Genomic DNA, 52,627 nt, shown 5'->3' with positions numbered 1-52,627 from the left:
ACGTTTTTGATGATCTCCTCAGCGTTGGATAGTCAGATTGCAGCTGAAGTAAGCCCTTTTTCAAACTGCAGCTCTCCTGCTAATGAAAACAGCAGCAGTGAAATATGTATGGGCCAGGGAAGAGGAGGTGAGTTCTTCGGAAGGCATCTGCTGCTTGCTTTAACAGCTGGCCTGCGTCTTCAAAGGCAGCAGCTACCAGGAAAGGCATAACCTGTTTCTGCTTATTTTGTGTCACTCAATGGATAGAAGAGCTGGGGATGCAGGACAGCTTAATAAAAATAATTACCTAAGACAGGTCAGGGTGGGAGGAAGTATAGAAAAGAACAGAGCAGCTAGTTTTTGTTTTTCAGTAGTCCATTCAGCATGTTGCAATTTGACGTGTTCTTTATAAGGCATCATACCGTGTCACTAGCCTAAATGCGCTTTTCTCTGATGTGACTTATGCTGTTGTTTCAATGAAAGCTTGCGCTGTTCCTGGTGCTCATAATACTGAAAAACAAATTTGGTGTACTGGATGCATTTCTGCTCAATTAAAATGTAAATGGATCAACTGAAAGGTGACAAAACACGGTCAGTGTAGATGAGGCACAAATGTTTTTTCTGAAATTTAGAGCTGTCTTCCAAAGATAAACTTAGGCATTCTGTAATTGACAATGAAAGAAGAACAGTTATTTTGTGATGTGCAGGCTCCTACTTTATGCATGAGTTCTGTATCTCATTCCTCAGGCACTTGTACTTCTACATGGGCTCTCAATCAGTGTATCCAGGCCTTTCTTTTTGATGCCACTTGCATAAAGGATCCCATCACACCCACTGGTGAAATTATAGTGCTCTTTTGTGTATCTGTCTTTCGTGTTGGAAAAAATGTTTGAAAGTTGTTTTGGTTAAGTGTTCATTTTTTTTTTTTTTCCTTAAATACTTTCTCCTTTCTTTTGTCAGATTTGTCAGCATTAATAACAGATACATACAAGCTTTGGTAGGGAAACTTTGAAGTAACCATTTTATGCTTATTTTTACTGTTATTATTCCTGGAGCTTTAGCAAAATATAGAACAAATTCCCTTACTCAACTTCTGTCTTTTTCTTTGCAGCATTAGTGAAACATTTTTGCTCAATTTTTCAATCCTAAATTACTCTCCACAATATCACATTTCAGTACAACCCATTTATAAGCACAGTTATGGATGTGTTTGTACTGATTTTGCTCTGAACATAGAGAACAGGACTGAGGTTAGTTTTATTATAGAAGCAACTGGTTGAATGTAGTAGCAGAGCCATGTTGGGAAATGCCTGCAAACATACATTCCTCCCTTTCCCCCCTCTTCCCCTGAATAAGATCATGGTTGTCTCAGATTACCAGTATACACTGAGGAATTTCTGGATGATTGGAAGTAAGGCATTCTTTAGGATGTTTGCTAGTGTAGACAGATATTTGAAACAAATAAGTGATGCAAGGTACTTGGCAAAAATTAGGTGCTTACCCTGGTAGAGGCATACAGTTTAAGGAGAAGCTGACTGATTTTTTTCAATGGAAACTTCAAAATTCTTGCTGCTCTATGGGAAATGTTAAGAGAAAAATCCCCTCGTAGTATGTTGGTGTTACGTGCTTAAGAACACAATAATGATCAGAAACCAGTGTTAAATAATGTTACAGCATAGCACAAGAAGGGGTTTGTGAAAGACAGTAGACTTATAATAGACTTTGTACTCCAACTTCTAGGTGGTAGATACTGTGTTACATTTGCCACAAGGGTGGTTCACAAATTAAAGGTGCATTTTGCTCACAACATGGCATTTGGGAAGTATATAATGAATAGCAGGCCTCAATTTTCTTTGGAGGGAATTTGTTCAGTATAGAGAATTTAATCAATATGCCTTGTATCCAGCAGCTCCCATGGGACAGTAGTGTTGTAAAGTCAGCATAAAGTTCCAGTCTGCTGGAAAAGGTGTTCTCTGCTGCATCCTTTCTTTATACTTGTATACAATTAGAGCATAGTTCCAGTGCTTAGCCATCCTCAGTTATTTTTTTAAACTTATATCTAATCAGCATTTTCCATTTTCCTCTTTGTGTCAGTTACCTCTAGCCTTGTCTATACCATCCCATTAAGTACAGAGGACAGCAGTCGTTATGCTTCATAATAACTATGAAAAAATGTAAAGAAGAAAAGGACATTATCAACATTCTAAACTTTAATTGCTTTGTATATGTAATCCTCTTTAGAAGCTTCAAACCTTGCCACATTGAAGTGAATGTTTGCATCGTAGTCAAGTTTATAAAGCATCTGTATTCTCTTGCAGAAAATGTATAGCTTACTATGACACAAATAGAGAAAGTTAAAATTATTTTGTGCAACTGAATTTGTTTTTAAATCAGCACTTTAAAAATATACCTATTAGATATTGCTGTCAAAATGAAGGTTAAGACAAATGATGAGACTTCAGTCATAATTCATGGCTATTAGTGTTGGTTTTGCAGGCACAGAGTGCACATGATGTGGTCTCTCAGTTCCATGAAAAAGGACTTTTAAGAGAACCACTGGTAACTGACTTCTGCAGGATCTCCTCTGATAAGTGTAGTGCCTAATAAATGCAGCATGAAGAATGGATTTTATGAGCCAGTGGTCCTGGAGTTAGTGTTATCAGGATTGCTAATAGCCTAATCTGAGTTTGAGGTACTCATTACCATAGGTTGTTGTTAGCTGTGAATTCCCATAAGAGCAACCTTGTCAGACCAAGCTTCCATAATGATGTTTTTTTTATTCACAGCAGCAATATTTTTGTTTTGATATATGTACCACTATGATGGGGCCAGTTAACATGTTTAATTGCTTTGCTCTCCCTGGGCCACTATGTTGAAACCCTGATTATAATGGAGTGAGAGGTGAGCGGGGCATTGAAATTATGTACAGGACATGTACAGGCTAGCTAATCTTACTAAAAAAAATATGAACTGTAAATTATATAGTATGGGGAACTTTTATGCTTCAGAAATTAGTCTTGCCAGAATCAGGGAAAAAAAGAGTGAGAAAAGAATCTGAAAAGAAAAAGTGAAAGGAGGACAAGGGGTAGTGGGGTGTGTGTGTGTGGTTTTTTTTTTGTTTTAAAAACATGAATGTTTTTATAAATAATTGAGCATTTGCAGTTGTGAAAGTGAGGTACAGGTAAAGTATACACTCTTCAGAACAATCGTGTCCGTATTTGTTCAGCCTTATAGTCTGTTTAATTTTTAGATAAAATATAAAACTTATTTGAAAACAATAATAAACTAGACATACATTTTGTCAGTACCAGTTACTGGCAGCAAACTAAGCTCTAAAGCCATGGGATTTTTTTTTTTTTTGCATATTTAAAAGGCTGATAATCTAATTGTAAAGCTGAAATACAGGGGATAGACTGCAGAGTGAAATTCCTCCTTCTGTAACACACTCTGACTTCCAGTGCACTAGCAAACCATTTACTGGACACAGACTGCCTGATTTTTTTTAAAACTAATTTACACGGGAAGAAAAAATGGTTTAAAAATTCTAACAAAAAACCTCTAAACCAAGCCATAGCAGTAGAAAGAATATTCAGATTTTTCTCATCTTGATTTTTCCTTTCTTTGACAGTGACTTGTTATCTTCCAATTATGTGGAGATTCACTATGAAGATGGAAAACCGAAGTTTTCTAAGGTACTGTACTCTTAAAATGTGTCAGAATGGTCTTTCTGAAGGAACAATGTCAGTAAAATGCTAAAAAAAAAAAAAGAAAAAAATTTTTTCAAGACTTCTAAAAACACCAGAAGACTTTCTGCACATGTACGAGGTAACTGTGATCTCATCAAGGTAAGGAGTCCTCAGTAATACAAGAAGGATTGTACAAAAAGGGAAAGCTGTGTGTTGGGATGAAGACTAGGCAGTTGGTAGGTGGTAGTAGTGAAGATATGATCCAGATACTGCCAGAACAATTACATCTTGTAAAATGTCGGGGGTGGAGGGGTTGAAGTCATCATCAGTATAGTCTTCATTAATTATTTACATGTCCTTAGCACAGAGTGCAAGCGAAAGGGATAATGGTAATACAAGACATTCAAATAAAGAAAAAAAAGTTGCAATGACTTTTCTTTGCAAGAACTATACAGTTGTGAAATAGAAAATGAACGACTTGAGGTTAAGGTTTCAGTTATTACAAAACCAGCATTTTGTTTGACATCCAATTAATTACATTTGTCAAACTAGCTCCCAAATTGAATTCAGCGCCTTAGGCTACTGATCTAAAGACAAAGAGGTTAAAGTTACACAAGATAGTTCAGCCCTAACTAAGGGAACCAGATCAGGCTTTTTGTTTATTGTGGTAACAACATGAGGACTGGTAGGTTCCTATTAAGGTTATAAACTACATTTTTTTCATATTGGTATGAATGCTGGAGTATTTGCTGTGAGTTTATTACATGTGGAATATATCTCTGTTCAGAGTGGAGGAAAGCAGAAATGAAAGTTGCATTTATGCCTTCAGCCAGTCAGGACTGTTGTTTGTCCAAGTATTAGATGTCTGGTTTATTATTTTGCTGTTATTATAGAGAATATAAAATAAAACAATGTATCACAGACTAGGGCAAAATTAAACAATTACATTGCAATATGATTATTGCAATATACTGTTTTGTTTTCTTCCACTGAAGAAGAAAAATAGTTCAGTGTAACATACCAAGGAAGTTGTTTCATTTCATTAAGACTCAGTACTCTGCAGAATAGGCAAAAATGCTAAATGATGCAAGAAAACATTCCCTCTGGCATTTAGACAAGCTCATGCAATTGTCAGCTGCAGCACCAGCAACGAGCACTGCGGTTGCTGAATCATGAATCTGACTGGAAAGTTATATTAGAACTTTAGACTCAGCAAATGGACTACCTTTGCACACTGCAGTAACTTGATCCAGACTTCCTAGGGGATGTTTTCTGAACGGATTTATTTAGAAACAATAATGGAGCTGCTGAAGTCACATTAATCTGTAAAAGGCTTCATTATAACCTCAGAAAATATACACATAATTTGTATAGGAGATAAAGTAAGGACTGTATCCTGGTCTTTTGCAGTATCTTACAATCCTCTTTGAACCTGAATAAGAAAAAGATTGTTTTGTTTACTCCTGTGAATGTAGAGGAGTGAGATCTTGATTAAAAGTACTGTAATAAACTACCCCTTTCTAGAGCATACAGGAGTGAAAATGAAGAACAAACAGCAATTTCTTTACTCAGATGACTGTTAAAAATTATTGAAAAGCTAATTGTATGAGAAAGATAATAATGACTTAGTTGTTAAAAAGTATGGCTTACTCATTCTCACTGATGGAAAGGTAAATATGTAGTGATTGCTTTCTGTGTAATACTTTGATTTAATTATGCACAATAGTCTGTTAGGAATTTCATTAAGAATCTGGGTAACATTAGATAAGATGCAAAGTGTAAATAATGCTGTGCATACTTAAACAAGGAGCATTTACATTTTTATATTTCCTTGAGTTATAATAATTGCAGAAGAAATGGGTCCAATAATCTTGTTGGAATTCAGATGACATGACACCAGAATTAAGAATATTTTGAAGATGAATGATACATTTTTCAAACACTGTGTGTGAGAGACAAGCCCACTTAAGGGTTTTTAATAAAGCTTTTTGAGAACACTTTTTATCTTTAGTTTAGGTGGGGTTGTTGTTGATAGACATTGAAGACCTGCTACTTAAATGAGGTAAATTAGGATCATTCCGTTTTTAACTTCACTGACATAGAGCAGCAGAATTTCAGGTATTTAATAGCTTCTAAACTCACTAGTCCTTTTTCTTTAGAAAAGTCAAAGGAATGCTTTAGAAAGTCAAAATAATGTTCCTTGGCTTCTAAACATTCATAGCTTGAATGGTCTGTTAATTTTGCTCTTGATGCTTTATTTCTCTTGAGAGAAAATAAATATACTCTTCACATTTACTCAGTTGAACTATTCCAATTAAGGCAGTTTATTCTACCCCTTGTCACAATAAGTAGTTCTGTAAGCCTTCAACAGTCTTGTATATTAGTCTTGTGACTAATTCCTTGGTGATTTATGGAATTTTAAGGATTACTAATTCTGTCCAGCAATAAGGATAGAATTAATTTATGTATCAGAATAGAGATAAAGGATTTAATAATTTGTCATGTGGCTGCCTATGTAATCCTAAAAATATGCTAAAGATTGTAGGTTTTTATACATACTTGGCTATTTACAATCAAATAATACAAAATTCTTGATAGTGCAGTAGAACTCTGCTTCCATTACATGGAGAAATTAAATCACACAAATTTAGTACATAGAAGAAAACTAGAACATTTAGAGAAATTTAGATATTTTGAAACTACAGAAAGGGAAAAAACATCAGATTTTAAAAGATCTTAATGAAATTATTTTAACGCTAGTAATTCTTGTATGTGGGTAGGTGATGCTTTGACAAAACAATTATTCCTGAATTTCCCTTCTGAATAATTTATTTATTGCAGTCTGCTGTTAAGACCCCCTAGAAGCTTCTTAGTCTCTGGGGTACGGAATCGTGCTCCCTCTTTTTGATTTAAAAATCTTTGTGTTTTCTACAAAATGAGCCTGCTTTACCTTGGTTTATGTAGGGTGCTCTGACACATAGTAGCCAGTAGCTTTGGAGATAGGGCACACTTTTAGTAGGTGGGGAGACATGAGTTGACTTTCCTCAAGGTGACCTGGGAAGTTGTTCAGCAGTTGGGAAACCTGGGTCGAGTGCTATAGTTATTAGCCAGAGAGGGGCATTTGCATGTAATGGCCAATATTTTGAAAAGAAAGCCACTGCAACTCTGTTTTGTGAGAATCTGTCTTGTCACTCTGTCTTAGGTGTGTTCTGAGCATGCTTGAAGTCTCCTTGGATGATTTGGTTGCTTCTCTGCCTACTTTAATGGGAGCTTAGACAGGAGCTAGTTGCTTCAGGAGAGGAGAGCTCAACTTTGCTCATTCTATGGTGAAAACCAGGCAGGTCCAGGGAATCTGCGTTTTTAGTTCAGAGGAAAGCATGTGCATTCACTAGAGTTTAGTTGACATCGGAGCAAGGCTTTTCTGCATCAGAACTTCAAGATTTTAAGCATGTACCAGTTCTTCTCTGTGGTATTTTGGTCTCATGCTTTGTCCTGTCACTGCCATATATACACATATTGCAGCTTCCCTTACCTTCTTATGGAGAAGTGGAACACTCTACAGAGTTTCACTGCACACCCATTTGCTAGCACATTTGGTAGTAATTCTATTCAGCCTAATCCCTGCATCAGTTGACTGTTCAAATCTTGCATTGCTGCATTCAGCAGGGTCTCCCTCACTTCATATCATTATGGCCTTTGAGAACGGAGGTTTTGGGTCACCGTTGTGAATGTAGTTCGCCTAATTTGTTGTGTGGTTTTGTTTTGGGTTTTTTTATAGTCTCTAATACTTAAATACGCTTGTAAGTAATTTAATTATTATTTTTAAAATAAAAGGCAGGACTTGTATAAGAGAAACACAAAAATCCTACCTTTTTAAGAATAATTTGGGGTTTGTATCCATTTGGAATTTTGTGCAGTTAAAATCAAGAGTTGACTTTTAGTTCTTGTTTGATATGTACAGTAAGAATCCAAGGCATCAAGAAACAGTTCAATGCTCATGTAACCTGCATTACGTAACATTTTACAGAATCAATTTACAGCAAAGAAATGGACTTACAAAAAGATCAATAATGCTATGTCTTTAACAAAAGCCATGTTATGCCTTGAAGACTTATATAAATTAGTCTTTATTTACTTTAGAAATCACTGCTGTCTTTGAAATTTTACCTAATGCAAGGTGTTAGATTTTTTTTTTGCCTTGGTTATAAGAAAAAGACAATAAATCAGGGTAATTTTTAGTATGTGTGATTGTTTGTTTGTTGTTTTTTAAACATTATTAGGGTGGAGAGCATTGTTACTACCATGGAAATATCAGAGGAATCAAAGATTCCAAAGTTGCGCTTTCAACTTGTAATGGACTTCAGTAAGTGCACGTTCTCATTATTCAAACAAGTTTATTAACTATTATTACTCTTGAATATTATCTCTTAATATTTGAGGGGGCTAAAACTCTCCAAGGTCAAAGTTTTTTATGTTTTGAAATGCCACTATGAGCTATGCCAAACTGCTAGAATTATTTTTTTTTGTTGTTCTTTCATTGGGATTAAAGTCTCTTGAAACCTTTGAATAAACATGGTAAGTGCAAATAAATATTTCTCCAGAGGACTTGTTATGGTGAAGGATAAATAAGAACTATACTTTAGCAGTCTGCATGCTCAATATTCATGTATGATTCTGTCAGCCAATAGAAAAATTGATCTTTTTGTTAGCTTGTACAAAGAAAAAATGTAAGAAATTAGTCCTGACTAGGATTAGTTACTGTTAAGTGCAGCTCAGCTGTTGATTATATTCTGCATGCTAATGTGTGTCTTAGGACTTTCTCTTTCCAAGGTCTTTCCATCTTTACTGGTTTTGGTGCTTTATCATTGCATTGCCATTACATTCAGTGTTAGTTCATTAAAGTGCGCCTGATCTCTTAAAAAAAATTCTTAGCTTTAGACACATGCAGTAGTAATGAACATATATGGAATTTATTTTAATGCCAATCAGTTTTTCAGCCCTAAGTTTGGTTTTGATCAAAAATCATACCCTGGAGTCAAATTAATTGCCACGTAATCCTAAATATGACTTCTTTTTCTCCATGTTCTAGTGGCATGTTTGAAGATAGTACCTATTTGTACTTGATAGAACCGGTGGATCTGACCCACAGTGCAGTAAGTTTATTTTTATCTGATTTATTTAGTTTGGGAAGGTGAGTGCTCAAGGAATAGCAAATAAAAGTATTAGAATAAATCCACAAATGAGTGGCCTCTCTCATGCATTCATGTGAAGAACAGAAGTATTTTAAAACACTTGATTGGAATTTATTTAAGGCAAGAAATCTGTAAGTATGAATTGCCCAAGATTTTTCTCTGCTTTTCTTTAATCTTTCTTGTCCTAGTTATTGTTGATCATTTAGATGTTTGGAGTAGACTAATAAGACTGTTTGCATAGCAAATGGTTATGGACTGTTAAAAAGTGTTTATCAATTTGCTGTAGTACTTGAAATAAAGGATTTATAAATTCATAGAAGAGGTCTCTGGAAGTCATTTATTCATTTCTCTCTGAATAGTTGGATCAGATTGCTCTTTGACCTACAATGTTTCCACAAAGCATTTAATGAAGCAGATAATTGTACCTGGGTATCTTACCCTCTATATGTTTTAAGTCAGTGGTCGCTGTATAGCTTTAATGACTTCTGATCCAGCATATTCAAATATATGACTATGCTGGGTTAGCATGTAGGACTGTATTTATGCAAATGTCTTGCTAACTCTAATTATTTTTGTGCTTTGTGTTAAGTGTATTATAATACAGCTGTTTGTAAAATTTTAGTTGTTAATAGAACTGACTCAATTTCATTATAGTAAAACCAGGTAGATTTCTGCCTCTTGAATGGTTCAAATATTTGAGTGATATTCAGTGAAATGATTCTGCAACACTGACACAGGGAATTCTTAAGGTTTGTATCCTGCTTGATCTGTAGTGTATATTCCAGATGCTGTATCATAGCTCTCAAGCTTGTCTCGCTCTAGTGCTTACCAGTATATGACAAATCATGTAATGCTGCAGAACTGATACATTTTAGTGACTGTAAAGCTGAATTTACAGTCCAAAGAAAGATCTGCAAAATTGTTGACTCCTGACACTTTCAAAGAAACTGGGTCAACATTCAGAGGACTCGGTATCATTTGGATGATCAATTATTAGGCTGAAAATGAAACCATAGAGACATGGGAATGTGTTATTTAAAAAAAAAAAAAGTCTCCTCAAGAGCAATATTACATGCCATGTGTTAAGCATTTTGATGTAGCACATATCATAAAGGTTGTGAGGCTGAAAACTGACACCACAGATACAGTAAATTCATAGAGAATATATTTATACAATGGTATCCATATAGTAGGCAGAGGAGAATTTGACTTAGCTGTTTTCTTGCTTGACTGGACAAAGGAAACCAGGTTGTCTCTCTCAGTGTGATATTTCAGTAAAACTTGTAAGTAGAGCAAAAGTTCTAGTTACAAGAGTGAGATACCACCTGCTAACTCTTGTGGATTCAAGTGGAATTCTAAATGATAAGAAGACAGATGAGATAAATATTTTTCTCTAAACTACTGAAGATCAAAATAATGTAGCTACAGAGAGCTTTCAGAGGCTCATTTTTTTTATTGTACTACATGAGATAAATATCTTGGACACAGTGTTCAGCATGTAGTTTATTCAGCTTGATTAATCTTAACTATGGTAGATGCTATAGAAAACTTTTTTGTCTCCCCCTCCACAAAAAGCCCAGCCCAGCAAAAAACTGCAATATTTTCCTTCAGTGTGTTAGATATTTTTTACAGAAGTTACAGAACAGTAGCGTCCTACCCTTTGAAAAGAATTGCTTGTTTTGGCAGGCTCTGCAAAGGAGGTGTTATGGAAGAAAAGACAGTTCTCTTCTAGAGCAGATATCAAAATGTGATAATTTGGGGCATGTCAGACTTCTAAAGAAAATACACATTAAAAGTCTTCTCCTTTGTGTTGAATATACCAATAAAACAGAATGAAATAATCCTCTTTAAAGATAGCATATTGATTAATTTTTTGCATTTTGCTGCAATTAGAAGGATATATTTTTATGGTAAATAGTTGCTTTTCATCTGTGGGAGGAAGATTTCAACTAGATATATACTCTCTAATTTGATTTATTGCAATAAATGGTCTGTGTTCTCTAACACTAAGGCTTTTAAAGGACTTTTTTCAAGTAATCTCAAAGACATCTGTGATATTTCAGTTTTGTAGGCCAGTAAATGTGCCGGAGCAGAGGGGCTCCATGATTTGCTCAGGATTGCAAATAGAATGCTTCAAATTAGTCCTATGCCAAATTGGTACTATGTTTGCTTGCATTTTATGGAAAAATAATAAAAATGATAAATAGTGAAAGTATTGCCTCACTTTTCACTTGATATTATTAATTAGAAGAAAATGTCACATTTTTCTTATCAGGAAAGTAAAAGCAGGCCACATATCATCCAAAGAACTTATGGAACACAAGTCTCCAAGCAGTTGCAGGACCTTGGTATGTTTTTGCTTATGTTATGAGTGTTTCAATATTGGAAATAATTGTATATGTAACTTGAAAAATTTGAATATTAGGCTAACAGTCTATATGAAAATTGCTGATTATTTATAAAAACGTGAAAAATAGATACTAACCTGGCTTTTTTCACAACTATTGCAATGGAATTTAGAGTTGTCAAAAAGCAGCTGAAAGATTTCCAACGAGGAAGACCTGTATTTAGCTTTCTTCTGCAAATCATTTAATTTAATCAGTGATATTAATGCTATTGAGGACATGAGATGGAAGAGAAGATATATTCTAACCCCAGGTTACAATCTCTTTACCTCCCCTTGCATGCTTTAATTCTAACTTTAGATTTCTACATGACTTGAGTTTTGATATATTTTACATTTTGTCTATTTTAAAAAACAAACTTTCCAGTATTAAAGGTTCTTCTAATTTTGGTGATCTTAATCTACTTTTGGTTTGAAGTGTGTACATAAGTAGTTTAAAATACTGCCATGAATTCTTAAATTGTAATTTGTACAGAGACTGAATCTAGTTCTGAATGGCCCTTTCTGTCTGAACTACAGTGGCTGAGAAGAAAGAGAAGAAAGAGAGCAGTGAGTAGAAGTGTGACCCTGAGTTAAGACCATTTATAAAAACAAAACCAAAACACTAATTTCTTGATTTTTTTAATGTTGAGAGAACATAGGCTTTAGAAAACATTTTTTGGTAGCTTGATATTGTCACATAATACAATTATCAAATGATAAAACAAGAAGATTTTTCTTTTAAAACAGAATATTACTTTCTAAAGTGACAGCAATACTGTGCATCAGTTGAATGGAAGTTTAGTAGTGAAAATGAGTATAAAAGTGGTGAATTTTAAGTTTTGAGTCTGCTTGAGGATAAAGAATTAATTGTGATTGAAGTTTTGCTACTTTGTAGATATCTGACTTTATTTTCATTTGGTTTGTTAAGTAGCATGATTAAATTAAAAATCCAAATGAGGACACCTAGAACTGGATTACTGAGAGAACAGAAGTGGACAGTCCTCATGATTTGCACATGCATATGCGTCAGAGTTAGGGGAATAATTGAGTTAAAGAAGATTAATCTATATTTCTTCACTGAGTTGCACAATCTGCAGCATATTTTTTGAGGGCACATCTATTTTTAGTAGCTTCCTTCCTCATTAAATCTGTGATGAATCGTACAGCAGACCAAGAGTTTTTACTGTTTGAGATTTTTCTCCTTTGTGAAAATAAGAGAGGAGGGAAGCAATGGTGGCTTCTGCACTGAACCAAAAAGAGTAGACTGTAAATGTTCTTAGTGATGTGACTCAGATTCTCAGCCAGTGTCTCTCATAACTCAGTAAGGTAGTGGAGCTATGATTATTTACCCTAGTTAAACGCCTGACCCAGTTTTTACAGGTTTATACACCCTACATAATATTTATGGGTAATCCTGTTAAATCAGCTGCTGTTATTTTTTAAAATCACTACCTCTTCATGTTTTCTCAAAGAATTTCTTTAATCCATCAGGTATCTCGTGGTATCTTTGAAGAAATGAAATATCTGGAGCTCATGATAGTCAATGACCACAAAATGGTAAGTAACTATTTCAGTGGTAATCTTACCATAATGTTACCTAAGATTTTCTACAGCAATTATATACTCAAAGTACATCTGAAACACTTTGGTATCATACGGATAATTTAATATGCCCATAACCAACACAGTAAAGCAACAAAACATTTATGTCCAGAACAATCACACTGACACATTCTAAAACTACATACTATCCTTAAAGTAATAAAGAAAGAGGTCAGAACTAGTTACTTTCAGATTAGTTTTACTAACGGAAATTTTAATGCAGCAAAGCATGTAGATGAAACTATCTGATTGTTCTTCCTGGCTATTCAACTCTTATAAATAGGATTCATAATGAAGTGCAAGGTAAGTTGTTTGTTTGATTCAGGAAGTGTTTGTCTTTTGATTAAAAAAAAATAAAGGAAAACCAGCCCACTTTTTTTTCTTTTTGTTTTGAGGGATGACTGGAAAAAATCAGACCAACTGACATTTGTTATTTAAATATTACTGCTTTCACTGATTATGCAAAGTAAGGCTCAAAGTGTCTGTTTTTCCTATGAAAAAACAGGAGAGACAGGCCTGGGGAGCAATAAGTTTTGTAAACATAAACAACTGTTTTAAGACCGTTTTTGAAAAGCAGCACAAATTTGAGTCCAGCCCTACATTTTAACTACAGTAAACCTACACTGAGTATTTTTCCATACCAGGTATAAAAGTTTTCTAGTAACGAAGAATATACTGCAACTGAAAACGAGTTACTCTAAAAACAACTTGATTGTGCCTTGTTCTGAGCCGTTATTTTGCTTAGCTTTCTCAGCTGTTCATTGACTAAGAGGCAAATAAGGATCATCAACTCTTAGTATGACTTTGCTTCTATGTGAGCAAGATCTTTTTTTTTAAAATCAAGCTCGTCAATAAAACAGTTTTTGCTTATTTTATGTGCAAGTAAATAAACTCCTAAGTTTCCTGAAGAGCTCCTTGCATCTCTCACTGCACTGCATGTTTTCCCAGTGCTTTATATTATTGTGGGCTCTTCTGTCAACACTGAGGGATGATTTTAAAGAGGCAGAAATAGCAGATATCAGAACAGGATGCAGTATTTTGTGCTTGTTCTAGTGCTGAATAGGCAGATAATATAACCTTCTCTCATTCATTTAATAAATCATATAAATAGTCTGGCAAAAATAACCTATATTTAATCTGTATTAATTCGGCTCTGTGGGGGGAATTCAAAGGGGTGGGAAGAGTAGGACAGAAATTTCTCCAACTGTGTTCACTTGTAAAGCCTCCTGGTAGGAAGCTATTCTAAGAGTGCCCAGGTGTTAGTTGTATAGGGTTAGGGCATAGTAACTGAAGTTACGAACATTTTGTTGTCTTGTCTGAGGTCTGTGGCTGGCATTCCTTATGAAGATGTTTCTATGTCTGTTTCCTCTGGCCTCTTGTGTTACAAACATGCTTGAAGGATCACTATCCTGTTGAGGACAGTTGTTACAGACACTAACTGGTGTCTCCTCTGAGGCTTTATTTGTTAGAACTTTAGGCCACAAGCATTCAGGATTTTTTGCTTCGGAGTTGTCAGTGACTCAGAAGCACATAATCATTATTTTCAAGGAATAAAATGGATATACTTAAGGAAGTGTTCACAATTACAAGTTAAAGCCTGACAGCCCAGGAGCTTGCTAAATGTACTTTTAAGGTTTTCTGCTTACCAGTAGAGGACAGATTTCTCCTACAGCAAGGTTCTGTGTTGGAAAAAGTATCTTAAACCTCTTTTGTCATTGTGTTGTTAAGTGGTTACTATTATGTATTTTCACAAAATTGTCCTATAGCTAAACATAATTAATTAGATTCTTGCACTTTTTACTGATTTACTTGGCTTAATTTCTGGTTTAGGAGCTATATTTAAACACATTATGTCATCTACTGCTATTGATTTTGGCATTCAAATATTTTTATGAAAACCAAGAACATTTTCCAGAGCAAATTATTTTACCTTTCCACTTCTGGGAATGTTTGGGATTGGCTCAAAACAAAAACCAAGTCCACCCTTTCCCCCTCCCCCATTGTTTTGTTCTAGTATCATGGTTCCCTAGGGAGCAGAGTCCTGTGATATGGATACTCTTCTCAGCATACATCCTAAGCTACTACTAGCACTGTAGCTGAAAGTGCTTTGTTTTGAGACTATTAGTGTGTGTGTGTGGGGTGTCTGTAAAATGATGTTGTAGGATCTTTGTTATTAAAACCTGGTGTGGATGTGCTGAAGCATTGTGGAACTTAACAGTGAATACCTATGTGTGTAGAGGTTTATCTTTTTGCAGTCAAATGGAAGAGTCTCATTATTGAGTTTAGTGATTCTTGAATATGAAAATAGGCTGTGATCTGAAAAGCTTTTTGAGTTTTTCCTTACTCTTTCTTAACATATTAATTTTTCTTTCTTGCTGTAAAAATAGAGTATTCATAATAAATATTGTAGTTCTCACTGTGTTCTACTTTTTCTTCTCTTTTTAGTTCAAAAAGCACCGTTCTTCAAATGCATACACAAACAATTTTGCAAAGTCTGTGGTAAACCTTGTAGATGCTGTAAGTATCAATGTTCCTTCTGAAAACTGTATCATTGACTTTGTTAGTTTAGTGCTGTATTTAAAAAGTTAACATTAGCAGATACCAGGAAAAAAAAAATGAGCAGATCTAAAAATTACATTTTAAAAGTCATTTCCAGTTCCTCTGCAGAAGAACAGGCTGGAGTGAATGTGTAAGAAACCACCAAATTACCCTTGGCATTTTTCTCAAAGTTTGCAGCTGCCAGAGTTTGCCTTGGCAGGGGGGATTTCAAACTTGAAGCTTTCAGTATCTATCACTGCTTAAGAATGAGAATTAATTGAGTTTAGATTAGTGAAACAAATCTAACCACAAGTGGTTGAAATTGTGAGTATGGTTCGCAAAGGATACATATATTGGGAGAAAAAGAGAGTGTGAATAAAAATTCTCTTTTCTAAATCTGTATTAATAGCTTAAAACCAAACAAAATCCCATCGTAGTACACTATAAATGGGCGGCACTCACACAGATACCGTACTTGTTTCTGACTGAATGTAGAACAGCAAGATTTGGGGTAAAATTTTATTTTTTTGTCTTTTTGATATACATGTAGTGACCACACACATTTCAGAGCTGTGTTTGTAGTGAAAACAGGATAGTTTCTCTGGTAGTGATGGATACAACAATTAGCAAAACTGTGACTCAATGTCCCCTTTCCATGTGATGTTATTGATACCAATAGAACGGTGTGATATGATTCAGTGCAAATCACTGTCAACAGTTTGTTTAGTTCAGAGGAAGTTATTTAATCTGTCTTTCTCTGATTATTCCTTCTGGTTTTCCATTTTTATTTGCTCTATGTGCGTATACAGAAACAGTCAGCTTCTCTCCTGTGTAGAGTTCAGTCCCCTTATAGAGATCTTCCAAAATGACATCTTAATGACCTTTTCTTTAAACAAAGCATGAAAAGGAACAGGCATTTCTGCCTTGATGTTCCCTTGTGTTTTGAGGGAGTGGGCTATTTTTCTTACTGATATATTATTGGGAAAAAGATATTGGTTTTCAGAGGCTTCCAGGTTCTCTGCCCCCTCTTCCATTCTTTCTTTACCATTTGCTTCAGGAAATAGAGTTTTCCTCTCAGCAAACACAAGTAAAGCCTTTATCCACCCATATTCTAGGGTTTAATTTTATTGATTTTTATGATGTTCTTAACCATTTTCTGTGTATGTTACCAGCCTGTCTCCCTCAGATTGAAGCATATTAATATTCTTTTTTCCTTCATAGTTCTTGGACAAAATTGAACTGGTTGCTCTCTCTTGCTCTTATATTTATTGCCTTTTTTTCTATGTTTTTTACGTTGACTTTTTTATAAGGATAATGCTGCCTTGATACAAAAGGCTGGCATGCTAGTCAGTGCTTATTTATTCAGTACAAATATCTGTCATAACTGCAGGAAGATATTTGCAGTTCATGTTGTGTATTGTAGGTATAGTTTGGCAAAAAAGGTAATAAAAGCACATATTTAATATGCTGCCTCATGGAAGTGACCAAGTAACTTGCCTTTTGTGTATTTTATACATTAGGCAGCCAATGGATTGATTATCCAGTGCTTTTTAGATTCTATTTATGTATAATCAGTAAGTGTTCTTTATGTCGCCTGTAAGACTTTTGATGGGCAGACTGTCTGTTGCAGATAAGGAATGCATCTTCTGCAGATATGCAAGTTGTGAATAACCTTGGTTAATAAAATTTGGCATTTTATGACCTGAACCTAAAGAGAGCAGCAGTCTTATTTCAGAATAAAGTATTATGCACAAAGTTGAATGGATATTTTAAAGCCGTTTTGTGATTATTGTGGCCTGATTTTCATTTCATTGTCTACTGCTACAGCAACATTAAAATTATTAGAAAAAATAATATTCTTAATTCTTATGTTCCTTGAGTAGCATTAAGTGATCATCCTATAAATGAAAATCAAGCATTATGGAGAACTGAGACATTAATCTTTATTTAAGAATTGACTTTGGCTATTCTTTGTCTTTGAGATCTTTCTTTTCTTTGAGATCACGCAGTGTACTTTTACATTTCTTCTTTGCTGATTTTTGTACAGATTTTTTCTGAAACTCAGTGGTGTAATTATTTGACATGAGAATTTTAAGTAAAAAAAGAGTAGCTCAAAAAAAGAGCAGCAAGAATAATATCAGAATATTAGCTTTTAGGAAATCCGAGGCATTACCAGCTAACTATTTCCCCATGTTTTCTTCCTGCTTTATCCCTCTTGTCCTTCCGCTTTACTCTTACTGGCTAACTGTGCATGTTTGACCCAGTGTTCTACTCCTGTACCTGTCCTGTCTCTGCCCTCAGATATACAAGGAACAGCTGAACACCAGGGTGGTTCTTGTTGCTGTGGAAACTTGGACAGACAGAGATCGTATTAATATTCACCCTGACCCTCTGCAGATGCTTCATGATTTCTCCAAATACCGACAGCACTACATCAAACAGCATGCTGATGCTGTGCACCTGCTCTCGTATGTACCATTATACAATGGTTTAGACTATTACAGTTTTATATACTTTTCTGTCTACTGCTTTTGTCTGCCTGTCTCTTCTTACTTTTTTGCTTGGTAATCACTACATCAATCAACATCTGTCTTCCTTTGGAAGCTTAATCTATTATTTAACACGTTAGTCTGTTTTTAAGAGGTGTAGTATATACCATGGTCATATCGATATATATCTATAATGAAATTCTAATGTATTTGCAACCTAGAGACATTGTCACATCTTTGAAGTGTCTTCTGATGAGCCCTTAAGGATGCCTAGTTTAGCTAATCAGGTGTGTAATACACTGCTTTCCCAGTAAAGAGCAGGAGAGGGCAGAGCTGCCAGTATTATGTGTTGCCACAAGAGCATTCCAGTTACTATATTTATTCACATGTGTAGCTGCAGTGATGATTTGTTCATGGAAGGTTTCCTCCTTTAGAGCTGTAATGAGTTGTTTTCTGAGACACAATGCATTTTGAGGGGAAATTCCACTTGCATCATTAGGCACAATATCAATCTGTAGCAAGAGTATTTTTTTTTTTTTTTTACTTCACAGCATCGTAAGCGAAGAGGAGGAAGAGTGTATTCCCCTGTGCAGCATAAAGATCTTAAGCCTTCTCCCAGCAGCATGGCATACTCTGAGGATGGAGTGACAAATGTCTTCCCTGTGATTTTCTTATAATTCATTTTCTGCAGAGGAAGATATAAATAGGGGATGAAGAATTTCCTCCAGCCTCTGTTGTAGCTGTATTGCCTTAATACAGGCATTGCAACACAATGCTCATTGCATTTTTCATAAGATACGCAATGTGGTGATGATGTGCACTCTTCATTACTTATATGCATGTATTGTGTGTCCCTTGCTGAAGAGTTTGCTATCAGGCAAACAGACTCTTCTCAGTGGTGCATGGTGAAAGGTACCAAATACAAACTGAAATACAGAAAATTCCATTAAGCATAGGGGAAAAGAATTTCAGTGCGGAGGTGGTCAGATACTGGAATAGGTTGCCCAGAGAGGCTGTGGAGTGTCTATGCTTGGAGATATTCAAAAACTGATGGAACATGGTCCTGAGCAGCATCCCAGCTGTTTTGAACTAGACCATTTCCAGAAGTGCCTACCAACCTCAGCCCTTACTGTGGTTCCATCTATTGTAAAGCATCTAGCTTCAAGTATTTAGTATCATTAAGCTGCAGTTTGAAAATTCTGATGGCTGTCAGAATGTTGTGAAAAAATAAATATATACCTGTCTGGAGTGTCTTGGCATTTAAAAAAACAAAAGGGACATTGATTCTGCTATTGTAAAAGGATTTCATTTTCAAAGATTAGGGTCATCTGCTATGCATGCCCAAGGCTGTTTAGATTTGTGCCCATGGTGTTAAAATAGGTATAATTCATAATTGCTTATAGACAGTTTATAGAATATTTTATATCTTCCAGATTAATTTAACTAAATTATTTGGGTTTTAGCTGCTCTTTAAAAAGAAAAAGTGTTTAAATAAAATTATCATGTGGTACATTACAGAAAACTCTCCACGGTGATTAACCATAAATGAAAGGGAGCAGGGTTAAAGAGCAGTATTAAATGACTTTTCCTTTAGGTATACTTCTCAGTCTTTTCATTTGGAGTTAAAACTAGAACTTGAATTGGTTTGGATTAAGAGCATAATTAAAAAAATTCTCAACACTGTTACATATCAGTATAGAATTCCATCGTGACAGATTATAAATTGGAATATATTGTTATATTTTTAAAGGAAATATTACCATTGTATTTTCTTAGGAATCTGTTATTCTAGCTGTCTCTGCTTGGTGTGTTGTGGTGTGGGACTGATTCTGACTCCAAGATGAAAATAGTATTTTTGTTGAAGATTGTATCTAATAAACTCTTTTGATGTTGGTGTTCTGTTTGTACACTTGCATTTGCTGTTGATGTTAGATGAGGATTAATGTTGCAGGCAATGTCTCACAGTATGTGTGAAAGTGTGATCTTTCAATAAGTTGTTGGTGCCCAGTGTCAGTGTGTTATATTTTCTTTATTTTTATTTGTTTGTAAGGAATGTGACCTTTCATTACAAGAGGAGCAGCTTAAGTTACTTTGGAGGGGTTTGCTCTGTGACCAGAGGAGTAGGAGTGAATGAGGTAATTTTTTTCGTGACTAAAGTGAAATAAAACAGAAACTACACATTGTAACTTCAGAGTTTGTATGTTTCAGTATTCAGGGCTTTAAAGATGGTTATCTTTTACAAATGAAAAATTAGGATTCTCAGAGCCAACCTTTTAGTATCATCATTAAACTACTGTTCGCTGTGCTTTCCTCCTCAAAAAGCATTCCTCCTGTCTGCATCATTCTCTTAATAAGATCTGAAATTGGCTTTTTAGTATATATGACATAAATTTAGACCTAAAAATCTCAGACAGCAGTATTTGAAATACAGCACTGAACATCCTCTTGGCTTTTCTCAGTATAAGATCTTCTGTGGTGCTGATGACATGTAATTCTTACTGATTTTTTTTTTAACATTGAAACTAGAATAATTTGGTCTCTGTGTATAGATTTTTTATAATTTTTTTTTTTCTCAGTGCAGTGTTAAATCCATAATGAAAATTTCCTGTTTTAGTATGGGTTAATCATACTATACAAAACTATATTACAGATATATCAAACAGACTCCTTTCTGTAGGTTAACCAGCGGACAGGGTTTCTCTCAGGTTAAGAGAGGAAAATATTTTTCTGTTATGTACTTCATTGTGTTAGTTTCCTTATATGCACACAAAATTGTGATTGGATGTACCGAACTACTGCAGTCGTACGTGGTAAGCCAGAATGAGCCCAGGTAGTGTTCATTACAAAGACTTACATTTTCTTTTCTTTTTTTTTTTTTTTAATTGCACTCCTCTGGAAATGCAGTATGGCCTCCCTTTGGCTATGGCACAGGAATTAGCACAAAGTCTTGCTCAGAACCTTGGAATACAATGGGAGCCAGCTGCCAGAAAACCGAGTATGTACATGGACGTGAAGTCTCCTTTGTCCTCCTTAGCTAATATATAAACTCTTCCTTTGCAGTATTTGAAACAAATATTAAACTTGCTGTAACTGTAGAACAAAAAATGCTGTGTTTGGAAATATATGCACCAAAATTTGAGTTTACCCAAAATAAGAGCCATGAGATTAGCACTCATTTTGCAATGACTTCAGTGATGTCCTGTGTCAGGAGGTTAGATTCATAACCAGCATTCAAAGGTATAATGGTAAAACCACCATTAATTGAACTCGGAACTCCTTATCTATCATACTGAAATCTGTAATTCCTATAGAACTACCATTGGCTTCTTAAAATACAAACCCACCTCATTTATAATTGAAGAAACGTTAAGAAGCTGTAACCGAGTCCATTGTGACATTTGCTCAACTTGTTATCTTGCTTCACAGCCAGAAGATTAGACTGACGTGGCCTTAACACGTGTAGAGTGTAGGTAGCTGCTGCAAAAGCCCTTTCTGGGTTTAAGAAAATTGTTGGTTTTTTCCACTTAAATCTTGTAAGCAATTTGGCTACTTTCTCTCTTTATTTCTTTTTTTAAAATGTGAATGATAATGCTGACTTTATTTTGGAATCACTACAGAAATCTGTGAATTAGGAAACAATGTGTAAAAGTTTAGGAAATGCTGTTTTGTAAAGCATCGCTTTTGAATTGTGTAAGCTTGGAAATTGCTATAAATATTTTCTGTATTGTTATTTTTTATAACAAGTAAACCAGAGTTCATATAATTCGGAAATCAGATTTTTTTTTAACTTTAAGATAGAGGTTTTTAAAATTATAGCTTTGTTTCCTTATATGGATACCTTTTATAGAGAAAGATTAATGAAAACCTGGATAGAGCAGAATTAACTATATAAATAATCTGTGAATATTTTCTGTGGAGAAGCAGTATGGATTTGCTGTAGTGACTAGAATACAGAACCTTTCTTCATGAAAATATTATTTCTTTGGTAGATAATTTTTATGGGTAGTTTATAACTTCTGTTTTATCAACCATAAGATGTGGATCTTTTATGAATTTGGTCACTGTTGACTTACATGCTGTAGCTGTAAGTAAACTGTAAATCCATTTTCACTCAACTACTTTTCCTAATGAATGTGTGATTGGCTGATTCACGTATTACTATTAATAATTCTATGCCAAAGGAAAAAATGTGGCCTGTCCAATAATAGTTTTCCTTCAGGGTGTTCTGTACACATTTTAGGCAGGAGGAGGAAATGAGAACATTTTTAGTCATCATCAGAATCATGTGTACTGCACATACCGTTGTGCTGCCTGTTTTGAGAGCATGTAGGGAAGAACATTGCCAGCCAATCTTAGATTTCTGTACTGCCTGAAACTTCATGTTGAGTCTCAGAACGTGCACATACAGTAATTTGAAAGTACCACATTTATATTCAGTATATTAGTATCTCTTCAAGTGGGCTGGTTTCGTTTTTAGGGCTGGAATCTGTACAGCTAAGCAACCATCTAATCTTTGTCTAATTAGTCAAGGTCCATTTTTATAGTGAGTACTTTGTATTTTTTGTAAGTGTATTATAACTGCTTTCCTTTTCTGTTGTATTTTGGTCTTGTCTGAGAAGAGTGTGACTGCACTGAATCCTGGGGTGGTTGCATCATGGAGGAAACAGGGTATGTCACAGCTATCAGTAACTGAGCGCTCTGGAATGAGTTTATAATTTACATTATGACATGAATATTTATGTATTGGGTTTTGTTCGTGTTTTAGTACTAATAAATTAAAAACTAGAAGCAGCTGGAACAACCCAAACATATAGAACAATGTTTTAAATTTTCAGTAATTCATTCCCTTTGGTATTCACATTTTAGGAAATTATTAATAAGTCTTTTATGTTAAAGTGCAATGCAGTGTATTCACTAATGCTTTGCTATACTTACAATGACTGAAAAGTAAATAATGTATATCTTTCATTAAACAAATCCAGTTATACTTTTTATATGTAGCTGAAAAAGTGTTATAATACAGTTTAGATGAGTGATATTTCTATTTGCCTCCTAAATGTTAATTTTTTCCCCCCCAATTCCTTCAGAATTCTAATTTTGAGTGAACAGATCTCTCTGCTTCTGTTCCAGTGAATAAAAGTGGAAACCTGAAGCTTTTAGCAAGTGCTCTCAATCCTTAGCTAAGTGGTCAGTGAGGTTTGAGGGGAAAGCACATCTACACAAGAGGAACCCAGGTCTCATTGCCCTCTACCTTCACACACTGCCAAAAATTACATACTGTAAGCAACTGATTAGAAAATGATAGCTTCTGAAACACAGTTTTTTGAGTCGTATAAATCACTTCCTGTCAGAATTCTGGCTCACTGTTGAAGCTTGATTGCAAAAATCCTGGAGAAAATTAGTTATAAATAAGACAGAAGGTGCTTAGTTTCTTCATATGCTGTTTGGAAATTGGTTCTTCAGTAGAACTCTGTGGCTTTCCTGTACACCTATAATTGCCAGACACCATATGAATGCAACAGAAAATTTTTCAGTAAGCTGGCTTCTGGAGTCCAACGGAAGGCATTGATCAGAATAGATGCCAGCTTCCTTCCTATCGTGAGCTCATCCAAGTATCAGTCTCAGATGGACACATCAGTAGAAGTTGTGGAACAAACCTCTTCTGTAGATAAGGTAACAGTAAAAAAAAATGCCAAGAGCAGATGATTGTCACCCAGAAGCTGAAAAAGGACTGACTAATGAAATGAGTGGATAATTAGCTGCAGTGTAAAGCCTTTTCACTTAACTCCAACAGTGCCAGAAGACTTTTTTTTTTTTTAATATAGAATAATTAAATGGGGAAATGTCAGCTCAGTAGCAGTGAGCTGCTAGGAAAGGAGTGTAGAACATCCTTATGGCATGCTTATCCCCATCTTTAATAGTGTGAATAGTTCTCATTCCCAGATCTCAAAACATGGCTAATAAAAATACCAGACAGTTTCTGTGTGAGAAGTGGCTGATCAAGTGTGTTTTCATCAGTCTGGGAAAAAGATGGACGTGAGGAGATATGAGAGAGGTCTGTAATATCATGAACAACGTAGCAAATGATTACTGTTTCTTCCAGTGTAAAAACTAGAGAGACATGAAACAAGACTAGCCAAGAGGTGACAGCAAAAACAGGATTAAATTTTTCTACCTGTCTGCAATTAAGCTGTGAAACTTCTCGCTATAGCATCTTATAGCTGCTAAAAGATTTTGGGCAAATTCATGAGAGAAAATACAGTGAAGACTGTTAAATAAGACAAAAGGAATCTTCCTGAGAAAGTAATTGAGGTGAAAATTGTTTGAAGCGGAAAAAATACTCTGCAAGTAGCAGTATAGTGCTGTGTTCTCTACTCTTCCCTGGGCATATTCTCAGGGCCAAAATCAGAGATGGGCTTTGGGTAAAGTGGATTTTTAGTCTGACCCTATACAGCTGTTGTTATGGCTACAACTACTTTTACTTTAAAAATCAACCTTATTAACAGGATCAGGTGAATTGCACAGTTTTAAAACCCTGGCATGAAATCAGGGATCTGGAATGTAATTCATCGTTTAAACTGAAGCTGTAGGGACAACCAACCCAAGAGAGCACTGAATTATGCATGCAACCTAGAGGGTGCATAGCGGCTATTATGATAATATGGCTTCACATTATTAAGAAGAGTAGAAGACTACAGTTTCATATGCCATAGATCCATGTAATAGAAATATAAAAATGCCAAATGTTTAAAAACTTTTTCTTTTGTTTTGATTTTACTGTTTGAGAACAAGACTGAGCTGACATACTGTTGCACACAGTGGTTGTAAGAAACTGGGATTTACAGTCTTAAAAAAAATGTTGTGACCCCTCTGCCTCCTTCCAGTAACTGTTGGTGTTTCAAGGCATTTACTCAGCTAATTCTTTGCCATTTTAGGGTATACCATTCCAGGAAATTCTCCAAATGCAGCATTGCAGAATACAAAGAATTTTTACTTCGTGGGGGAGGTGCCTGTCTTTTCAACAGGCCAACAAAGGTAATAAATATGTTGGTAGTCAGCACCTCTGCTAAACATGGTAATGAAAATTTAATAATTTCCCTAACACCCATCTGTTCTCAAATTTATTCAAATGTCTATGTGGGTATTTTCTTGAGATTGCTTGTAATTAGCTGACTGTTCATTTTCATAACACAAATAATCTTAAAATGATGCAACTTGTTTGCTATCAATTCTTCATGCTCAAGCAATGACAAATATTGCATCTGACTTTTCACAGCTAGATACATCCCCATTCAGCATAAATGCACTACTTACTAAGCTGGGAGTAGTGCAAAAAAAAATCCAGAAGTGAGGTCATAGTGCATGCTCCACATACATTCAATTCTTGGACTTTTTGCCTGAGGTTATTAAAAAGAATGCTAATTACGACACTAGGAATTAGAAATCAATAGCTTACTTTATATAGACAGCAGTAGCTTGTGGTTGTTGTCAAAGTTAGCTTCATTTTACTTCATTTCAGATGTACATTTAGCAAACTCTGGAATTTATAACTGTTTCCTTGTACCATCTATTGCTTTTTTCACCTAAAAACTTACCAAGGTCGTAATTTTTTCTAAGGCAGTATTAGCATGACATCCTTCTAAAGCTGAGTAGTATAAAAATATTCCATGTGGCTCTTTTTGCAAAGTAAGGTCAATCCCAAGTATTAATATTCTATTTAATCATGGTGTCAAACTTGCTGTCCTTGTAGAATTTAATACCACATGAGACTCTCAGGCTGTTCTGTTTACTGCGCTGTATCCTTTGGTAGACCACCACCTTGCACAATTAAGGAAAAAAATTTTGCTTGTTAGAGTGTTTTTTAATCTTTTCCCAGGGTAGCAATCTTTGCTTATAGAACAAGAATGTAAGAATTCTTACAGAAAAGAGTAAGTAGGGAGAAAGAAAAACACAGCTTCATTTTTTGATGATGGTTGTCTAGCAAGGTAATGTGAACAAATTGTGAAATTGACTATATACAGAGTTAAAATCCGGTTTGCTTCTGCAAAAATGCTCCCAGGAGAATGGTTGAATTTTCTTTATATGTTATCTGTGTCAGTATTTCACAGCTTTGAAGTTAAAGTACTTTTGGGGGAAAAAAAAACATATAACATTTTGAATCCTGTTAATTGGTAGTTGGGAAGTAAGGTAGAAAATGGTTTGTTTAATTTTTAGGTAAATAAAATGTTATTGTGTTAAGCAGCTTACATCACCATGTAGCTATTACATCACTATGATGTAATTTTTAATTATAACCTTTTATTTATGCTCTGTTATGCATATGAACATATGATGGTTGCTGATTAATGCCGTAGGAAATTTGTGTATTCTGTTATTTTCTTGCATTTCTCTTGTTGACCCCTTTTTGTTTTCTTACGAGCTACAGTTCAGCTAACCAAGTCTGTGATGGAGAACTGAATATGAGGTTCAGAATAAGAGATCTTGCTGTTTCCACTGACACATAGTAGTAACAGTGGCTTATAGAGGAAAAAAAAGAAATTTCAGTTTTCTGAATCATGTCGACAGTGCTAGTGAAGAGGAGTAGATATGGATATTGCTTCAGTGTAATTTTGCTTCTGACACCCAAAATTGTAGGTGCTATTGATTACTTTCATAGTTTATGCAACAAAAGTAAAATGTTTTCTTTCTTTTTTAATTAGGCATTATGATTCCTTCCCCCTGCCCCAAAATACCAAAGAAGAATTCCATCCAAATTTATCAATAATTTGTATTGGTTTATATGTTACGTTTCATCTCTTGATGATCCTCAGCAGCTGTACTGCCACTAAGCCTATACAGAAAGAACACATTTACTCACATCTTTCACCCTCAACTAGCTGTAGATTTATATGTTCTCATTTTAACTTGTTAACTTTTAACTTCACATTTAAACCACATTCTAGTCATGAATGTTTCTGTTGCAAATATCCCAATGAAACTGGAGATTCCTGATACTGTTATAGGATTTTAAAGCAGAACTATTATATTGAAAACAGACAAGTTTTTTTTGCAAAATTATTTCTGTGACAAGACTGAAAAATATCTTAAATCACTTTTAATCAAAATTATATGTGAAACCAGTATAGAATCTGTATCATCCTGAACTGTAGAATGTATCCATATTATATCTATCTGTTTAGCACTATCTACGTATGCTTGTGTTATTCTGAGATAGTAATTAAGACACATAGAACTTCTTTTGGCAGTATTTCTTAATGTCTGTTATTTTCATGCCCAAATACATTACACTGGAATAGACAGTAGCTAAATGCATGAGAAAGTATGGGTACCTGAGCAGATCCTAGAGACCATGTTGCTGACTGGTTTCTTGAAGGAATTATCAGAGAAATTGGAGTCCATAGAATTGGAAGGTTCCAATGCTATCCCCATGAGAATTATTTTATTATCTCTCTGTTTATTGTTATTTTCTGAAATCAGTATTCTCCTAAAGAGGGCTAGCAATCAAGTGATTTAGCTGTATGTCTTTCATGTCTTAACAATTCTGATTAGCAGCATTTAAAAAACATGTTGCCTTCCCCATCGCGGTAGCACGGCATATATATTCTCTGTGAGGCTGTAGCATTGCAGAGATGGGCTCTGTATGACACAAAAGTAATTTGACACTAGTTTTATTCTTATCTTTGGCGGGGGGGGGGCTTTTTTGCTTTCAGCTCTTTGAAGCCACTGAGTGTGGAAATGGTTATGTAGAAGCAGGAGAAGAATGTGATTGCGGTTTCCGAATGGCAAGTAGAGTTACACGTTACTCCACAAGTCTTTCTTACAAAATATATTAAGATAAATTATGTGATTGGTAAGGGAGGGGGGAAAGGTTATGGAAAAGAATTTGCTTTGCCTGTTGTTAGGGAACAACTTAAAGGACTGTGTTAGAAGATTTTTTTTCAACTGAGAATGGGTGCAAAGACAGCGAGTGTACTCAGAACAGTCTTCCTGCATACTCGTGACAAGATGTAGCTGTTTCCCAGCAATTTTTTAATTGCACTGTAGAGTGCTTACCCCTTTTCTTTTCCTGGATAGCGTGCTTGGAGTTGTAGACTCCTTATCTGTGCCCTGAAGATAGGTGCCTGTGTTCAGACAGCATAGGTAAACTGTTTTCTTATCTATTGTAGAAATATTCCAAGAACGTTTTTGCAAAAATCTGCCCCGTAGCTTTGAGTCCTAGTTCTAGTATTTAAATATAATTACACCCATAATTAGTTTTCTTAATATTTTTTCTGCACTGAATGCAATTTAACCAGGCAGCATGCATTGGCACAGGCTATTCCAAACCTGTAAAGAGGCCTCAGGTGTGAATCCCCTTGTTGTTACAGCACATATGTCACTGTTTTCCCTTTGCTTTAGTATTTGAGCATTGCAAAGGATTCTCCCAGCTGATAATTTCCAGTCATCAGTGCTGAACTTAATCTTTTGTCTGCTAGTACATAATAGTTTGTTGGAAAGATGGTGAAGAAAAAACTTATTTAAAATGGAAAACTAAAAATATTGCTTAATATTTTCTTCAGGAATGCTATGCAGACTGCTGTAAGAAGTGCTCTCTTTCTAATGGAGCTCATTGTAGCGATGGACCGTGCTGTAACACATCATGTCTTGTGAGTGTTGCTGCACTATATCTATTGTTCTTTTCAGTTATGGAAGTTATGTGTAGCCTGTTAGAGTTCAAAGTGTGTTTTATGTAGAATGAAAAGGAATGGTTTATGTAGCTAAGACTATTATTTCAGACAATAATCTGGTTACTGCCCTAAATATAAAGGGAATAGATTGCATTGGATATGTATTAATGTAAATATGCCCTTTTTTTGCGTTTATATATCAGAGATGAAAAATCCTAAATTTTCAAAGTATTATATACTTCAGCTTAGCCTTTAAAATATTAAGAAACTGAAATATTTTTCAACACTTTGAAGTAACTATTGCAATTGTGGTGTTCTGTTGTTAGCCAAGCAAAAAAAAGACAAATATGTGAGTACAGTGTTTACAGAGTGTTAAAATGAGGAGTAATTCCAAACAGGAGCTTTTAATTTTGCTTTTACCTAATCTTAGTCCTAACTATCGTCTTCATTTTCTAGTTTTTCCCACGAGGCTATGACTGTCGATATGCAGTGAATGAATGCGATATTGCCGAGTTCTGCACTGGAGATTCTGGCCAGGTATGTATGCAGACTCTTTCTCTGTTTACACCATTGATGTTTGCTCTCATTTTGTATCAATTTAAGAGGAAAATCTGGATTAACAAACTGCACTCTCATATACTCACAAATAACTGTGAGGGCTTATTTTTTAATCCTAACAAAATTTTTTAAACATGAGAATACACTATCATAAGCTTAGAAAAAAAATTAATCTGAGTGGACTCAAAATATGAATTACATAGGTTTATTTGTTTTTTAAAACTCCTGGGGTTTTGTGTATCTGTATAGTATAGACATCCTCCTTTACTCTTTGCCTGGTCTATAGCAGAAGTACTAAGAATATACTGCAAATGTGAATAGATTCAAAGGTAATAACAGTAAGATTTTATGAAATAAAATAGTTTAAAATAGAAATGTAGAAAATTACAACTGAGTATCGAACCACAGAATCGTTTAGGTTGGAAAACACTCTTAAGATCCTTAAGATCGTTGAGTCCAACCATTAACCTAGCACTTGCAAGTCCACCACTAAACCATGTCCCTAAGCACCACATCTACACATCTTTTAAATACCTCCAGGGATGGTGACTCAACCTTTTCCCTGGGCAGCCTTTTACAAAGCTTGATAACCCTTTTGGTGAAGAAATTTTTCCTGATATCCAATCTAAACCTACCCTGGCACAACTTGAGGCCATTGCCTCTCGTCCTGTCACTTGTTACTTGGGAGAAGAGACAAACACCCACCTCACTACAACCTCCTTTCAGGTAGTTGTAGAGAGTGATAAGGTCTCCCCTGAGCTTCCTTTTCTTCAGGTTAAACAACCCCAGTTCCCTCAGATGCTCCTCATAAGACTCGTATAAAGTGTTACGTTTTTTAAGAGCGTGCACATGTCCGATAATTTTAAAAGCTGTGGATCTTATGCATTTCTCTTGAAAACATTTGGCTAATACGCAAAAGTATAGGAATAAATGGCAACCAGGAGGCTGTTTTGACTTGAGTTAATTAGTCAATGTTGTGTACATCTTCCATTTTCACAGAAACTTTGATGCTTTAGGTGATATATGCTCCTTTTCAATACTGACTGCTTAGCTTCAAGTTTATATAAGAAGTTCATAACTCTGCTGCAGTCATCTACTGCATCAAGTTTCTTAGCTTTGAAGAAATAACATTCAGGATAGATCACATGTCTCTCTCTGGGCATTGGCTGTATTTCTAGATGCCAATAAATTACAGTAACCTCTTTTATCATCCAAGACATCCACACTTACAGATAAGTAGCTATTGCTGAGATTTTATGGTAAATCTTTTATTCTGTAGATGGAGCATTCTTAACAGGAGGGAGAAGGGCTTTCTTAAGCTAGAAAGGCTTCCCTCAAAGTATTGGCTATAATAAGGTACATTGCAGCTGCAGCACCTTTCCTTGTCTTCACGGATCTCTTTTTGATGAGGAAAAGCTTTGAGATTGGTCTGCTCCTAGCTTTAGTAATCCGAGGCTTCTGGACCTAATGATTTGTTCATACCCAAAAAGTTTCAAATGCCAAGAGAACATGACAATATCACAAAAAACCCCACAGCTCTGTAAGCAATAGACTGGTAGGCTACAGCTAGGTGCTTGTGTACTTTCTTAGTGGAGCTGAAATGAATGCAGTGGCAGTGTTGCAAACATGGCTCCGGTGGTAGCTACCAAATATCCTGTTACTGAACACATTTGTTTTGCTTTTTATTTTGCCCCACCTCCTTAATTTCTACTTGGAATATGCAGAAATTTAGGATCAAACCTTTTATCTCATGGCTCAAGATGTTAATTTTTTCATTTGCATTTGTAGCTATGAAGATTCTTGCACTAATTATGTTATCTGCCCCCTTTATATACTGTGCAGTTGCCTTGTAAAACCGGGAAAATTCCATATGTGATCTTTTGATGTATTATTACAGTACACATGGTAAAAAAAGTCTTAATTTTTTTCAGTGTCCACCAAATCTTCATAAACAAGATGGGTATGCCTGTGATTCTAATCAGGTATGCAGTGTTTTAAAATCTCTGCACATCAGCACATAGAAATCAACCAAATACAAATTTTCATATTTTTTAAAATTGTGTCCTCTATATTTCTACATAAAGTTTGTCTTTTGGACATCAATGTTACTTGTGCTTTATGCACTCTATGACTAGTAAAAATCCCTAGTTTGAGTAAAATCTGCTTGGTACATTTTAGGTATAGTTCTTTCATTATGCTCCATGTTAATAAGTTCTTTACAACTATGTAAATGAGAAGTATAAAGCAGCTGCTGAAATGTCAGTATGTATTAGACACCAGCTAACTTTGAGAATCTGGGCCAAAACATGTACTCTGTCTACCCAAATTCATGAAAACTATTATACATCCCAATGTGTGTGAAGAATCAAAATGAGACATTTGTTGGGGGAGGGGAAGGAAATGAAATATTGTTCTGTTCTCATTGCTAACATGCGTTTTGTTTAAGGGTCGTTGCTATAACGGTGACTGCAAGACAAGAGACAATCAGTGCAAATATATCTGGGGATCTAGTAGGTTTACTTTACCTTAAATGTATTTTATTTCTGGTTCATTCCTGCCTTTGTTTTGTATTTTTAGTGCTTTTATTTTTTGTCCTTGCCACTTAAAGTTTTCTGCTTAGTAGAGTAGGCTGCAGTGAGAAACTGTGGCTTGACTGGCAAGTGAAATTTCAAGTTATGGGCCTGTTTGGGAGTGATAACAGTGAGAATGTTGTGATGTGATATGGTTGCAGGCATACGTAGGGCAGCAAATGCTGGACTCTGGTGGAATTAGGTGAGAAAACATACAAAATATAGCTTTGAGTTACTGTTACCAGGGGGAAAACAATGGGTTGGAGGATTTTTTTGATATAATTCAAACCAGACGTTTTTGGGTTTTTTAATGACAGTTGTCAATTCCATTATCCCAGCAGTGGTTCATGCTAAAACTCCTCCACCTTGCCTCTCTTTGCTTTGCCATCCTATAGGTGGGAAAATTAGTACATTAGTGTGAATTTAAATATACATAGTACGAATTTAAGCCCAGAGGTGTTGAGTAAAATAGAATTGCATTTGCAATGGATTTTGCTTGCCGCTGAGAGGTGATGCGTGCTCTGTGTAATGACTTTGAGAAGTTCAGCAGAGCAGAACTATCACGATGTCCTGTACTGTAGCACTTAACATTTTCTTGTGCATTTTGTCTAATCATAACTGCCACTGCTGACACTGCCTATTTGAGGCAGAAGAATCATTCCATTCTAGGGAAGATGGGAGGAGAAGGATATAATTTTACCATTTTTTGTTTGTCTTACACAATACAAAAGATGCAGTATAAGTGTAAAATTGGATGGAGACAACATTTTCTTTTCTTCAGATGCCTTTTTAAGCTTTATGTTGCTACCTCACGTTGATAAAGTTTTTGTTAAATAATTTCTTTGTATCTTACATGCTAATATTTTAAAATATTTGGCTTGTCTTCTGTACAAGTGATTTTACTGAAACTGCTCTCTTATTTAATATTTTATCTTCCTGTGTATAATTGCTGTGCTTTTTTTCGTTTTTAATTGATTTTTAGAAAAAACAAATGGGCGTGTTAGTAAATAATTGTGGTTTTAAACCTATTAGTTCAGATTTCTGCTCCTAAAAAGCAGTAGAAGTTGCACTCTGTCTGTTCAAACTTGTTTTCTCTGTGAACTCCTAAAAACTAAAATAAAGTAAACATTGAGTTGATACCAGAACACGTGTTTACTGTATATGTTGTAGATAAGGTCTTTAATGTCCTGAAATACAGATCAGGAATAACTGCAGTGAAAACAACTCGATTATGTGCAACTGTTACAAAGTGAACAAAATTAGACCACAGATAAATTCAAATGCAGAAGACAATACAGACACTGTGGAGATTGCTTTTTTAAAAGTTCAGAGCAAATTTTGAACATTGAGCATTATTTTAGAAAAGGCATCTATAGGTATTGAGGCTCAGTCTGCTAGGTTCCCACTGTAGTCACTGGAAAATGCATACACATGTGGTTAGATTTATGTTTTGTATTAAAAAAATGCAGAGAATTGCTGCAATAAATTATGCAAGCTGTCAGAGCTCTCATGTTGCCAGTGGAAAGTACGTTCCTTTCTCCTTTCTTCATCAACAGAGTCTTCAGGATCTGACAAATTTTGTTATGAAAAGCTTAATACAGAAGGCACAAGCAAAGGAAACTGTGGAAAGGATGGAGACCGATGGATTCAGTGTAGCAAACAGTAAGTTCATCTTGGTAAAGATTATTTGTATTTTAAATAGATTAATACCGATTTAAAATATTGTCTACTTTTTCATGGATGTTTCAGCAGTTTGTTTTGCATTATTATTCTTTCCCTCACAAGGTTTGCATCTTGTAAAAGTTCCATTCTGACAAATCCATGGGTCAGCAAATGCACTTGTAAAGAATTACAGATTTTCAGGAGAAAGTACTGTGACTTTAGTTCTTTCAGAGGAGCTGGGGAACAAGGCAGCAAAAATTCACAAGTTCATAGTATAAAAACACCTCTGACTTGGTAGGGATAAATTAGGCTGCAAATACACACACTGTTTTCACTTGCTGTGGGATTGATACCAGATGATGCTATTTCAAGTTTGTTCCAGCCTTTAGTTTGACCAGAGAAGGACCACTAGACATTTGGATGCTACAGAGAAAATGGCTGCTTCCGTTGCATATGATGATTATTAGATGGATATTTGATTACATTTACTTTTCAAGTTAATGATCATTAGTAGATAGGCTAAAATTTCTCCTGATGTACTTACTGTTTTGTAATTTTCAAGTATGCATGTAGAAATTTTCAGTCTCAGAATGGTGTTTTCCTTCTTTGACTATCTAATGTTTGTCTAGTGGTATTATTTCTTTTTTTTTATTACATTATTCACTTTTCAGATAGGATCATAAGGAAATGAGTTGTTTAATGGATTTTTTTATATTTAGATGAGAATACTGTTGTTCTGATATGCATATTAAAACACTAATTTTTATAAAAGCTTTTCTTCATCAGTAGAGGGATGCAGAAAAATGGTCTAGCTAAGGGACATTGAAATTTTTTGCAATTTTAACAAATACAATTTCCAGCATTCATGCAGAATCTTCTGTGACTTAGGACAATTAGAGTAGGAGATGGAAGTTTTAAGCTGATTGAAGATTGCACATATAAAATAACATCCAATAAAGCAGATTCTTTACCAAAATTCAGGCACACACTGCATGCTAACAATTGTTGTTACGGTTCTGTTGTCCCACAAGGGCAAAAAAATTCAATTAAAAATTGAAACTTCACATCAACATACGGAATCCAAGCTGCTAGAGAGAGGGAAATGTAATCTAGCCTGATATGACAAAGCTTTGTACAATTTGGCTCCTCTTAATTCTGCTGTATTGTATTTAGAGGACAGATACATTTTTAGTTCATGTGAACATTCGCTGGTGCATTAGAATGAACAGTTACTTGTTTCTGCCTCTTGTCATTTATATCATTTTATTTCCAGGCCTGTACTCTGAAAGTCTATCATGTGGTTTATGGTAATATATTACTGATCAGCTGCATCACTGCCAGTCTTTCTTTTTTGTAAGTTTACTTTATATTATTCCAGTAACTTTTGGATTTATGTTTTTATATTACAGTGATGTTTTCTGTGGCTTTTTGCTCTGTACTAATCTTACCAAAGTTCCACGAGTTGGTCAGGTTCAAGGAGAAATTCTCCCAAATTCATTTTATCATCAAGGACGAATAGTGGACTGCAGGTAAAGAATAATGCCATGTTCCAATGGGATTTTGCTCTGTCAAACCTAATTGAATTAAGACAAACATAAATGTAAAATTCTATGATTTTTAGGTAATTAATTTCTTACAGCAAAATCATTATTCTGAGTGGTATTTCTTTTGATTAAAAAAAATTAAAAGTCTAATATTCCACATTAAAAGAAAGCGAAATGTGGTTTATCCTCCTGATTATTCTGTCTGATCTCTCCAGTAGCAGAATTTCACAGTCAGAGTTTAATGTTCAGCATTATATTTTTTGGGGGGGGGGGGGGGGACCAGGGAGGAAGTCTGTAATTGCCAAAGACCCATATATTAAACACAATGTTTTTGAGTGTTATAGCCTTATAGAAATAGCCGTAGGGAAGTGAAGGCTGAGAAGGGGAAACTGAAGAGTTGTGATGGGATCAGATGTTAAGCTAAAGATCAGCTAAAGGGCAGGTAAATGAGTTTTAGCGTGCTAAGCACAGTGCTGGATTTGTATTTTAAAGACATTGGCAACACTGCTGTCATGCAAAGAGTACACTCTTACATAATTAGGCCCTGAGCGAACAATGATTCTTAACTCTTCTATTATTCCTCTAGTATTTTTATTTAAATGTTATCATATGGGAAGTTAGTTTTTTAACATTTTTCTAGCAATAGTATTTCACAGCAGTTAGGGGGGTGAAAAAAAAGGAAAAAAAGAAAAAAGCATGGCCCAACAGAGACTAAAATAACCCCAAAGCCTAAGGTGCCCTTTTTGAGTATTTAAGTCATTATCTAGACTTCCTTTTAGTCTGACAACTGGAACACCCTGTCATTACTGTGGACAGACAGAAAAACTTTATCATTTTGTTCATTGTCTGTGCTCTTGAATGAGAGAAAGGTATAAGGCTTTTAGTATCTACAGTGACGTGTTTATTACTTTCAAAAAACTCCAGTCATAATACTAATAGTGTCTTAAAACTTATTTCTCCTAGTGGTGCTCATGTTCTTTTAGATGATGATACAGATTTAGGTTACGTGGAGGATGGAGCTCCATGTGGACCTCACATGATGTGTCTGGACAAAAAGTGCCTGCCAATTCAGTCCTTGAATATAAGCAGCTGTCCCATCGGTTCTAATGGAAAAGTCTGTTCAGGTCACGGGGTGAGTCTGCACTGGGAGTTAGCAGCTAAGCTTCTCCAGCCACCTTGGCGATATCTGATCTTAACGTACCCTGTGGAGTTCTCTGCCTGAAAGTGTTCCTAACACCTGTTGATCTGAAAACACAAATGTTAGATTCAGGGGAAGATAGCCGTTCTGTGAAGCATAGATAAAGCTTTAGAAAGAAAAGTTGTCAAACTAGTTCTGCAATTATATCCAAAGTGGTGTTTTAGTTACTAGCAAGAAAGACATATCAGTTATTGTAAAGACTTCTGAAATGTACTACCCATATTTCAAGCTACTTGCCATCTTCAGTTAAACCTTTTCCTGCACACTAGCACCTTTTATAAAGTTGGTCTCGTGTTCATGGATTTATACCTCATGACTTAAGTAATTAAAATTCCAAACTGTTGGACCTCTGTAACAGAGATGATATCTTTTTCCTGAACAGATGCAAAGTGTACCATTTTGCATTCAGGCACATTATATTTTGTTATTCTGTCCATAAGTCCATTTGTCCAAGATGTTTGGTATGTTTTGATGAACAGATTCACTGTTTAATGTTTAAACTGTAATACTGATGAAACCTTTCCACCATGTAACTAAATGGACAGATACTTGCCTGAGGGGCTAGATTTTATACAAGTTGTTTTTTTTTTTCCTTCTTGTTATGTGTAATTGAATATGAATTTGAGGGCTTCAAAGAAGAGACGTTCAAAATCCAGAAGAAAAATTTTTAAATTGCAAAGTAAAGGATCTAGGAGATCTAGAAATTATCTTGGTGCTTTTGGACAGTGGCATGAGTGGTGAGAGAACTGTGTTAACTATTTGCTTTGCTTTGGATTATTCCAATTCATCATTTTAAAAGAACACTTAAGTTGATCAAAACTGCCATAAGATGTGTTTATCTTCAGCTTCCTAGAAAATATTATTCACTGAATATTGTAAGAAGCAGAGTGAGATAAAAGTTAAATTTAAAAAATTACATATACTGCTTACTTGTAAACCTTCATGTGTAGGTTATTTTCTGTGTTTTTTTGACATATTCCAGTGTCCAAAAGACATTATTGGCTGATGCCTAATGACTGACTTCACTTCTAGTCCCATAATCAAAACTTCATTCTTTGTTTTGTGTCTGTTTCTCATGTCATGCTTTTTCCTTAGTAACCTCTTCTAGAAACATATTCCGTGTTCTTTTTCGTATGGAAAGTTCAAATCTATCAGCTCTCACTATTGATATTTTATGTTTGTCAGTTGGATAGGTTCTCCTGTATCTGATAAACTTACTGCCAATTTTAGTGAGTCCTAAGTCCTTTTTTTAGGTAATTCAACTAAATGTAGACTTAGGAAGATCGATTTCCTCTCTTTCTAGAAGATAAGCAAGCACTCCTCATTGCTGCTTAGACAAAAACTGCTGACAAAACCAATGAAAATCTTCTTATTTTTTCTACATGGGAGCAAGCTGTAAATGAGAGGTTGCAAAGCATAACCTTTTAAGTGCAAATGCTTGTATTCCTTCTTGACATCCAGGCTCAAAGTCTAGATAGTTGGTTAGTGAAGATCTAACTAGTCTAGATGGGGGGTTTTTTGGATGAGAATTTCTGTTACTTTTTACATCCTGTGCAGGTGTGTAATGCAAGGGATGATGGACTCACTGGGAACACTTCTGCTTTCCCTAGCATCTGAGTGTATTTAGAGGATTAAAGTAAACTTTCATGTTATTGATGTATTATGCTCATTCTAAACACTCAGTGCTGTTCTTACAGTATATAAATGGATAAGTTTTATACTGTGAATTAAATACCTAATGTTAAATAAGCCCAATAAAAAGTAGTTAAAACCCAACAGCTGTAATTTATTTTTCTTTTCCAGATTTGTAGTAATGAAGCCACTTGCATTTGTAATTTCTCCTGGGCTGGGACAGACTGCAGTATTGATGATCCTGTCAGGGATACTGGTAGCAAGAAGGATGAAGGACCCAAGGGTTTGTGTGATTTCAGTTTTTATGTTCTTTCAATAATATATGGTGTTTTTCTGTTGATACATGGTAGTAGAATAGAACGAGAATACTATTGTACAGTCCTGTGTAGACCTAGGCAGTAAAATTCTGCTTCGTGTAGATGAAGTAGGTCTTTCGGCTTTGAGAATTGATTAAACTTTTTTTCTAACCTAAATTTGAGGAAGACTTCAATAGGTAATGGTATGTACTTTCTGTTTTTTCCTTCATCCCTTATTCTCTATTTTTTTACAATAATTTTCTTTGTGATTGGAATCTAAGTGTAGCTCTTCTTATTTATACCATAATTGAGTAATTATGCTTTAGTAGAGATTTCCAGTTCCCTTAGTTGTTCAGAGCTAATTCAGAGAGCTGTGGCATAAAAAAGGGAGAAGTGGAATGTCCCCAGTGAAAACAGGCTTTGGTTCCCTGAAATCAGATTTCAATGGGAGGAAAAAGAAAGAAATAAAGATTTTTAAAGACTTAAATTATTCTTATGATCATTATTGCTTACTCCTGTGTATTTAGTAGGTATTTCAACTGCATATGAAGTGTAAATACAAAGACGAGCTATTGAGGAAATATTCATTAAAAAAAGTTTTTCAAAGAGGAAGAAAAGTCCTTGCATGGTGGATGTCTTTGGATGGTGCTGTCCAATTTTTTTATGTCTTTCCTGTCACCAGGACATTGTCCAACACCAGGCTATATTTATCCAGTGTTATGCATTTACAGATAAAGTTTACAATAACTGAGAAACCTAAACAAAATTTTTCTCCTGTGTCCCAGTTCCATGTTCTTCTGTCTCTTATACAATGCTGATGGAAAGCAGATAGAGTTGTTTAAAAACGTAGTCCTAAGAGCTCAGACTCTAATTGATTACTCTTTAAAATATCCAAAGTTTCAAGGGAGGACAGGATTTTGGCATGTCCCTCCAGATTGGCTCTACTTCTGTCTTGTGTGCCTTATTCTTTTGCCCCTTAGCAGAACGGTTCCAGTAGACCTTTACCAAGAACATTTGAAGAGATCATCTTAAAACAAGTTGCCACTGTGAAGGAGGCTCTCTAGAACAGTCCAGATTTGTATGAGGGAATGTGTGCAGGTGCTGCCTGGACTCCTAACCCCACCACTGCTCAGTGTAGAGCTGCCTTGTTTGTACCCTGCCATACAAAGCTACTTGTCATTCAGTTTCCCATAAAAACTTTTCTAACTGTGGAACACTGCTTATGGTGTCTTAAAAAAAATAGTGAACAGGGCTATAGAGCTGCTTACTTCTCTTTGCGTGTGGATGAGAAGAGCAGTGTTTACAGTTGTGACTCTGAGAGTACATGAATTTCATATTGCTTATTTCGAGATCCTGTAGGTAAGAAATAATTCCCTCCTCTGTAAAAAGGTCTATAGGAAAAGCAACACCGAAGGTATGCTTATCTTGGTTAGATGTTTGTAATTCAGATTAACTCATCTAATTCAGAACAGAAATATCTTTATGAACATTAATACTCCAATGCTGAAATAGTCAGGGAAAAAGTCTTAAATAGTATGTGCATGGATTACTGACAGTACGTAGAGACAGGAAGTTCAGATTGCATTTTTCAGTGGAGTCCTCTGAAAAAAGGCAGAATATGTTTTTGTACAAAGTGGCTCAGTGATTTCAAAAGATGGATTTTTTTTTTTTTTTACTTATGTTGTTACAGTAATTTATTGATGTTGAATCACCTAGAAATGAATTTAGGAGTCTGAACACTGACAGCTACTATAATCCCTTTTGACGAGCTAATAGAGGAATTCCTTTGTGAGAAGATATCAGAAGAATACAGCGGTAGTTTTCTGTATTATAAAGATCCAACATCCTCAAGTAGTTTCCATTAAGTTTTTTCCCTTATTACCAGTATTTCCTATGTCATATGCCAGTTTACAAGTCTGAGATGGAAACAGACATCAAAATACCTGTTTTTCCTAAATTTGAGTTTTGTTACATTTCAGAAACAGAACACTCATGATACAGAAATTCACCTAATAGATTTAAGATTTTTCACACAATAAATCCAAGCATTTTTGTTATTACAATTAGAGCATATGTAGCTACGAAGTATTGACTATCTCTTTAGATATTGTTGTGATAATTGACCGTTGGCTGGTACTCCTGCTGCACTTTCCTTTTTCAGACCTTTCCATCATTCATCATTGCTTTTGGCTCTGTGCTGTGTTTCAGGATTTAAAAAATTAGTGGTCCTTAATTATGTTTATATTAATACATGAGTCTTTAAACTCAGCAACCTACTGTATCCTGTACTAGCAGACCTACCCAGCATGCTAGAAGTTTTGGGAAGACAAAGAGTTCTTGCTGTTAGTGTTTGGCTACTGCAGAAACTTTGAATTACTTTAGAGTGTTGGCTAGTAGATTTGAAATCAGTAGGTCTCCATATGCATACAAGATTCTTCTTTTGCCATTTCATTTGCAGAATTAGACCTTTGTTTGACTAGTGCAATAGTGTTTGTTTGGTTTTTTTATATAAAACTTATGTCTCAAGTGTGTGTGTGTCTGTTTGTATATATTTATGAAACAGCAAAAAATTATGAAAACATTTCAAAACAGACTTTAATTCAGCATAAAGACTATAAACTTTCTGTCCTTTGGAAAAGTTCCCATTAGGCAGGGAACTCAGCTGGTTGCTTGTGGTCTGTTGTGACTCCAAGAATCTATCAAGCTTTTAATCATTGACACAGGAACAGTATAGATGTTTTTCCTCAAAAGAGTTCCCTTAAAAATGAAAAATAAGGCCTCAATATCTTAAGACTGACTATCTGAGCATACTGAAATTTCCAGACTGTTACCTGAAGCACATTTCTAGGGCAAATTTTTCCTTTTAAAAGGTGTTATCTGTCTTTAGGTCATATAGATACATATTGTCCTATTGATAAATGCAGTAACAAAGGAAAATACTACTAACTAGTAAAGGAATGAATTAAATAGTTGTTTTGTTGTTTTTTTTTTCTTTTTCTGTGATTGAACTGTTTCCAAACAGTTTTCATTTACTTAGTTATAGTATGGATGCAGTAAGTTTCTGGTGCTCAAAGGGAAGTTTTCTTATTGGTCACTTATTTACATTTTGTCTGTTTTAAATAAGCAGTAGGTTGAGGATATTCCCTTTTTAAGTAAGTAATAGAATCACAAGCTAAAAGGAAGTGTCTTACATTTACAGGAAAACTTCTAATAGAAATATTTGCAAGCATTCAAAGAAAACCAAATATAGCTCATTTCAGAATTCTTAAAGCTACAGTATTTGGTAAATAAAGGTTTATTAGGAGGTTTGAATTGTTTATCCGATGATGGATTATAGCGTAAAATATTCCTGTGAGGACTTATTTCATGTTTTCATTTCAGACATTTATGTGATCATCTCCTTAAAAAATCTTCCCTTTTCCCTCCGCACAGTGAGCATGGCCACTAACAGGCTAATAGGTGCAGTGGCAGGGACCATTCTGGCCTTGGGGGTGATTTTTGGAGGCACAGGGTGGGGAATAGAGTAAGCATTTTTCTCAGTTTGAGTTTTATGTTTGGTGCCTGGTGTGTGAGGTAACCGTATGCACCCGAGCCCTCTGTGTGTTACCCCATTAGCTTTGTCATGTGGTGACCGTATTTGTCGTGTGATTTGACTGTGTCTGTGTCGTGTGGTTTGCTCATGCAGTGTTGAACCTTCTCCTGTCTGGGATAATGTGGGGCATAAAACAATAAGTTTGTCAATTTTTACATTGTCACAGTAAAATTAAATGTCTAAATGTTTCCATTACACCAAATTATAAAATTAGTGTGAAAAAAGGAAGTTTGTGATTATTTTGCAAAACAGACTGAATAATGCGGACTATTTCATAAAATGCAGGAATTGTTTATTACAGTCTATGGGGCTTTCAGTCTACTAATAGGTCACATGATCTATCTAGGAAGATGAAAGCTGATCATAATCATATAGACAGCTAGTTTTACAGTAAAGCTTCTGAATGTTCCGTTGCTAGGATTCCGTTACCTCAAGGCAGCAGAATGCCAAAGTGTAGAATTCATATGTAAAGAATATGTATGAGCAATTCTTATTGTCTTTTCATTGTTTTAGGAAACTAGAATCTTACGTGTTAGCCCACTACCTCATTTTTAACAGTGGCTACGATTTATATACGCACATGCATGCGTGTGTATAGGTATATATACATGTATAAAAATGCCCATGTAAGAACTCCCTTCGTTCTGCATTCACTGTGCTGTTATTCTGCTCTTTTGAGATTTCCAACTTCACTGTGTTTCCAATACTATATATGACCTCTGTTGTGTGACAGTGCCATCTCTCTTAAGGGGGAACCGTAACAAGACAGTTTGTGATTTTTACTCAGACTGTGTGAACAAGCATTCATATAGAGTTCTGAGTAAGGCTGCATCGGCAGTTTCTGGTAGGCAGCATTTTCTGTGTCTGAGTTTGCAGCCCTAGGTGTAACCTTTATAGCTTTTGCTGAACTGGACTGTTACATGAAACTCAGATTCTCAGAAGAAGAGCGATCTTTGCACTCATAGAGGACAACTAATAGAAAAACAAATAGAAGGAAGAAGGTGGTAGATCATCTGGTGGCTTTTACAGCTGTTTGTTAAAAACTAAAGACTGTGAAGATTGTAGAGGTTTGGGACCCACATTCTGGAGCAGAGAATTTACCTGCAGGTTGAGGACCATTTGCCTTTTACTTACCTTCTGCCTTGCACCCTTCTGTTTTTATCTTCCTTTACCTGCTGTCTCAATTCACTCAGCTCTTACCAATGTCTCTGCCCATTTATTCTTGCTCCTGTATGCTTCTGCTCTAATTGCAGCTTTTCTTTATCTTTCCCCTTCTCCTATCAGTCATGACCTGACTCCTTCTTCTTTTTGTTTTTATCCATTCTTCTCTCCTGGATCCCATCACTCTTTTTTCTGTCCTCTGGTTCCTTCAGAAATAAACGTACATTCAAGGCAAGCCGCTGCTACTTTTTGTTCCTTGGTTTAAAGCAAGCACACAAGGAACACAAATACTCTCGCTGTTCCTAATGCTGTTCATGCCTTGGTGGCTGTTACCATCCATGGCTGCAGGGCAGGTTGTGTTCATCACATCCTGATACCAGGTCCTGCCCTTCTTCCTCCTTCGCTACTTTACTTGCAAATTGCAAACTTGTCTTCAAAGTGCTGAAATATCTTTAGTTTCTTAATGCTTTATGAATTTATTTTAGTAATCATAGGGGACAAAATGGCAGAGTAATTTTTTTCCAGCTTTCGTCCTAAAATAGATACTTAGCTTTGATAACCAGAGAATTTGGCTGGCAAAGTGACAGGCAAGAAAAGAAAACATCAGACCACCACAGTGTGTTGTTACCTGCAGGACAACCTGCAGTAAACTTGCCTCCTCTACAACTAGCAGAGTTTCAAAGCAATGTATGTTAATTCTTGTAGAATCTCTCTGATGATGATGAAGACTTAGGAGATAGTCTGAAGTCCACTGAAATTAAAGGTGTGTTCTGTTTAACACCTTCAGTAGGATTTGTATCTGGGTCCTGAAAGATGACTAGAGATGACATGATAGCCATGCCAAAGCTGACAGCACCCTGCAGGAAAGGGTGGTTTGCCAGGTGGTTACTGTGCAGATAGTTGCAGGAGCTTCCTCCCAATAAATCTGTGTCCGCAGGTTACAGGGGTAGTATGGCAGACAGAACACATGTACCAGCTGTGTTGCACCTTGTGATAGTCTGGATGGTAAATGACTCCACAGTGTGGTGGTTGTTAAAACCTTCCTCCTACTTTCAGTTTGCATGTATTTATGTCAAGCACCTGAGTCCTGTGACTAGAGAAGATTATTTAGCTGAAACATATTGATTTATACTTTTCTTCATAGGTGTCACTAACTAAAATGAGCTGATGCAAAGTGAGCTTCATACTGGTATCAAAATTCTTGTTTATTTCCTTGATAATGCTTAATAAAACATAAGGCATACATCTTTAAGGTAAGGTATAACATGTAAAAGTAGTCCCATTGTAAGTACTTTTACCTGCACCGTTTGTGATGGCCTTAAAACAGCTCGCCAGTGATCCTCTTAAATCTCTGTATTTTGAAACTGGAATTCATTAATTGGAGGACTCCGTTCTGGTGAACAAGTGGTTGCTGTTTAGTAATCATAAGTATTCCACTGGCTTTGTTTTCATATTGAAATCAAAAATGAGATTATAGTCTTGTTGATTACCAGTGAAATTTTACCTTGAATGTAGCCTTTCCAGGTTTTTTTTACTAGGAAAAATAGCCCTTTCTCTGCATTCATAGGAGCTGCCAGCATAATGTGAAACAGTTTTAAAATTATTTAACATTATTATAGAAGAATAGACATGCTTTATCCACAGCCATCTATCGTTTACTCTGCTCTTGGGCTCTCTCTAGCAGATAGCCCAATTCTCACAGGCATTTGATTTTCAGGGGGTTTTTTGTGTTAAAAATTAACATCACTTCTTTAGTCGCTGACACTTTATAAAATTCAGTCAGATCCAGAAAGTGTTTTTATCAGGAACTATTTATTATTTAACACAATTTTAGTAATTTTTCTATTAATGGAACCTAATTATTTTGTACATTATCCTCTTCTGTTTAAACTTTGATGGAATTCTTCCATATTTGTAGTAAATATAACCAATATTGATTTTCTGTATTGAAAGAAGAAACTTCTGTTTGTTGAATGGATGTGCACTGTGAAATAGATTTTTTTTTTTCCCCCTGCCCCGAACATTTAACAAGCAGGGAACATAGTAAGAAGAGGGATGTAAAAAAGTGGCCATTTGGTACTTATCTAAGTTATGACTTATTACTTGCTAATCATTGTACCTCTTTTGTGGGAAGATAGAATTCTATGGCTAGAAAGAAGTCAGCTTTAGAATTTTTCAAGGCTTCTAAAACTTATTACAGATACATTACTTGCTGTGTTTTCAGTCTTTTGTTGTGTGCAATCATTTGATAAAATCCAGAACAAGCCATAGATCTGAGTCACATACAGCAGCTCATTAGGCTGCTGTTGAAAGCAAGTCCTAATTGGGAATATAATGCCTGTGGAACGGCATTCATTTACCCTCCACCATGCTCACTCCTGCTGATTTGAGCCAGGAGTGACTTTAAAGGTAAGTTCAAATAAGATATGGTCTTCCAAATTGTAAAAAATTACTTAATTATTGTTATCAAATTTGTGCACCGCTCATATCTGTAAAGCTCACTCTCTTTTCAGTCCAAGTTTTTTATTAATGTTCCTGAATACTCTTTTGTGCAGGAACTGCAGGAAGCAATTTTTAAAGCTTGGTTTTGTGTTAGCTAATCTGATCTCCAAAAGCACAGATTTGGGAAACATGCAATGGATGCAATGAAGTTAGGTCACTGTGGTAAATTTTAAAACTTAGGGCATGTAGTTACTCTGGTGTCTGGGACTGGACAGAGGTTTTGTGGTACCAACCTAACAGCTTAAAACTCTCAGTTGTTGCAGCTGCCCTTGCTTGCTCTTTTACTGATCTTTGGCTGCTCCTTTTTCTTCCTTACGTTAGCTGTCTGACAGTTTTCCAAACTCAGTTTGAGAACATAGGAAAATTTCAATTGCTTGGTTTGGAGAGACTGGGATAGGAGGTAAAAACTGGTTTTGAAGGCTATTCCTGGATATGTAAATGTTTAAACAAGAAGTGTGCAATATGCTGCAAAAGAACAGTTGGGTTGGTTTAATTTTGCCTTAAGCTCAGATGCAATTAGCTTTACATCAAAGACTGATCAATAGGAAATCTTTGTACAGAGCAATTAAAATGTTACTCAAGCCTATTGTCAGTTTTCCTCCACCCTGTGTATAAAAAGCACTTAAAGGTCAATTATGAATATCATACCTAGGTGTTCTCTTGCCCTCTTCAGAAAATTGCACAAACGTATTTTGTGCTGCTGCTTTTTGTTGCTCTTCTTTCCTGCTCCACCCTTCCTCACTTTGTTGTTAAGTAGCTTCTTGAGGATGTTGAGGAGATGCTTTGATGTCTAGAAAGCTTGATGGGAATGCAGCTTTATTTCAACTTTTGTGTCTTTTTATATAATCCTTTGCTTTTGTCAAACAATCGTTTGTAAATTTAGCATTGACGTAACCATAGGGAGTCTGGACTGTGATTAGCAAGTGGTGCTAGGTGCTCTCAGCTCAAATTAAAATATCTACCACCTTTCAGGATGTCCACAAAAAAGTTAGGCTTTTTGATTTTTTTCCTTTCCATTGTCCGTCATAAAACATACAACATTCATACTTTTTCCTTTAAATTAAGGAATTATTCACAAATATCTCAATGTCTGTGGTTGATAGTTGATTGATTAGACAATGGAGTAAGTCACAATGGAATTTACTGTCTAACACTAGATTTTTATCCATGGTAGAAGTCAACATAGCAAAATGCAGAGATCAACAGCTTTGTTCATTCTTACTGTTAAAGAAAAGTTGGGCTTGCTGACAATTGTCTAGAGACATCACTGTGTGTGCTGTCTATATTCCTTGAATTGTTTGACTACCCTTCAGTTGCTTCACTTGACATGAATGAAGTGGTTGGTTCTTATATCCGTCTTACCATGATCCTTTATCACAGGTCCTAGTGCCACCAATCTTATAATAGGCTCCATCGCTGGTGCCATCCTGGTAGCAGCTATTGTCCTTGGGGGGACAGGATGGGGCTTTAAGTAAGCAGTGCCGCATGTCTTCTCTTCAGTGGCTATGGCATTTCTATTTCTTGCTTACATCACTAAATTTTGAGTTCCTGCTACAAGACTTCTAAGGTAACTGCCACCTCCCTCCCCCAAACTGTAACAAACTGCTTTAAAGATAAAGAACTGAACAAGAGGAGGAAATGGATTTGAAACCAGGAGATGTCATCAGGGTGCAAAGTTGAAGAACAATAAAAGAATAAATTTAAGTGTCATGAGTTCACCCTGACATTTGGGGAGCAAGGTCTTTTTTTCACCTCCACGCAGTAGTGTTGTTCTCAGAAGTTGACTACAGTGGTTAAAAGCCCCAAAAGATACTTGTCTTGAGGAGTTTTTATTTTGAATTCAGTAGTCCTTTCAAACTGATAAACTTTTTTATAATTAAACACTTCATGTGTCAGTATCTGAGTAGTTTTCAGTAACAAATGTGTTGCCACAGTTGACTGAGAAGTACCAGAGCTAACTTTTAATTTGGGTTACTGATTTTTTTTTTTAATCAATTCACAATTTTTAAAAAACACTCAGGTTTAGAGAGAACATTTTTGAAATTTTGAACTGTTTCCTGAAGGGTAAAAACATTTCTCACCCAATTCTAGTTCAATGTGTTTTATAACTATGAAGAGTAACATACTAGTTATTCTGCTTGTGAGCATTAAAGCAAAGAGATTCTTGTACAAAGGTATTTAATTCTTGTTTGTAGTGTCAAATTTACCTACATGCATGGTTCATATTTGTTAAAAAGGATATAAGTTTAGGCTTAATTTTTATAATCTTACAAATCATGTAAGCGTTAAGCACAAGATGTAGTAATTTCTCATGGTATTCAAGTCGCTATTTCTTTTCAATAACATGAATCAAGATTAAGCCATGATACAGCAATAAGCTATAATTCCTCAATCAGGTTTTTATAATAATTCAAATAAATGCAAATAATATTTTATAGGGCCTGTATTCATAGTCCATGTCTGAGCCAAGAAAAAAAAAAATCCCTAGTTGATTAAGAAGGCTATCAGAATATAGTGATCAGCTCATATTTATCTCTTAACTCACTTTCAGAGGTCACCAGAAAATGTTTGTTTACTTCTGGTTTAGACTGTCTTATTGTCCAGTGGCCTTAATTACACATGCATATAGAAATAAAATATTTCTAAATCTCTTTAAGCCCTGCTGAAAGCACAAAACAGACTTCACCCTTTCTTCTGGGCAAAGCAATTATTACTTCGACAGTGGCAGGCAGTGCAAGACGATGTTCTCAGAAAGACCCAGCACCTGCCACATTAATTTTTCTCTAAATGCTTGTTCTGGGGGAAGTAACACTCCCTGTACTTCCCCTTGACACTGGCAAGAGCTGCAGAGCTGCATGCATCAGCCATGGGAGCCCGTGCTCTTCCTTTAGTAAGAAAAGATTAAATACAAAATGTATTAAAACATCCATCTTTAAGCAGGGGAGTAAGATCTTCATAAGCCTTTTTATTTCCTACTGGTAGAATTACCTTGAGCTGCTGTGGGTTTTTTTTTTTGTTGTTTTTTTTTTTGGTTTTTTTTTTTACAGCTTCTCAGTTAAATAAAGTAAACCCACTAATTTGTACAATAAATACCCCATGGGCAGCCTCCAGTATAAAGTTACTACAGGACAGCTCTAAACAACCTAGTTTTAATTCAGTCCTATATCTTTTGCGTTGTGTCTCACATGGCTGAGAGTTCTATTTTCCATATTTATAAACAGTAAAATAGTATCTATGCATTTTTGATTTGTTATGTTGTTCCATCAAATCCATGTTCATATTTTAGAATATGCAGTGACAGACATGGGTTGACATGTGGTGTTAACACAGGAAGGATTCTTTTCATTTGATGGATTGAAAGATTGCTTCTGTGTGAAGGCCTAGTCTGGGAATAATGCTTTTTTACAGACTCTCTGTAATACTTGGATATATTCTATAGAATTAGTTTATACAAGTACATTTACATTTTTTCTACTGTTTTCTACTAGATGCAGAATTACAGGAGAGTGTTGTCTTTTAACTTAAATAAAGCATATAAAAAATACATAAAGATTTCATTTAGTTGCAGAATGGGGTGGGGGGGGGTCCCCGCACTTCACTGCAATTAGCTTTTAAAATAAATGCAGCCAAATTTTCTGAAAGGTTTGTGTTAACATTTCTGTTAAAATTTTTTATTATTGAGGACACTGCACGCACATTTAAAGCAATAATATTAGAAATATTGCTGTTGCAAGTTCCCATAGGAAATAAGCAAGCTAGATTTTGTTGGGGAAAAAAAAGTCATTATACTTTAGGACCGATTTTCTGCTATAAGAGACATGTCTGTTACTTAGTAATTCATATACTTTCCAGACATACAGTACTCATCCCTAAATAATACATTTGTGTTGCAGAAGGTAAGTTGTTGAAAACACAGTACAAGTCACTAAACTATGAAAACTTTAGGCAGCGTCTTCCTCTTAATCTTTTTATGCTGTCTTGTGCTGTAACAACCTTTGCTCTTTTGTATCAGTGCTGCAGCACCTGCCAGCAGCTACACGAGCAGTCTACCTGCTGACTGGAGACACCTATACTCCAGACCCTGCATGAACACAGATCTTTAGAAGAATGCCTCCCTGTCTGGAACAAGAGAGTATTTAATTGATCATTTATTTCTTCTTTGTGTTCCACATCTCTGAAACTACTCTCACAAGTGTTCAGCTTTGCATCCTGGTGTCATTCGTTTACCCAAACGTAGGAGCTTGTTATCCCTGTAGAGGATCTCTCAAAAGAGCAAGATACAAATGTTTATTCTGTAGCAGAACCTCAAATACACTGGCCTGGCCTAGCTCACAGCTTGAAGTGCATGCTTCTTCTGGGGGTCAGAGGGGAACTGAAAAGGCTTTTCAGCTTGTGTACAAAAGAGGGTGAGCATGCAGAGACCCTCATACTTTGCTTCAGATATATCTGGAAGGACAGATGAGGATAATAAAGAGGATTTTAACTTTTCCTTTTAAAGCAAGTGATGTGTTTAGTATCTACAAATATGAGAGAAGGTAGCTAATGCTTTACAAACTGGGAGATGTGATTTCTGTTTCACAGGTTATCAGATGTTCATATGAACATACAGTACTGTGGTGTCAAGTCCGTATCAAACGTAAGCTGCAACTAAGCCAACTTTGTTCATGAACTGAGGTGGGAGGGGTGGGGGTTGGAGGGGAAGTGTAAAAGAAGGCTTGATGCAAGTTTGGAGAAAGAAAGTAAAAAAAAAAAAAAACAAACAACTTCCAGTTTCAAGAATGAATCCCAGGTTAATTTTTCTAATCAAGGTAATGTGTGGATAGAAAAGGAAAGAAAAAGTTAACTGACAATTCTAGGGGGTATAGATCCTCATTACACATTTCAGGTGGCTTATAGTTAGAGGCTGTGGGTGGAAACCTTGTTAAGAACTAGATTTTACTTCAGTTGAACCTTGCATAGTACTTTTAAAGCTGTTGGTGTTTAGACTGCAGTAAGGGACTCCTACATATTTCTATCTGAACTCTGCTAAGTAATGTACAGAAGTACAGCATTCATGAAACATGAAGTTCATCTTGATGTAGCAATTCTGTGCAAGATTGCAATATAGTGTTTAATATGGGACTCTTATAGGAAGGACCTTTTTTGAGTAGTTCTTCTGTGCAGTGGCTGCAATCGCAGTCTCGGGGGCCTATGCTCACTTTTTTTCCAGCATATATTCACTGCTGCAGTAATACAAGCCAATTAAATGCTTTTGTTGCTGACTTTAACAGTATTAAAGCAATTTTTGGTAATAAAGCAACGCTACGAAGAGGCAATGCTAGTAAAAGTGATGTGGAAATGCATATGAGAAGCTGCTTCTCATTTTATCAGCATGTAAAAGTGGCTGACAGAGAAGAGTTGATTGTAGGCACAATTTGTTTCCTAGCTGAAGAGCTGCAGGATTTTCTGTCCCTTTAATGGAAGATTAATGGATGGACCAAAGACTCACCCAGTCCTTACAGATGCCAAGTTAACCGGTCTGTGCAGATGCATTTAGAACCCAAAAGTTTCTGCAAGATAAGGCAGTGGGATGCCTAACTGGTGACCTTGTGAGGAAGGAGGTTTTGGTCCCTTACCAGCATTTCTATAAAGCCTGTATCATGACCTACATACAGTCATCACTACACAAACAGCAGCATTAGAATCAAATGTGAGATATTTTCTCACTTTTTTCCAAACTACTAGAATAAATGGTAGGTCAACATCTTATTTTAAGCTGCTAATTTTAGCCCCTCATTTTGTTAATTTGGATCAGTTTTGTAGCAAAAGATCATTTATTTAATCTCTTCGCCAGTACTTGAACCATGCTTTAGGAATACCTATGGAAACATTAACTATTTGAAGTGGTTAAATAGTGGCTTTGGATAAATCTTTAAATAATTAAAATTTTGTATTTATGTGATCACAGAAAAAGTTACACAGTATATTGCTGACAAATCTGTGCCTATGTTCCTAATTAGTTGCAAAAAAAAAAAAAATTACAGAGGATTGCAGCAAGGTATTTCTTATATACATCCAGCCTTTCTTAAAACCAGTTTTCTTTTCTGAAGTATTTTTCATTTGTAAAGCTGACCATGTTACAGAGGCAGTGATGCTGTAGCATGGTGTGCTTTTTTGATTCAGAATCACCTGTAATTTTGTTTTTGTTAGAGACAGTTTTTCTGGTTGGATTACAGACTGAAAGGCTGACCCTCATTATTTAAAGAGGCATTAAAACATTAAATGCAAAAATAAGTTAATGTTCTAAGATCTTCCACATAAAACAACAAAGACCTAGGAAACAGCATCATTCTCCTATGTGTCCTCCTCTCTTCTGCCCCTGCCTTATCGTTGATACTGAAGCATACTGACAGGAACCTTATACTACTACAATACGTAGCTATAAAGAGGTGCCTGCAGGTATCCAGGACCTGACACTGACATTGTTTCCTTTCTCCTTACTGTAATTTTCTTGGGGAAGAGAGAGACGTGTTGTATTTGCTGACTTAAGTAAGACTACTGTCTTCATTTTAGTGTTAAAATGGTTGGTAATTCAGGATGAAGTTGTTAAAGCGGGTCAGGGAATGAGAACAGAATTCTGTTTCCTGCAGGGTAACGCCTGACCACCTACCTCTGAAGTGCTGCGATCGCAGCAGGGAGATGTGGCAGGCTCTTGTCAATGCTTTGCACACCCATACTGTGTTCCCTTGTTGACACTGTACCTGATCCTCTGTATTTCAGAGGCTCTTTCAGGCTTTTATGTTACATGTTCTAGTTCTTCATGTTTCTTTCTCATGCAACACTGTTAGCAGAATATCCTACAGTGAAGAAAGGCAGTGGTTTGGTTAGTATCTTATCCTTTGAAGTGTGTATTTTTGCTGGATAAAACTAGGAAATTAGTTAATATGTGGCTTGGACAGATCACAGCATGCTTGGCAAGGGCACAGCAGACTTTGCCTGTTGCCCCATAGCATGGGTGCTATCCAAGCTGTTGTACAATGGAATGGTCCTTACTGAAATATTACACTGGTGGAGATCAGGTTAGAAAAGATTTGATAGGATAAAAGTCAAGAGTTGTACTGGGAAGCTAGCGTAGTATCTGTCCTCTGTACCTTGTTCTGAGACTTAATTAAAATAAGCTCAGGTAACAGAATGTAATTCAGTGTATGTTTTAATGATTTGTCCTCTTCAAGCAAACTGGAATATGGTACTTTCCCTAGAGTAGAAGGACAAGTTACGTCATCTGGATTTTTTACGTGCATTGATGATTTGTTTTAAGGGGACTGACTAATTACTTGCTCATCGGTAGCGTTTGAACTCAAGTATGCTAGACAGCATTTAAAGGGGGGGGGGGG

At 35.7% G+C, this 52,627-nt stretch overlaps 1 protein-coding gene across 1 annotated transcript; it reads left to right on the top strand.

Annotated features, from left to right (window-relative positions):
* Positions 1 to 3,547: 3,547 nt before the first annotated feature.
* On the top strand, positions 3,548 to 46,729 carry ADAM23 (ADAM metallopeptidase domain 23; the record flags this gene model as incomplete). Its single annotated transcript, XM_010085287.1, has 22 exons — positions 3,548 to 3,671; positions 7,946 to 8,028; positions 8,755 to 8,818; positions 11,133 to 11,205; positions 11,737 to 11,810; positions 12,735 to 12,800; positions 15,291 to 15,362; positions 17,685 to 17,851; positions 19,923 to 20,007; positions 20,777 to 20,867; positions 22,492 to 22,540; positions 24,808 to 24,907; positions 27,583 to 27,654; positions 28,432 to 28,518; positions 28,996 to 29,076; positions 31,029 to 31,079; positions 31,544 to 31,607; positions 33,224 to 33,329; positions 34,739 to 34,858; positions 35,837 to 36,005; positions 37,875 to 37,986; positions 46,635 to 46,729. Coding segments are annotated over 22 exons (2,005 nt in total), but the record flags the coding sequence as incomplete, so codon positions are not given.
* Between the last annotated feature and the right edge of the window lie 5,898 nt (positions 46,730 to 52,627).

Source organism: Pterocles gutturalis, unplaced genomic scaffold (genome assembly GCF_000699245.1).
Source record: "Pterocles gutturalis isolate BGI_N339 unplaced genomic scaffold, ASM69924v1 scaffold48395, whole genome shotgun sequence".
NCBI classification, from domain to species: domain Eukaryota; kingdom Metazoa; phylum Chordata; class Aves; order Pterocliformes; family Pteroclidae; genus Pterocles; species Pterocles gutturalis.
The sequence above is the reverse complement of the archived record's forward strand: the minus strand, read 5'-3'. Positions and strand labels throughout refer to the sequence as shown.